The following is a 72089-nucleotide window of genomic DNA, read 5'->3' on the forward strand; positions in this document are numbered from 1 at the left end:
GAGTCTTCTGATGAGAACTCGAGTCGTTTGCTCGCCGTCGAGTCAAGTCATTTACCTTAAGGGACTTGAGTCGTTTGCTCGCCGTCGAGTCCAGTCATTTACCCTTAGGGACTTGAGTTGAGTCGAGACACCAAAAGTTGCGACTCTGCTTCATATCTAGCCTAGCCACGACAGGACCAGGGTTGTCTGGGCATGTGATGCAGTTGATGCAGAGAGCCACTTAAACAAAAAGAAATCCAGACACACACATAACCTGAAGTGGACTTACTAGTTGCTAACTATAGACAGCATTCACACGTACTTGTAGTGGAGCGGCATAGCCCAAATTATACCAAGAATTGTGCAATCTGTGATAAAATTATGAACTAAACTTCGCATGTTGGTTCTTCATGCCTTGAAGACAATTTTTAGATATAAGACGCATTTCATATTTGACTTCTGGTGACCTTTGAGAGTCAACAACCTTTAAAAATTATTCTTCAAAACTTCACTTTCCTATGATATCTATCATATTTATTCCAAAGCCATGTATTGAATTCAGACCCCATGCACAAAAAATGTTGAGGTGACCTCTGAACTCAATTTTCTTTTTCTTTTGTAATTAATGGCAGACGCAACATGCTGCGATTGGAATGCAATGGACTATATTAACAAATGTCAAGCAGTATTCAATATTTAGTTCTTATTACACTCTGCTATCCAGATGGACTTGGGTAACCACATTTTTAACCTTTTTACACAGCCCACTGGTCACTGTGAGAGTGTGATGCTTGTCCGATGTACCTCTTATATTCTCAAAACAGGGAAATGGAGATCAGAGGTCATGACAAAATTTTCTTTGGGTCTGAATCGTTACATACTATGGAATAATTGTTAAAACACACTTCCTTTTCACTATTAAGACCTACACACGTCATGAAAAGTGGCATTTGGAAGATTAAATAAATAGCGGCATTTGGGGTATACAAAGTTCATTGGGAAAAGATGTTGCATCTCGACATCACTTTTTACATCATATATCTCAATAAAGGTCAGTCATTGAAAAAGTGTTGAAAAGACGTTTCCAATTTTGTTAGGAAAATAATTTAAAAACTTTCTTGACTCTCCATAGATTTTGTACACAACCGCTGAAGTGGCACCTGGATTCTTCATTCTTCCCATTCATTGACCCTTCACAAAGGTCACCAGGGGTCAAATATGAAATGCCTCCATATCTGAAAATTCTCGTCAAGGCATGAAGACGTGACATGCCAGGTTTAACCACAAAGTGCACAATTCTGTCACTATGCCGCTCTATTATTGCCAATAATTAACAATCCAGTCCACGAATGGTCAACACTTGTCACCGTGGCTATAGAGACCCTTTAAAAACTGAACTGCAAAATGGTGCTCGTTCTGAAATATCCAAGATGGCTGCCATCTATTGGGGATACCTCATCAATAATGTATTTTTAGATTCCTTGGTATCAAATTTATGGGGTTTGCCACCAAATGCAAAATACGTTATTATTAAAATTAAATCCAAGATGGCGGTTATTTTGAAGTATCCAAGATGGCTGCCATCCATTAGTCTACCCCATCAAATTTGATTTACTTGGGTTCCTTGGTATCGAAAACATAGGGTTTGCCACCAAAATGGACTAATTCATACGACATTCACTTGCAACGTACGTTATTATTAAAATGAATCCAAGATGGCAGTTATTTTGAAGTTTCCAAGATGGCTGCGATCCATTGGGACTACCCCGTCAAATTTGATTTACTTGGGTTCCTGGGTATTGAAAACGTAGGATTTGCCACCAAAATGGACTTCATATGACAATCAGGCCCAAAGTTATGATACAAATGAGCTCCGAAATGGCGGCCATTTTGAAATATCCAAGATGGCTGCCATCCATTGAGAGTACCTCACCAACTATTATTTACTTGGGTTCCTTGGTATAAAAAAAACATAGGGTTTGCCACCAAAATGGACTTCATACGACAATCAGGTCCGAAGTTATGATACAAATTAGGTCTGAAATGGCGGCCATTTTGAAATATCCAAGATGGCTGCCATCCATTGAGAGTATCTCACCAACAATGATTTACTTGGATTCCTTGGTATAAAAACAACAACATAGGGTTTGCCACCAAAATGGACTTCATACGACAATCAGGTCCGAAGTTACAATGTATGATACAAATTAGGTCTGAAATGGCGGCCATTTTGAAATATCCAAGATGGCTGCCATTCATTGAGAGTATCTCACCAACATAGACTGTAGGCCGAGTTCAGTTATTGTTTTCGTTCGTGATCTTTTCAGTGGTAGATCATTATGAGCAATGAGATGGGCTGAAAATAATATCGTTAACCAACATATGAGTCAAGATTAGTGAAGAACTGGCAAAATATATTTATTTTTGAGGAAATACGATCGTCTTTTGACTTCACTTTAAAGACGTGACTGAGCCTAATTTAAGACCAATCGGAAATGCCGTCTTAATCAAGACTATTGAGGGCGCCGACGGCATCCAATCAGCGCACTCGTTATATATCGCTGACACATTGTACAACATGGCGGCTTCTGAACGCGACGAGGGTCGCGAAAAGTCGCCTCCGAATACTTGCATTTTACACTGTGATCCGCACGCTAAAGGCAATATTTCGCCATTTTCTGTACAAAGTTGGTCCCGCTTCCTCGAATTCGCAGACAAATGGAAGTTTTTGACTGGAATACAGTCAGATATAGCGCGAGACTTTCTGGCCAAACGTGACGACCAACATCAGTGGCAGAGAGCAGCTGGCCTAGCTTCACCAGGTGGACCACCGGAAAACGCTGGGTTTCATCGATCTTGCTATGCTCGCTTTACGGACAAAAATAAGATCGATAAACTCCAAAAGAAAAGGCAGAGGGAAATCTCCGAAACTGGTAGGTGTCACAATTTTACGACTATGCTATCGATAAGTACGTGGTTTCTTTGAGTTGGAAAGAAATCAAATATGTCATTGTCAAAAGAATGCTATTCAATTCAGGATGTACATGTACAGTCATGACAGTGTGAGCATGGTGAGGCGATCATGAAGTGTAGGGCCCCTGGCGTGTTTTGTTTTGATCAAATTAAGAGTCAAAAAAAAATTTTGCTCAAAAATCATCTTTACAATCAAAAGCAGATTTTTCTCAAATAATGTCTAATGACACCCTTTTTGCAATGTTGAACAGATTCTTGGCATGCTTGTGGTAGAAATCACAAATTATCCTGCGCGGTTTGTGCCTTGTGATTCAGCGCGCCGTGTGTGCTCACGGTACATCACACGGTGATCGCCATCTTTATTTTTGGGTCGCGTGTTGTCGCCGCGCTGTCATCGTTATTTTATCCCCAAATTTCCCTCAAAAAAAATCAAAACCCTGTCCTTTACCTGTTTATTGAGAATGTCGCCAACTAGATTGGTAGGTCCAATAGTCTGTACAATGTAGTCTTTTTTTATGCACGTGATACTGATATAGGCCTGATATCTGTAAATAATATAACGTTACTCTCGTTATTGGGTTTGAGCAAAAATTAAACATGTAATAGGCCCTAATGACTGAGCTCACTCATTATTTATGATGATGTAGACTGCAAGTAAAGATTCCATAGGCCCATTTGCAGTGTTTTGGCCGCCATTCATTTTTGAAAAGAGCCCAGTCTACACATGTAACATTAAATCTAGTGACGTTGCTAGATTATATATTGCATAAAATGCTCCATCATCAGATTCACAGTGCATGTGTTACTCGACATCTATAATCAACATTTCTTCCGAGCTTCTTTCTTTGGTTCTCAGACAACACATCACACTTCACAGAGATTTTTAATGCACCTTTCCGACAGTGTAGAATTTTGTATTGTAGCACAGTGTATTAGCAAGTGTCACCAACAAAAAGCGAAAAGGTTGGAAGTTTATGCCAAACTTAAAACTGTATCAAATATTGATATGTCTTCATCGATTCACTGTGGCATATTTTTTTTATTATCTTGGGGAATTTCTAATATAGCCCTCAGAAAAAAAGGTCACTTTGGCCTCCAATATCTTAATGCTGCTTATCACATTAAATATTTTCTTTTAAATAAAATAACACCGGCTGCTTACCGTGCTTGGGAATAGTAGGTCAAATAAGTTGTTTAGAGAGAAATTGAGGTTAACTTTTTTCACATTTGAAAATGAGATATTCTCACGTTATATTAATTAATCTAAAAATGCTTGGCATTTAGTTTCAGTGTTAACTTGCACTCCCCTCTGTTTTTAGACTCTCTGGGGTTCACATTTTTTTCTTCTGCCAGTGACAGTACACTTTGGTTTGTAGTGATGACATTTTTCTTTTATCTATTTATGGCCATTCTCTTGCAATTTGTTACTTCTGTATGTCGAAGAGAATATTTTTTCCTTCCATCAAAGCAACAGATGAGCGGTATCATGCAAAGTATTAGACATACCAATACGGTAGGGAGATTCTAGTATACTACACTTTCAAAATAAAAGACTCAGATGTCTGTTTTTGTCTGTTTTTGTTCTTGTAGTTTTTGATAAGTCGGTGCTGGGGGTGCACATTACTGTAGTGTTTGAGCCACATTTGTGTTGCCTCAGTGTACGCTCCATTGAGCATACAATCTGACCTGGATATAAATTGACTCAAGTAAATGTTCAAGTTCACCTGAGTGTAAGTGTACTCGTGTACCAGACAACTTGACTGACATGTAATTTTGGGGTATATGTTGACCCAATATTATAAAATAGGAATAGAAATTTCAAAAGGCACATATAATTAGATTGTTCAATACTCTTTAATACTTATTCCAATACTCATTGATTTTATGTTTTTCTTTTGTTGTTCCTCCAGCTTCAACCTCACATGCAGTGGATGGTCCAGAGACAAGCAGTCATAACCAGACGCATTTCACATGGAGAGGTAGGGTTTGCAATGCTTCTCAGTACCAACTGTGCGCTATACATGTACATGAAAGAACAGTGGCTCAGCAATTTGGATTTTGATTACATAAAAGTGCAATGAAGAAACAATGAGAACAATTCAGACACATAATAAAAAAAAATAGATTTCTTGTTTTCCTCAATAGTCGCTGCAGAATTCATGTCATTGCTTGCATGTTTTTTCATCTGTTGTCCCCAGCTTCAACTTCACATGCAGTGGATGATCAGGAAACAAGCAGTGATGATGATGACAGACCTCCGAAGAAGCCTCTGCTCAGATCCAGTGCAAGCCTACCTTCCAGACCTCAGCGTTCCAAGCACATTCTTCCATCCGTATGCATCATCTGCCAACGAGACAAATAGATCAGCCGGAAGAGGCGCTCTTGTGGCCGTCGGAAGGAGGCTCTGTCAACATGCACTTCAATTGAAGCTGCACGATTGAAGCAAGCGGTCAAACAGCGAAACAATACAAGTCTGCTGCTTCACATTGGTGAATCAGACTGTGTGGCCATAGAAGTTCGATACCACATGACATGCTATAGAGATTACACTAGATACTTGACTAGAAGCAGTGAACCAGGTACAGAAAATAAATATGATGTAGCATTCACTCAGTTCTGTTCATATGTCAACCAGAAAATAATTGTGAATAAGGAAATACTTAGATTGAATAAGTTGAATCAGCAGTTCATTCAACAGGTAAAAGACACAGATGGGATTGACATCACCTCATACAAGACAACATCACTGAAGAGGCGTCTCCAGCTTACATTCCCTCAGCTGTGCTTCCATCGTCCAAAAGACAGACGCCAGAGTGAGATTGTTTTTGTTGATGATATTCCTGTTGATACCCTAGTCGAAGACAGACAGCTGCTGAAGGAAGCACTTCACAGTCCCTCAACCACAGACACAGACACAACAGACCTTGATTCTGAAGCAACTACCAGTAGAAAGAAGACTCCATCTTCATTTCTTCCATCAGTTGACCAGCTCACACTGAGCGACCTCTTTATGTCTGCCCAGGCACTGAAGAAGGAGATCAATGATGTAGATGCGAAATTGCCATGGCCCCCAACAGCACTTCACTTGACAATAGATGCTGCACAATCCTTTGTTCCAGCACTACTCTTCAATTTTCTTGCATGGGCTGTAGGTGCACACAGTGACCCCTCGGAGGATGGCCAGTATGTCAAGGTGGAAGATGCTGTTCAGAACCGTATCTTGACGATTGCACAGGACATTGTCTATCTTGCATCAAAAGGGAGGGTACAAACTCCGAAACACCTGTCACTGGCAATGACCCTTCGCCATCTTTCTGGATCTTCGCAGTTAATCGGGTTGATGAATGGACTAGGATACTGTGTTTCTCACTCGGTAGCTTTAGAGCATGACACGGCACTAGCCAAGTAAGAGATGAGTCGGGGAGATGATGTTCTACCTGCAGGCATCAAAGGGGGTCACCATACAATCTTAGTATGGGATAATAATGACTTTGGGGAAGAGACATTATCTGTTCTACCTGCAGGCATCAAAGGGGGTCACCATACAATCTTAGTATGGGATAATAATGACTTTGGGGAAGAGACATTATCTGGAAAGGGAACAACACATAACACGAATGGGATAATAATTCAGCGCCCTACCACATCCCCATCATCACCAGTGGAACAAGAGGTCCAGCCATCAACATTGAAAAAAACTCATCAGCGATCAGTTGAACCCCCAGCACCCAATCTCATTACATACTTCGGAGGCAAGAAAGAAGGACCAAAGCCATTTGCCCAAGATGTTTCTCTGACTCTGAGTCAAACTGCTTGTCCAACAGTCCAGAAGAGTCCTCGGCTACTTGAACTGGCCTTCAATTTGACCAGGTTTTCATGTGATGAATCTGTCAAAGTGCCTGCTTGGACTGGCTTCAACCAACTAATGTCACAGGTGGAGACTCAACCCAGATCTGCCATTGGTTATCTTCCAATAATTAACTCCAGCCCAACAGAAATGAGCACTCTTTTCACATTGTTGCATCGAAGTTTGCAGATTGCTGATAAGCTACAGTTAAACATCATCGTTGTTGTGCTTGATCAGGCCATGTACTCGAAAGCTCAGATAATCCGTTGGGGAAATTCCGTGTTTATGAAGAGGCTTGTTCTGAGACTAGGCTCGTTCCACAGTTCAATGACCTACATGGGATGCATTGGAAAACGCTTCAAAGATGCTGGCTTGCAGGATGTTCTGATTGAGGCTGAGGTTGTTGCTACTGGATCAATTAACAGGGTCATCAATGGTCATCACTACAACAGAAGTATCAGAGCCCACAAACTCATGTATGAGGCATTGCAGCAACTTCGGATAGACAGCTTCTTGTCATCTCTCTCTCAGGCAGAAGGACAGACCAAAAACCTGATTTCACGTCTGTATTCCTCATTTCCTGATTCAGCGTGGCATGATTTGGCTTTCAGTCAAGAATTTCAACACATAGCTATGCTGTATGATAACTTTTTATCCTCCAAGAGCAGCAGCAAAACCTTCAACTTCTGGAGCTCCTACATCAACATGGTGGAAGTTCTACTTCTTTTCCAGAGAGCCACGCGAGAAGGGAATTGGGAACTCCATCTATCTAGTGTCAGAGAAATGCTTCCCTGGATATTTGCATATGATCACCAGAATTATGGAAGATACATGCCTGTCTATTGGCTTGAAATGATGGATCTTCCTAACAGCCACCCTGAAGTATACCAACATCACATGGATGGCAACTTTGTTGTACAACGTGGTGGCCAGTCATTTGCACAAGTTGCATGTGATCTCACAATAGAGCAGACTGCAAACAGGGATTCCAAGACAAAAGGTGGAATGATTGGTTTCACAAACAAGAAGGGAGCACTTAACAGGTGGATAACAACACACCATGCCAGAGCTGCTATCACTCGTCAGTGTGAGGGTATGGCAGGAAAAGGCCCTGTTATAGGCAAACATTCTGATCTGCAGCAAAGTCGCATCATACGTGATCAGAATGATGTTTCTACAATCAAAGAAGTTGTCTGCAGCATGATTAATCCATTTAGTTATGAGCAAGAGGAGTTGGTCCAAATTTCATCAGGCGTCGTTGCTTCTTGTGAGGTTGCATCAGATTTGGAGACGGCAAGAATGTCTGGTGAAAACGCATTCTGTGACTTTGCAAGTTCTAGGCTGCAGAAAGGAGAAGTTGACCTTTTTTCCAAGATGAAAAAGTTGAAGTTGAAGACCTTCAGTGACATGTCCAAAAGTGAAGAGTTCAGTTCGTGGGAGAGAGGTTGCACTCAAGACAGATAGAAACCGTTGGCTAGGTTAGTTGTTATCGGCAGGGTTCGAAAGATCAATCTCCAAGTCATGATGACCTATTGTTTGGGCCCATTGCCGCTGCCATTTGCAACCAGACAAGGCTGTCTCGTGAAGACCAACAAAGCCAATCTCCTTCATGCCGTAGAAGGACTTTGTGAAAGTTCAACCACAGAAATACCATCTGGAAGTATTTTCATCATAGACGGTATGGCCATGATTCAACAGCTTGATCCGAAGAAACCTCAAGGCCCTAAAACATTTGTGAAACTGGCAGATTCCATCCTTCAACGTCTTGTGTCATTGGCAAATAGCATATCTGCCACCGCAATTCATTTTGTCACTGATACTTACCCAGATGTATCCATTAAGAATGCAGAGCGAGCAAAAAGAGCAGCAAGTGGTTCACAACGCATCAGGGTGTATGGACAGGCCATCCCGCAGCAGTGGAAGAAGTTCCTTTCATGTAGTGCCAATAAGGTAGACCTGATTGAATACATGTTCGAGACTTGGAGGCTGCATAAGGGAGAAGACCTGCATGGAGTCAAAGTCTTTCTTGCCCATGGGTCCAAGTGCCATGCATTTTCCTGTAATGTTGACAACCGAGACGACAGCGTCAATGTGGATGAGGTTCCTGAACTGGAGTGCAACCACGAGGAAGCCGACACTCGTATGTACTTGCATGCAGCTTATGCAGCACAAGACAGTTCCTGTGTTGTTCTGAAGTCTCCTGACACAGATGTTTTCATCATAGGAGTTTCATTGGTGAAGAAAATCCCGTGTCGTGTGCTACTTCACACAGGAAACGGTGCAAAACTCCGCACATTGGATTTGGAGGCCATTCATAATAGTGTTGGGAGTGAAGCTAGTGCTGCCCTGATTGGCATGCATTGTTTAACAGGGTGTGACAGCGTCAGCGCCTTTTATGGAAAGGGAAAAAAAAAAGCTCTCAGCCTTCTCCTGAAGAATCACAATTTCTGGGAAGTATTCCAACAATTAGGTGGCTCACCTGAAGTTGCAGAAGACATGATTGCGGTTCTAGAGAAATTTGTTTGCATGATGTATGCACAGCATGATAGCTCAGAAGTTAATAAGGCAAGGTACAACATGTTCTGCTTGGCGAAATCGGAGTTAGTGATGCCACCAAACAGAGATTCTCTGTGTCAGCACATCAAAAGGGCAAACTACCAGGCTGCAGTCTATCAGCAAAGTCTTGTCCAAATGCAGTTGCTTCCCTCTCCAGTAGGACATGGTTGGCAAATCGAAGATGGTCAACTGGCCATACACTGGGGAAGCCTTCCTCCTGCTCCAGAAAGTGTTTTGGAACTTGTAAATTGTTCTGGTAGATGTAGACGCACTAACTGTACAGATCCAGCTAAGTGTACATGTCTAGAAAATAGCATACCTTGCACTGACCTGTGCAAGTGTCAACAAGGAAAATGTAGTAATGTACCTAGCGAAGATGAAGACTCGGTAAATGAGAGTGACATCAGTGATGCAGAATCAGAGAACAGCGATTTTGAGTTGCCTAGTAATTCAGACTTTGTTTCAATGGAAAAGATTAGGAGTAGGCTAGAACTCTTTTGGAGTAAAGTTACATGTACATTGAACACAAATCTGATGTATGAAACTGCTCTAGACTCTAGACAACATTTCCAGTACATCTACAGATGTAGCCTTAATAAGTAAATATACTTGCACAGGAAACAAAGTGGAAGTTTGTGTTGTCATTTTTAGTTTGAAAAAGTGCAATGTAAAAGAAATACATTGTACATGTACATGTATGTGCCAAACAGCTGTTCACTGAAACAGCATCCATTTTTGAGTATACATGTACATGTACATGTACATGTACATGTAAATATATCCTTTATGGAGAAAGAATTGTACTATTCCTACATCTACATACATTTCTATCTAATCAGACAAGAATAACTCACATTTTAAGTTAATCGATACTTTCAAACAGTGCTTAAAATTTCATGCTTTTGTCATTTAAACTTTTCTGCTTGAAAGTTGAGAAGATATGCCAGAACAGGCTTTGAGTAAGACGACTAATAAGAAGCATTAGATTTGTTGTGACTCTCTTATTTCATTTGCAAGTATATAGAGCTCAAAATCAACCATGGAAACAGCGAAATTGGTGTCATAGCTAAATGATTGCCATAGTGAACAGGGGAAGGTTCATAACTTTTTAAGGTATATTTTTGCTTCCAATAAAATGTAAAGTGTAACTTGAGATTTGTACTGCAGAATTTTGAAACAGCATCCATTACCAAAAAAAATATCCCCAGCAGATTACTCTACAAATACACATTGAATGTAATATTTATTTGGTAACTTAGCATACAATCCACTTTTTCAGTTCAAGTATTTTTGTAAGGATTTCATCAAAATATAGTAAAACCCAGTTGGGGAGCCAGTTCAAAGATGACTTGAGGGGGGACAAGCATTGACAAAGACCTTGACACTCACAGTTATATCTTATTACATGTACAGGTGATTTATTTGCTATTTCACACTTTAATTTCATGAGCAACCATTTTTAGAAATGGGGATTTGCTACAACTTAATGTTCACCACAGATATGTCTCAACCAAATTAATATAAGTTCATGTATTTTTTTTTCATAAAAAAATTCAATTCACATTATTTTGTATTATCTGAACCTGCTAATTTACAATACTATAATTGCATTTGAAATTACTTTGTTCACAAAAGACTGTATTGAAGAATAAATAAGAATACATGTACATGTACATGTACATTGTACACCTTCATAAAAGAATGGCATTGAGTGGACCTGATTTGTTGATATACATCATTTTCTTATTAATCATTTGAATTATCTGTAAATTAAGCTAACATAAAATCCAAAATAGCTCTCTTATTTAAAATATATATATATATATAGTGACAGTTAAACTTCATACCTGACAATGTTTGGAGCCCAAATCCTGATGAAGTTATTCTCGATATTACAAAGAAAAAAAGAATCCTTTAATATTCTCATTATTTCCAGGACCATACTCGATAAACCCCATAATTATCAGTCAAATAATTTATTTCAATAAATCCATGGGGTATAATCAATGAAGGGAGGATGAAAAAACAATTGATAACTGAAGGGAGGATGAAAAATAATTGATAATTGTCACCATATGTGTGCAATGGGGGCAAGTTGGTATTAATCAATACATTGTTGCGTGAAAGGGATGGGGCGAAGTGGTTTGGGGGCGACTTTTTCATTATATCTAGGCAAGAAATACCAACTCGCCCCATAAAATTTCGCCCCCAAAATTTTAAAGTGAATTTATTCTCAAAAGTGTCACTTTTGCAAAAATGAACATTGATAATGTTGTTAAGTATGTCCTCAAGATCAATTTGTGAGAGTTTGGATGACAGGTTATAAGGAGCCTTGAACATCATAGTTATGCAAGAGGTGACTCACAGGCTCAAGCTTGGATGACAGGTGATTAGAAGCCTTGAACGTCATAATGATGCTAGACGTGGTTCACAGGTGGCGACTTGGATGACATAGTAAAGCGACAGGTGGCTCACAGGCTTTGACTTGGATGACAGGTGATGAGTAGCCTTCAACTTCACACTGACGCAAGCGTAGCTCACATAACTTGGAAAACTGAAAGAGCATGTGATAATCAATAGATCATTCAAACATGACAGCAGGCAATATTTATATATTTAGACTCTGGATGTTGAGTTAGTACATCGTTTGGCTATACTCCAATCCTGTGCTCGTATGATCAACACTATGTGTGCCTCTCCAATGACTATAAACTGCATGTTTCAGAAATGGCAAACATTCCGACATACATGTATACCATTTCTCTGATTGATCAAAACAACGTGAGACAGGACTTATGGATTGGTCTGAAGAAAAAAATGCACTGACACTGATGGTATTTGTCCACACTTTGATTTAGATTCCCCCATAGGAACTGGTATGGTGCTGAACCATATAACAGCAGTCAAGCCACCATTATCAACAGTAGTGTTATATGTACATACAGGCTTTAAACACAACTGAATGCTCATTTAATTGAAACATTTCCTAAATGGACATGTCACAACTTCAAGTTAATAATAACAGGTTCTTATATAGCGCTTTTAACAAAGATCAAAGCGCTTCACATTATTATTATCATTAACATATCATGTGTGCTTTAAAGAGATGAAGTTTCTAAATATTCAGATTTTTCTTCAATGCCATCCTTGATGAACTATCAATTTCTTTATGATAAACTAATTGTAGATAAACTATCAATTTCCTAGCTGTGAAATACAAAAACATGCATTAAAAGTTGTGTGATGTTTGATTAAAAACAATGACGATGTGCACCATTTCAAACTAACGTGTACATCAATTAAAAACTATATCTGACCTTTTCAACCAGGCAGGTGATGTTACTTCTCAACACACATCATGCACGTCTTGCACTCATCTATAGATTCCTGCAATGTTTACACACAAATGAGAATACATGTATAAAGAAATTTGACATGAATAGCAGTAGGCCTACTAGGTTTAAAAAAAATGGCCAAATATTCCTTGTAAAGAAAGAATGAAGTGCTTCAGCATACATGTTCATCAACATGTACATCTATTACTTCATCACTGTTACCAACATTTGAAATCATTATGTGAACAAGATTTACATTTGTAAAGCTTTTCATTGCTAAATTAAACTGTAGCAATACAATGCACACATCCTTTGTTTCCACTATAACCACTTATGTGTGGCCAACATGTACATGTATTTGCTGATTGTTGCCAGCAAACATCATGCCCAGTTTTGGTTACGCAGTAACGCAGCTTCCACTGTTATACAAAAAATGATGACCCTCACTCCTTCTACTTGCATGCAAAGAATACCCAGTGGGCACACGACGTTATTTCAACGTTGAATGTTGGTTGAAATGACGTCACGACGTCAAAATACCGTAAAACAACGTTATTTCAACGTCACTTTTGCGACGTTGATTTTATGTTACAGTTTGACGTTGTTTTAACGTCAGATAAATGTTGAAATTGCATCGCGATATTATCAACCTAAATTCAATGTCTATCCAACGTCGGTTTGTAACGTTGTTCCAACGTCCATATTTCGACATTAATCCAACGTTAAATGTTGGTTGAAATTGCGTCGCGATATTATCAACCTAAATACAATGTCTTTCCAACGTCGGTTTTGTAACGTTGTTCCAACGTACATATTTCGACATTAATCTAGCGTTAAATAAATGTTAAAATTGCGTCGCGATATTAACAACCTAAAATTAACGTCTCTCTGACGTCGGTTTGGTAACGTTGTTCAAACGTACAGATTTCGACATTAATCTGACGTCGAATAAAAGTTTAAATTGCGTCACGATATTAACAACCGAAATTCCATGTCTATTCAACGTCGGTTTGGTAACGTTGTTCCAACGTACAGATTTCGACATTAATCTGACGTTGAATATACGTTTAAATTGCGTCACGATCATGATTAACAATCTAAATTCAATGTCTATCAATCGTCAGTTTTGTAATTGTTCCAACGCATTTTGCGTTATTCTAATGTTGGATAAATGTTTAAAATTGCGTCGTGATATTGATGTAAATGTACCAATTATCTGCTGTATCAATTAACGTATAATTTTAACTATATCAAAGTGCAAAATATCATGTCAAGAAATATAAACAAAATATCCGACTTAATTGAACTTTGTGGCCTTTTTATGAAAAACAAATTATTTGTCAGCACGCCAAAGCTGTGACGCTAGCCAATAACACGGCGCGTAATTTGTTCTACATTCCAAGGTTCTGACGCTGGCCAATCAGTTTTTGAATCACGATATGGCGCGCAATTAGCATATGACCGTTACATATTTCGACATCATACTGCAGTTGTGTGGACGTGTAGCGTGCAGCCGACATAATTTTACTCAAATAACAGGTAAGAATTTTGCCATCAAAATTCGTAGTTATTGTTATGATTTTGCTTAGACATACCTGAAGTTTATTCGAAGCACTTTACTTATTAATTGCAACCAATTTCTCCCCAAAACGATAAACAAATATGGACACATCACTGGGGTCGGGGACACTGGCATGCATGGTCACTGATGATACCGGCGTCCGGTACGTGTGGGAACCAGCAACTAGACACGTAGGCATAGATGTCGACCGCATGCATCCCGGCGCTCGGAACAGTGTATTGCTTAGCTGTACTAAAACGGGTTCAATGGGAAAAGTTTTGACAGAAGTCCTGAGAAATAATCCTCCATTGGCGTTTTGAACTGTGCAATATAATGGACGTGTGACTTAAACTTTCCAAGACGATATTGTTAACCATGAATAAATGTGGCTCAATTAATGGATTTCCTTTGTATTGAAAAGTTGTTTCTGAGGAAATAGAAATTGCAATTGTTCTCACTTGGTAGACCTTATGGACATGAAATGCATGATGATGAAATGTACTTAAGCCTACCTGGCTACAAAAATAATAACCACGAAAAATATAATTCGATTTTCTGTACTGTAGATTTTCAAGTTTTCATGTAATTTTCAGGCTAAAAAATAAAATGGATCGTCCAAAAGTGATTGTAGAATGCAGTATTTTTTCTCGAGGTCAATTACTTCCATACTGGATTTCTTCGTACAGCTACACAGCGGTGATAGGTCATGGGTCATGTACATTTTACCGTTTTACTTCCCCTGATTGTTAAACCACGTGGGTTATCTTCCATAGGGAATAGGCCTATCAAGTGGAGGATATACACTCCCAATTTCGATTTCACATGTTGCTATCACCACCCGGTCGCTCATGTACGTGTACAAGTCACAAAACGGAGGAAGTTGTGTAGTTCCTTGAATCTTTGTGTAAAACTAAAAGTTGCTGTGACAATAGTGAGAATGTATAACACAAATTTCTATACCAAAACTTAAGGTAAATGCAAGCATGGATAATTATACAGATGTTTGTAGCCTGTACTGAGAATGGTGCAATAACAAAATGGACTCACGGTGCAGGGAGTGAGTAATTACGTAAATTTATTGGCCTAATCAATCATTGCATAGGCAGGTGGTATTTCTACATAAACTTGTTTTTGTTTTGTGTAGACATGGTTTGCATATTTTTTTGGGGGGGGGGAGTATGCAGAGTCTACTCTAAGTTTGGCAGGTAGGACAGGTAGGGTAGTTAATCTCACTTTTTCAGCTTCTGAAAAAATCCTTTTCAAAATTCCAGAAGAGTTTACAAGAGTTCACAGATGACGAAACCCCACTCAGCAATGATTCACACAGGAATTGAGGAGGAGCCAAACTCAGCATGGATTGTCGACTAGTATGGAGTTATGTGTGACTTTCCAGGATACGTCATAGTTTGAAAGCTTTCGGACAGTACTCGCAGTGCCGTAGCTGGTATGTATATGTCGACAAAAAATACATTCTGGGCTAAGTAATGGCCGAAACCGATAATTTTATTCTCAAGTCAATAACACTTGAAGAGATGTAGCTCTGATTGCAGTCATCGCACATAAAACAGTGGTTTTTAAATTCATTTGTACTTGTGCGAACAACAGACACAATGGCCAGTGCCCAGTTCATTCACAACGTTAACAAAACGCAAAAATGAAAACAGATTTATGGCTATATCTTAATTGAATGTTGGCAGAAGTTTCGTCACAGTGCAGTGTATAATAACTTGTGTTTGTTTACATGGATCTTTGTTTATGTCCCTGAGCGTTCCTTTTTTTCTCATCCAACAGGTGCATGACCAAGTGATTGAAGACAGTTCAACAATGATGGGCAGAGTGGAACTGAAAGAAAGCAGATGAGGAGACGGACCTTTTCAGTTTCGCAGGTAATTAAATTGTCTTCGCCAGATTTAATTTATTTTGACCAATTATTGATCTTGGTTAAAATGTCATTGTGTGGGTACTTGGTTGTATGGTTGATAATTCCTGAATTGTCAGGAAATACAAGTTGTAGTTTTTATAAGTGCAAGTTTAATAAAAAGGAATCGTTCTGTTGATTTTTTGTACACAATGTCAGCACATAAAATGATGACCAAACGTGTTGTTGCTTTTTTGAAACTAATATGGTTTATGGATTTATTTATTAGCTGTTTCGGTGTACACGCCGAAACAGCTCTTGTTTCTGTTATTTTTTTTTTCCCTTTTTTTTTTTTCCACTTTTTTTCTCATAGGATAACACGTGTTTTCGTTCTACAAGTCACTTTTTGCCTTTTTTCAAATCTGATCGACTTCAAACCTGGCGCACAGTTAGACTATCATCTGAAGATGTGTGCCGAAACTTTTCGTCATCATGACGTCATCACGTGTCACGTGACGTCATGCTAAAAGAGCATACTTCAAGGCCCTATATCTACAGAACCGGAAGTCCGATTTGGTTCAAACTTGGTATGCAAGTATTGCGGGACGTGTTATAGACGAAAATTGCAGTGACGTCATGATGACGTCATCGTGTGATTTTATATAAATTATTCATTTTTTGGACCTTTTATTCATATCTCTTAAACGGAATGTGGTAAATTCGAAATTCTTTTTGTAACAGGTTTGTTAGGTCATAGATAGATGCACAAAATTTCGTAAAATGTGTGACGTCATCATGACGTCATCAATAACGTGATTTTTTTATTCACATATAAGGGTATGTCCGATTTTTATGAAACTTGGTGGGTAGGTAGGTATAGATAACATCATTCGAATTCTGAAGTGACGTCATTATGACGTCATCACCTGATTTTTTATGAATTTTTCAAATTTTGATATTTTCTTCAAAGTTTGCAAAAATTATATGAAATAAGGTCTGAGCGACTTCAAACCTGGCGCCCAGTTAGACTATCATCTGAAGATGTATGCCAAAACTTTTTGTCATCATGACGTCATCACGTGTCACGTGACGTCATCCTAAAGGTGCATACTTTAAGACCCTATATCTACAAAACCGGAGGTCCAATTGGGTTCAATCTTGGTATGCAAGTATTCCGGGACGTGTTATAGACAAAAATTGCAGTGACGCGACGATGACGTCATCATATGATTTTATATAAATTATGCAATTTTTGGACCTTTTACTCAAATCTCATCAATGGAATGTGGTAAATTTAAAATTCTTTTTGTAACATGTTTGTTAGGTGAAAGATAGATGCACAAAATTTCATAAAATGTGTGACGTTATCATGACGTCATCAAAACGTCATTTTGTGATTCACATATAAGAGTATGTCCGATCGTTATGAAACTTGATGGGTAGGTAGGTATAGATAAAAGCATTCAAAAAATCTGAAGTGACGTGATCATGACGTCATCAGCTGAATTTTTATGAATTTTCAAATTTTAATATTTTCTTCAAATTTTGCAAAAATTATATAAAATACGGTCCGATCGACTTCAAGCCTGGCACACACTTATACAACAATTTGAAGATGTATGCCGAATCATGACGTCATTATGACGTCATCACATGTCACATGACGTCATCCTAAATGTACATACTTTAAGGCCCTATGATCTACAGAACCGGAGGTCCAATTGGGTTCGAACTTGGTATGCAAGTATTCCGGGACGTGTTATAGACGAAAATTGCAGTGACGTCATGATCATGTCATTATTTCATTTTGACGTGAATTATTCACTTTCAACTGATCAATTTTACATTTCAAAACGACTTTAAACTACCCTATTATGGGTCTGTATTAATTTTGGAGGTGTCCTGAAATGTTTTCCTTGCTTATCTTCAAATTGATTAACTATATATTTCAAAACGACTTGCAATCTACCCAATCACGGCTCTATATTAATTTTGGAGGTGTCCTGAAAAAGAGACCATCCCAATTTATATACGCCGAGTGTGGAATATTCTCTGAGCCACGTAAGTTTCATTGTTTTTACACTTGTCGCGTGCCCCGCTCGAGCATGCAGTACCCCGGCCGAGGCCTGTCAAGTGATATGCTGCCCTCTGCTGGTGCCTTGGTGAAACATGACTTGTTCAAATTCGCCGGAAAGTTCGGAAGTCATTGCGACTGTTCTGGTTCCTTGCCCAATGTTTTGACGTTATACATCATGTATATTCTTTCTTCATATATGGTTCACGGAGCAAAGTTAACTTGACAAAACTTCCTTTCCAGATTTCCAATCAATGTTTCTTTATAACCAAGGATTTAAGAATATTTTAATGAAGTAGGGGCCTATTTATTTTCAGTTTAATCATGGTTTAATCTACAGAACGAAAACGTACGCGCGACATGATGAACTGTTTTTGTTTTAAAAAAAAACCCCGACAACTCTGTACAAAAGCGTTAACTTCATGCAGGTAGCCTGGCTTTTGTTTGCTCGTTGCTATACACTGTTTGTTGTGTTTTGCTGATTTAATAGTACACAATAATTGCATACATGTACATTTAATGCCTTCGGAAAAGCGCACATGTACATAAACTTGTGACACTATGGGCGTACTGATACATTTGTATTAATTTATTTTCCAACTTGGAGTAACATGAAGAACATAATCTTGTAACCAAGTAAACAGTACATTGTAAATACATGATTCAAATGTTTATTGATATTTCTCTTGCATTGTATCACAATGTAATTTTACAAAACTTTTTGAGTCAGGCAACATTATAAACAAGTGACAAATGGTTCATCTAAAAGAAGTTGTTTGCATAGACATTTTTCAAAAGGTATACATGTATGTAAATGATTTGAAATACAACAGCATTTATGATTTCTAAAATTTATATATATATTTGAAATCGAGTAGTAATTGAATTGATATGAAGTTTCCAAATATCAAGTATAAATATAAAACAAAAAATTTCCCTTTTATCTTCAAGCAAACTTGAAGCACAGTAAAAATGGAACACACACGCCCTACAGAAATTTTTTTAGGAGACAATTACACATGCATGGTGTATACAGAAAGGTGTGCGTATCTTACTGGCTCAATATTCAGAGTGCCGTATGGATTGTGGCCATGTGACATTGTTATGTTTGTTTCAATGGACCAATTAGAATCGAGGATTTAAGTTTGCTTGAAGATAATTTTTTATTTACTTTACAGTTTAATTCAGAGGAATGTTGAAATTCTATTGGATTTTGATAAATAGTGAATTAACACAGTTGAATATAATTTGTAAATAATGAGGATAATATGTCTAATAAATGTACATTTATGTAAACTTTTTCATCCCAGGTGATATTATTCTGTCCTGTGAGACTAGCTTATTGAACACAATATACATGTACCAGTAGGACTACCATAACTAATGGAACCAATGTGTTTAAGATACGGTATAAACATTTGTAATTTAACTGGAATGACGAAGGCGCCATGGCCAGTGGTGTAGCCAGGAATTTCTTCAGTTGGGGGGGGGGGGGGGAGGCCGATGGGGGGCTGGAACATTTCATGGGGGGCGTCATGTAGATAAATGATAATTTTTTTAGAAACTCAAAATCTCAGTGAGGGGCGACTCGGGGGTCGACAAGGTTTCAGGGGGGATGGGGCTGTCGTCCCCCCCCCCCCTCGGCTCAGTGGCCATGGCTTGTAGTTAAAGGTAAGAAGGGAGGTTGAAGGTACATGTAGGGTGTGGGATGGGCATGATGGAAGGTAATTAGGATTCAGGATGATGTGTCAAGGAGGAGGGTCAGTTTTATTAAAAGCCAACATAAAAGTCAATAAATGTCCCTACACATTTGTACATACATGTGGCAGGTTCCTTGAATTGTGGTGCAATAAATAATAATGAAATTGACACACTCCGATTTTCAAAAGTGCACGTTGTAGAAATGTTTTGTATTGTGAAATGTGCTGAAAGACACCTAAATTTATATTTACTATAACGTTGTTCTTCAAGTCCCTCCACTTAAACTGGAACTTTCAAAAACGAGTCCCGAACGTCAGCATTTTTGACGGAATTAAGTCCCTCGGGCCAGGGAAGGAATTTATCAGTTAACTGTTTTCCAATCATCATGGTGTTAACGGTAAAGGTTTTTTGTTTAATATGTCGATGTAGCAGACGATTTCTTCTAATAGTTTACAAACGAAAAAGAAACTCGAAATGTTTAATATTCTACGGAATTATCGTTATAAATTAAATCAGTTGCGAACGTCATGAAATTCCGTCACACTGTCAACAAAATTTAACACGTGAAATTTGAGACAAAATAAAAAATCAAACGAAGTTGGCGATTTCGTGTCAGAAACCTTATATTACACAGATTAATTCGATATCTAAATAACCATGTTACTTACTTATCATTTCACGCAAACAATTCTTCAAATTCGTGTAGCGAGAAAATATATGTGTCCGTCAACAAGACGCTGACGTTCGATAAAACTTAGCTGCTGCGCACGTGATGAACCTTGACCCGACCCATAATACTAAGCGACTTTCCTTTTCATACATCGCTGATGCATCACGCACGGTAAGTTCCAAACTTCCACAAACTTTTGTATATTACGATAGATCAGCTTGAATAAAATCTGTCAAATATCTGACGTACGATAAATATGACGATCGAGAACAGATAAACTCTGGCAAGACAATTCCAGAATGCTCTGGAGACAAAAAATAGGGCTTAAAAACACGGCGCAGTGCGTTGAGAGTTCGCGGCGTGAGCGGCCATACTTGGAAACGTTATACGCGCGCGTGATCAGGTAAAGAAAGTTACGAACGTCAGTATATTGACGGATTGTTTTGCGTACGTCATTTATTTGACAGACTTGTAAAATATGACGCGAACGTCAGTCACGTTTTGACGGATAGTAATATCGAGCGTCATTTTGACGGAAAAAATCAAAATGCCGTCTCTGGGTTTCTTTAAACCGAGGGAGAGGTTTAGTGTGTTTGTTTTAAGAGTAAAAAAATGTGATTTTGATCAAATTTCAAGATATATTTCAGCTCTTGAATGGCATTTACTTCGTAAACCATTTGTTTTAGGGGAAATAATTTACCCCAAATTTTATCTAAAAAAAATCAAAGTTTTAAGTGCAGTTTTAGGCGTACGTTATCGGAACTGTATTATTATTTGGGTACGCCTAGAGGTTTATGAATATTTCTCAATGGATGCATCTGAAACTGACTTACATTTTTGTCAATTAACTTTTGTAGCTTGAATATATAATTATGTACCAGGTTGTAATTGGAAAGTGTCCGGAAATCGGGCAAAACTGTATATACGGCGAAACGAATTTCACAGCTTTTAATTGGGTGTGCCATGGTGTTTGAAAGTTAGAAAATAATGCCAAAATAAAACACTTTTAACAAAAGTCTCATTTGCACGCATTCATTATGAATTGTTATTATATATTTGTTTTTTTGTATTGTTCACGCTCGTCTTTTTTTTTTTTAGATCCATCTCCATCTACCACAGCTGCACCCCACCTTTCATAGCCTCACTTCATTCAAAAGCTGCACTGCACTAACACCATCCCAATCCCATATCCAAAATCATCTGCTTACTAACCACCCGTAATACTTACCTTCATCTTCAAAAATGAGCAAGGCAACATACTATCGAAACAAACTGAAACATAACAATCCCCCAAAATATGAGGAATACCTTCAATCGCAAGCGAAGGCTGCCAAGCAACGTAGGGACAAATTTAAAGAAGATTTAGCGAAACGAAAACCGTCTGTAGCTGCGCTCGAACAACTAAAAAGAAAACGCGAACAAGGGCGAGCGAGGAAAAAGAAGTACATGGAGAAGAAAAAAAATAATCAAAACAAGAATCCACCTAAAGTGAAAATAAATTTCAGGAAACCACGTGACACGGACAGAACACCAGCCCCAACAAGAGCGCCAACAACAGGAACAAGAGCGGCCACAGAAGCAAAACAAGCCTACTGGCGAGAGAGAAAACAAGCTGAGAGAGAAAGGCTCAAAGAAAGGCCGCAAAAACTAAGAAGAATCAAGGAAAAGGATAGAAACCGGAAAAGACAAAAACGAGCAGAGTTTCTGAGAAAAGAACAAGAACGGCAACAGCAACAAAACACTGAACGTCAAGGCTACCAGTCACTCAAAACTCTCAGAAATCACACAACAAAGGCGCGAAAGGCTCTCCCCAAATCACCTGAAAAATTTGCATCAGTTGTCTGCGGACTAGTCAAAAACTCATCACCGCGAAAAAAGAAGGCTCTCAAAAACAAGGGACTGACCGAAGCAACGACATTCAGTCCCAAAATAAAGGAAATAGCGGAAAAAATAAAGCAAAACAAAGGGGGCAGGGAAGCTTTAAAGCATTTCGCCTGTGCTTCAATCAAGTTCGCAACCAAAGTACAAATTAGCAAACATTTAAAGCTAAACTCCGGAACAATCCGAAGAGCGATACACACCAGTGGAAATCGACGACATGTGGGACGTGGGAAGATGTCAGTTCATCTGCGACAGAAGATAACATCGTTTTATCTTCGGGAAGATATTTCTAGGCCATTACCACTAAAGAGGTACGCAACCAAACACGGTCCTGGACATGTCTTGCAAATGTCACTGACAGCCGCCCACCGAATGTTTCAAAAAGAGTATCCCGACTCGAGAGTGAGCTACTCCAAGTTCACCTTCTTACGACCCAAGAATGTTCGTCTGCTGTCAAAGGTTCACCACGAAGTGTGTACTTGCGTTTATTGCATGAACATTAAGTACAAGCTGATGGTTGTTAACAGAGTCATCAACACAACAAAGTCAACAAGTGGAGTCGTGAAGATAGCTGATGAGTACGAGTTTGTCAACAAGTTGTTGTGTCCGGTTTCAGATTCTCAGAGATTTCAAAATGAGGAGTGCGTGTTTGGTACTTGTGACAAATGTGGCAATTTGGGTGACACCATACGAAAGATGTACGAGCCTGTCATCAAAGAAGCAAGGGGAACGTGGAATTGGCTCCATTGGGAAAGAGTGGAGGTCATAGAAGGAAAACCACGCCGTGTGCTCAAAACCAAGCAAGGGTCGATGGGCGACGTTCTCGAGGAACTAATAAACGATGCTGAGAGGCCTGTTCAAGGTGTTTCGTTTGTAAAGCACATTGTCACGGCAAGATGGCAGCACCGGCAGTACTCGAACTTGAAAGAACACCTCCCTGAAAATTGGGCGATGATGGTTATGGACTTTGGGCAAAACAGGAAGGTATTCTACCAGGATGAGATCAAGGCTGCATACTACGGACAGATGCAGATAACGATGCACCCAGTCGTTATGTATTATCGACAAAATGGCACTCTCGTTCGGGACTCTATGATCTTTCTCTCAGACGATATCCGCCATGATTACCACGCCGTTGAACACTACCTGAACATGGCCTCGCAACACCTCGCAAGCAACATGCAACAAGTAGACAAAGAAGTGCTCTGGAGTGACGGGTGCCAAAGTCAGTATAAAGGGAAAGGTACTTTTGCCGATCTAAGCTTGTCGTCAGATGCCAGAGAACGCAACTACTTTGGATCCGAACATGGAAAGGGAGAGGGCGATGGAGAAATTGGGGTGGTAAATCGAGCAGTTGATCAAGCTATTTTGGGGCGCAAAGTTGTGCTTAATTCAGCTAAGGATATGTGGGGGTGGTGTTGTGCAAATTTGGCCAGTGATTCGATGTATTCAAAACGGTCCTTTGTGTACGTGGCAAAGGATGAAATTAGCAGAGAGAGACCCGAAACGGATGTCACCACACTCAAGGGATCTCGTGGATACCATCAGATTCAGGTTGCTGCCCCCTATAAGCTCAAGGTGCGCCGATTGTCCTGCTTTTGCTTCCCGTGCCTTCTCAACAACAACGAAATGTGTACGAACGCGACTTACACTGGAGGCAAGTTCGAGATAAAGCAGTTGAGCCTAAAAGCAATCAGAAATGTACACGCGAGGAACAGAAAAGGTGAGTGAGCTTTTATTTTTTATTACTTTAAACATTTTTTTTCTCCGTGACATATTTCTTTTCTTTATTACCCTTGTACTTCTCTTCTTTATTAATTTAAGTTTATTAATAATGTTGTTACAGGAGTGTCGAAAGCAGCGACTGAAATAAATGACGCGTCCGTAGGATCAGAGCTGGAGAGTGTAAATGAACCGCAATCGGCTCCAATTCGTCAGTCTTCTCGGAGTGCCTCTCCTGTACCCCCGCCTTCGGGTAATACTTGCCTTCGTTTTGCGTCCTCCTGCAATGTTTTTGTATTCCTCTTTTAAATTTTAATCAGGCGACTTACCTTGTCTATTGTTACATCAGATCCAGCCTCCATTCGACCGAATGCCATAGAATGTGGTCACTTTGTTGCTGTTAAATTACACGGGAAGCGAGGTACATCTGACTGGTACTTAGCGAAGGTAGGCCATAGTAAGCATTTCAAAAATAAACAAACATGTATGACAATACTTTTAAGCGCATTATATTTTTTTTCGCAAAGACTGCTGACTTATCGATTTTTATTTTTTTCTTACAGGTGATGGATGTCACAGAGACGGCAATGTGTCTATCGTATCTCTCAAAGTCAGGCTCTTACTACGTATGGCCCGACAATGAAGATACGTCATGGCAGAACCGCTGTGATTATCTTTGTCATGTTGACCCACAATGGACGGTTATAGGAAGCAGAATCAAGATGACCCTTACATCAGAGGATCGCAATCGTTGTATTAATACGTTTAATGTTTCAAATCAACTGTGAGTTTGGTCGAGCATCGATAAACAGTCAAATGAATCTAGCGTGTTCAATAACAGTGACATAGAAAGCCCCTTAGTTGTAGTGGTATATGCTTAGGCCATATAAAACGAAATGTCGTTATTCAGTAAATATTAAGTGAATTTATAAATTGACACTTCGATAAATTCGTCACCGTCACCACGAAGTGACACTAACATCAACAAATCAATATTTTACGATTTCGATTTTTTTCCTGATTTGTGATTAATTACATATAATCTATCACCTCAAGAAGTTACTAAACACATAGTTACACTGTAATTAGTTTTGTCAAAACATTAATTAACATTAATGAGCGTTTGCAACTTAATAGGTCAAAACCGGAAAATGCGTTTTCACGAAGTGTACCATACCATTCTTTTGCATGTAAACTGCCTGCACACTACGCGTCAAAAACGGGTTTTGCGTTTTCACGAAGTAACACAAATGTCACGTGATACGCGCGACTCACTTCTGGCGTCATCACGAAGTAGCGCTAACCCATTAGCTAATACTGTCATGGTTAGCCTCACTTCGTGAAAACTCGAACAGCGCGTATTCTGATTTTAGAGTTTTTACGAAGTGACGTTAAGGTTAATTAGTTGATAACTCGTTAATATTATTTGTTTTCAATAAAAATCATACATAAACGTGACATTCAAGATCCCAGCTTTCAGACAATGTAAAAAAATATGAATTTTGAGGCTACGATGTTCAGATCACCGTTTCAAAACATCACCAACTTAAATCGCTTGTATCTCGAAACACACATTTTCCACTTCGCGGGGGTTAAGGTCACTTCGTGGTGTCGGTGACGAATTGTTACTTCAAGTGTTAAATGTTTGAATGTTGCGCAATATTCTTAAAATCCGGTTCATTGTGAACGTGAACGGAAGCGAAATTGTCGCCTCCAATGTCCATCATCCGTGATTGCATGAAGTACAAACCGGACTTTGCAGTTTGTTGCTATTAAAATTATTGTTGATTATTGTTGTTTAATTATTGTTGCTGTTACTTCAAACAGCAGAATTGCTGTGATGGTCTGCTCCCTTTCAAGCATTTCAATTATCATGATAAGTCGTGTTCATACTTCATGCAAACGTGAGTGCCAAGTGAACTTAGCAGTGATTTAATTGCTTGTGGGATGACTTTCTAAAGTTGAAATGTGTTTAAATTTACATTTTCGCAAATCTTAACAATTTCTGTACTCGATTTGCTTCGTATTTTTGAAGAACATGGCAGGTGACTAGGTAATCTGCAAGTGTTCTTTTCATTTGCGAAAATCTACACCATGGTAGGGGTGTTGAAGCATAGGAAAATATCATGCAATTTCTGAATTTGATAAATTATTCCAAATTTAGTGGATTTGATATTGATAAAATTATTGTTGCTGAGTTCGCGAAGATACCGTACAATGCGACCCACCACTGCTGTCAGTTCGCCAACCTGCAGAATTCTTGTGATGACCTGACCCGCTTCTCACTGCAAACATGATTATTATTTCACGATATGTCATGTCCATACTTCACGCAAACGGGAATGCCCAGCCAGCCGGTGAAGTTTTACGGCAGATTGATTTCGCGGCGAATGACGGATTTGCTCTTGTTTGAATAACGTTTCATTTGCGCAAGTTTCCATTATGACGTCTTCACGGTTAGCTCGCATTCGTATGCGTTTGCGTGAAGTATCAACAACCCTTTTAATTGCATAATGGTAAGTCATTACCCTTTATTCACCCCAATCAAATTCACTGGACGTTTCCCACCAGGTTCCAAACTTCTCACGGATAATGCGTTGTCGTCAAAGTTGCTTGATAGAAATAGCATGACGTGTGCGAGCCGCGCTTGCTAATATTTAGAGACGAGTGCACAGGATTGCAAGATAGAGATTTTTCTTCCCGAGTTTTCCTAACTTTTTATCTCCGTTAATACAGCTGAGTGAGCTGACTACACAATTTAATATGATCACTTTGCGCCTAAAACTAATTGTTCACCCGCAAAGAACGACGTGACAGCAATTCTCGAACGTCATGCTAATTCCGTCAACTAAAAACTTATGTGGTTAGTTCAGCCGTTGATCCTCCGATCGTCAATTTTTCTTCTTCACAAAAACTGCAAAAAGCACGTGACTTGCAGGGTACCAGTCGATAACAAAAATCTACAGTATTCGATGCCCGGGACCAATTCTGAGTTGGGGTGTGCGTGTCATTATCAATTTCTGTGAGGTGCAGGTGGAACTGTCGTAAAACCTGACTATGAACTCTTGAATTGTACTTCGTGACGTTCATTATTCTGTTTTCTGCAATGAACATCGTTTGGAATATGTAACATCCTTTGTCAAGCCGACTGTGCGTCAAAATGAAAACGATTCTCGAACGTCATTCAAAGTCCGTCCAAATTATCGAACGTCATCAAAATTCCGTCAATTCTGACGTTCGAAACTACGATGTTTCAGAATATGAATCTTTTTAATAGAGCATGCTAAATGGATTCTTTTACACAAATGCAATGTATGTTGGCCGAAAAACATGTAAGGTGAATCGTTTTCGTATTGTGCCAATATTACATAAAAACAAGGCAGTTTTTGCCTTGATTTTCTGTCAAAATTATGTGTTTCTTTGTCGAACTGAATTTCTGCATGGGTCTTGTTTTGTGTGATTTCATTAATTTTATATGAAAGTCTACTTATGGGCACGTGATTCAAAAAAACATTTTTGTCTCTAAGCCCTTACCTTGACAACTTTTACATAAAGATACAAACTGCCTTGATTTTTACTGGTAATTACTATACTTACCAAAACGATAATAAAAAGCGAACTTCTGCCTAAACTATCCCTACATGTGCATTTTTATGAACTTCAAGATGTATGTCATGATGTCGGTTGTTTTGAAACATCTGAAATTAATTTTTGAAAAATGCAATGACAGGTTGTTAAATGTTCTATATTTTGAAGAACCTGCCATGTACATGTACACATGTATTACATCAACACTATCACCACACTACCTCGAAACCCTTACCCCCTCCATACAATCATAAATGTACTGCATCAAATGAATTCAATTGGAAGCTGTGACGCTGATAAACTTACCTAGAAGCAAACAATTCATCATTCTAATCTCAATGTGAACAGGACAGAAATGGATATTACATACAATGTACATATACATGTTGGCTTGGTCAATAAAAAGAAATTCCTTTGCAGCCTACTCAAAACATTGTCCACATAATTTGCGACAAAAGATATTTGCAACAGCTACATGTAGAAGTTGCTACAAAACATTATACTTTCTGTTACACCTTTTGAAAAAAAACATTTCATTATGTCTGATAATATTGGTTGCAGAAGTACAATGTACATCCTGTAGAGTATTAAAGCAATACCCGTAATAGGGAATTGAATGAATTTTAATTTTTAAGCTTACTGATTATGAATTGCATTTCCATACATGTATTGTACATATACCATGTATATATTGCCATTTCAGATGTATGTTTAATACAAACTTTTGTAAAATCAGGTCACATGTTACATGTACCTTCAGACAACTTTGATGTAAAGAATTTTGACTAAATACCACTGTTCCTTATTTATATAATAGAAAATGCGCAATTGAGTTATCACCCTCCAAGATTTAAAGTGACAGGAAATTGAGTTGGGGAAGTACATGTAACATGTTCATGTACATGTACACGTACGTCTTAAATTGAAAATTGGGAAAACTGTTTTCTTCATACATGTATATTCATCTAAATGAAGGTCATTACAAAAATGATAAGACATAAATCCGGGATCGTGAAACATTTCCAATTTTGTTAAATTTTGAAATACTCAGAAGTGGCGTCAGGTTGCAACATTGGACTTATCCCACAAGCACGAATTGAATGTGGAATATGTAGTGCATCTGTGTGCCACATGCCACAAAGCTGAAAGTCGAGTGGTACAGATATGTTGGGTGAAGACAGACTACAGGCCTACGTGTACATGTACTTCCTGTGTTCCATGACCCCAAGTGCCACAAGATCTTCAAGCAAAACTTGAGGTAGAGTAAAGATGGAACATGCACACTGTACAAGAATTTTTCAGCAATTATTGTTTTACATATGCTTTTGTACATAAAGTGCAATATGGACCCTACAGCTAATTGCCATGGATCGAACAATCAGCATTGAGGATTCAAGTTTATTTGAAGATGAATACCCGTACTGCTATGCTTAAGTAAGGATAATCATTACACATAACAGAAAAATATAACACAGCTAATGTTTCTACATTACTCCATACCAGTAGTTTCTAGGCACTCGATACATGTACATGTAGTTCTCAGCCATTCCTATATTGCCAATGATGAGCCACATTGAGATGGGAGTGTAGCAACTGACTTCCAAAGTTCTGATAAATGATAGTGGTGATGCTGGTCATCCCTTGATGAACTGGATGACCAATGATGAATCACACTCAGGAGTGTAGCAACTGCACTCCGTAGTTCTGATGACTGATGGTGGTCATCCCTTGATGAACTGGATGACCAATGATGAATCACACTCAGGAGTGTAGCAACTGCACTCCATAGTTCTGATGACTGATGGTGGTCATCCCTTGATGAACTGGACGACCAATGGTGAGCCATTCTCAGTTGGGAGTGTAGCAACTGCACTCCGTAGTTCTGATGACTGATGGTGGTCATCACTTGATGAACTGGATGACCAATGATGAGCCACACTCAGTTGGGAGTGTAGCAACTGCACTCCATAGTTCTGATGACTGATGGTGGTCATGCCTTGATGAACTGGACGACCAATGGTGAGCCATACTCAGTTGGGAGTGTAGCAACTGCACTCCATAGTTCTGATGACTGATGGTGGTCATCCCTTGATGAACTGGATGACCAATGATGAATCACACTCAGGAGTGTAGCAACTGCACTCCGTAGTTCTGATGACTGATGGTGGTCATCCCTTGATGAACTGGATGACCAATGATGAATCACACTCAGGAGTGTAGCAACTGCACTCCATAGTTCTGATGACTGATGGTGGTCATCACTTGATGAACTGGATGACCAATGATGAATCACACTCCGATGGGAGTGTAGCAACTGCACTCCGTAGTTCTGATGACTGATGGTGGTCATCCCTTGATGAACTGGATGACCAATGATGAATCACACTCCGATGGGAGTGTAGCAACTGCACTCCGTAGTTCTGATGACTGATGGTGGTCATCACTTGAAGAACTGGATGACCAATGATGAGCCACACTCAGTTGGGAGTGTAGCAACTGCACTCCGTAGTTCTGATGACTGATGGTGGTCATCACTTGATGAACTGGATGACCAATGATGAGCCACACTCAGTTGGGAGTGTAGCAACTGCACTCCGTAGTTCTGATGACTGATGGTGGTCATCACTTGATGAACTGGATGACCAATGATGAGCCACACTCAGTTGGGAGTGTAGCAACTTTACTCCATAGTTCTGATGACTGATGGTGGTCATCACTTGAAGAACTGGATGACCAATGATGAGCCACACTCAGTTGGGAGTGTAGCAACTGCACTCCGTAGTTCTGATGACTGATGGTGGTCATCACTTGATGAACTGGATGACCAATGATGAGCCACACTCAGTTGGGAGTGTAGCAACTGCACTCCGTAGTTCTGATGACTGATGGTGGTCATCACTTGATGAACTGGATGACCAATGATGAGCCACACTCAGTTGGGAGTGTAGCAACTTTACTCCATAGTTCTGATGACTGATGGTGGTCATCACTTGATGAACTGGATGACCAATGATGAGCCACACTCAGTTGGGAGTGTAGCAACTGCACTCCATAGTTCTGATGACTGATGGTGGTCATCACTTGATGAACTGGATGACCAATGATGAGCCACACTCAGTTGGGAGTGTAGCAACTGCACTCAATTGTTCTGATGACTGATGGTGGTCATCACTTGATGAACTGGATGACCAATGATGAGCCACACTCAGTTGGGAGTGTAGCAACTGCACTCCATAGTTCTGATGACTGATGGTGGTCATCACTTGATGAACTGGATGACCAATGATGAGCCACACTCAGTTGGGAGTGTAGCAACTGCACTCCATAGTTCTGATGACTGATGGTGGTCATCACTTGATGAACTGGATGACCAATGAAGAGCCACACTCAGTTGAGAGTGTAGCAACTGCACTCAATTGTTCTGATGACTGATGGTGGTCATCACTTGATGAACTGGATGACCAATGATGAGCCACACTCAGTTGAGAGTGTAGCAACTGCACTCCATAGTTCTGATGAGTGTGGGTGATCATTGTATGATGACACACAGTATTACCTACCGGTATAGTTCGAATGGGCAATGGTATTCATCTATTGAAAAACAAGATAAAACACAATGTTTTCATCAATGCAAAATTTGTACCAAACATCTTGCATTTTTAGCAGTGTATTGACACATTTCTGGCATTTGGACCTCTTTTTTTCCTTCATAAATATCATACAGTATTAAATTTTAGCCCCCTAAATACAATGTACATGCATTTCTGGCTACATGTTTTATTGTGCTAAACAGTCCAAACTTTTTTCTTTCCACTGAAAATTCCTCAATGTTTTACTATATTGAAGATATTCATCCCACTAAAGACTGAATATTATTTTACCATACTGAAGATTCTATTCTGTTCTGCCCTACTGAAAATTCTAGAATGCTTCACCCTGTTCAACATTCCAAATTTTTCAAAATCGCCGACAACGAAACTCTTTCATCATTATCACCACATTGTTCATTTTCTTCATTCACACATACCCATACTACATGTATATGCTAAATCATTCCTACTGAAGATCGCCAACAGCAACATTCTTTCATGTACATTGCCACATTGTTCATTTTCTTGATTCACATGTACTATGCTAAATCATTCCTACTGAAGATCGCCAACACCAAAACTCTTTCATGCACATTGCCACATTGTTCATTGTCCTGATGCACAAATAATGCTAAATCATTGCTATTGAAGAGCACCGACACCAAAACTTTAAGTTCATCTCCATAACCATTAGTCATTTTCCTGATTCACATGTACTATGCCAAATCATTCCTTTGTGATTATTCATGTTAGCTTATAATTTCTTCTTTGCTGAAAATATAATCATAACGGAAATAGTCAACACAGCAATTTCTCTGTGATGAGAAGCACAACCTTCAATATGTATATGAAAATGTCCAACAAATTAAGATTTAACACAAATTATACATGTACCGGTATACTGGTACATGTGTAGCGTGCAGGTTTCAAAACTGGAGTTAGTTATTACTGCTCAAAATGTGGAGAGGATTAAAACTTAATTACAACACTTTCATGATAGCTATAATATGTTGGACTAACGTATGTTTCAACACATTGTATGTTTCTTGCATAAACATGATCTAACAAAGTTCCTTTTTCTGTAGTAGCTTCACTTACACACTGTGTGTAACCATGGTCTTGCATTAGTTTTTGAACAGATGATGATTGTTTCATAACATTTTGATTAAAATCTCCCATGACTACACATTTGTTTGAAATCTTATGTAACTCATTCAACAACATTTTCAAAATATGTAGAAAGTCAGTAATTACATATGTTTCAGGTCGATAAATTACTACAACAGCTACTGACTCATTTGATATTACCTGAAATGCAATATACTCAAGATTGTGGATTGGCAAGTTTAGTCTACTAAACACTTTATCTTTTTTACCACACACAGCAACGCCACCATGACACTGATCTTTCAACATACGACTAAGATTACTTGTGTCATCATATGACATACATCTTGGCTGATGATACCATCTGTAGTCACTCATATCCATATCCAAATTAAAGTGTTCATTAGTCCATGTTTCTGTGAGGCAAATGAAATCACACGACAGTATTACATTATTATTTTTCAAATCCATATAATGTGCATGAAGTCCTTCAATATTATGCAATCCTATTGTTGTATTAGTTGTATGACATCCCATAGATTCTACTTTTTCACAGTCATCACAAGTGCCACTGCTTCTTTTATCATTCTCTGGTTCAATATATGACACCATTTTACTCATAGCCTCAGCCACAGCTTCATTGCAGTAAATATACTTTTCATTTAACCCTTCTATCACAAGGCCATTCAATGAAACTACTCTGCTTAAGCTTACATATGCTTGTCCTGCTGAAAATGTATGCTGAAGACTTACAACTGCTGTTTTCAAAGTCATCCCTTGAACATTGTGCGCAGTACATGCCCAAGCTAACTTCAGAGGAAACTGATGTCGAACACACTGTTTATTGACATTTTCTTCAATCATCTCAATACTGACAATGTCAGTGCTATTGGAAGTACAGCGTCTTTTCAAATTAGATCCAACCTTCTCATTGTCAAACTTAACTGTAATATATTTTGGGGAATCTTCATTAGCAATTGTAACAATTTCACACACAGTTCCTAACACTCCATTCACAAGTCCATCAGCCACATCAATATTCCTGATCAACATAACTCTGGCACCAACTCCAACCCATAATGACTCTGGCAAATTGGTTTTAGAACCTTTCTTGAATGATTTCTTGACCAGTGTCATTTTTCCACTCTTGGTATCCTTCTGAAAATCGTTGGCATTAATACACACACAATTTGAAAAGTTTGCAAAAAGAGTCTTTGTGTTATACTCATCAACCTGTTTATTACAAGGATAAATGTGTATAGCATCTGTCCAATCTTCACCAGTTTCACGTGATTGTAACAATCCAATGTCATCACTGAGCAAAGTCTCTGTTTTTTTTCTTACACGTAACCGATTCAAGAGCTCGGCAAATTTTTTGTCTTCCTTCTGCCTCATTATCTTAGTTAGTTCAACTTTCACAAAGTTATCACACCACAAATCACCTGTAACATCACTACGATATAATGACTTCCCTTTCACTGGCGGTAACTGATAGAAATCACCAACTGCTAATATGCTTACATTTCCAAAAGCATTATGATTTCTTGATTGTTTGATTTGACGAAGACGACCATGAATATACTGCAACATTTTGTGATCTACCATTGAAATCTCATCGATAATTAATATCTGTAATTGCCTTAATTTGTGTCTAAGTGTACTAATTTTCTCCTCAATCAAAGGGTGATATGGCAATGTAACATTTGTCCCAATTGACAAAGCACTGTGTATAGTTGCTCCATGGATATTGAATGCTGCAACGCCAGTGGGTGCTGTGAGCAGAACTGATAAGTCGTCTGGATTCTCCAACATTCCTCTAAAAAGCCTGGTTGCTTCATAGTAAATACACTTAATTAAGTGACTTTTCCCAGTACCAGCACCACCAGTAACAAACACGTGAAATGGTTCAGGATTTTTACCATTTACTTTGTCCAAGCACCATTGTCTGACTTTGTAGAACACTTGTTTTTGTTTATAATTCAAACATCTCAACAAATTCATTGCTTCTTGTTTAGACACTTTCAGTGCATGAGGTTCAATGGTATATTTCATATTGTCATCTTTCAGTGATTTCAAATCAGGAATATCAAATTCATTTTCACTATCCTCATCTTGTGGCTGATGCTGTTTTTGACATTCAAGTCTATCCTTTTCTGTTTCTGGAGCTATCATTGCCCAAGCATCTTCCTGTGGACCAAATTTTTCTAACAGTTCCTCAGCTTCATCTACAGACTCAGCATTAGCCTCATACAATGATCGATTACTTTCCACAATCTTCCTTACAGATTGCAGCGCACCATTAAGTTTTACAATACCATTTTTATAAAATTCCTCATGTGTATCAAATTGCTTGGGTTTCAACTGAATGTCAGTGCGATAAGGGAGGTATAACTGCAAAATACTCCGATAGTACTTTTCTGGATGTTTTGCTAGTGAAAATCTAGGAAATCTAATCACTGCTCGATCACTACGAGTTCGTTTCTGTATATGTCCTAAATTGTTCTGCAATTTGTATACTTGTGTGTGACTTTTTTTCGCCATGTTGTTATATATCACCCTATAATCAGAGCAAAATGTAGCCAAGCACATTCTTTTAAATTTGTTGTTTTTTGGTCTTGCTAAATATCGATCAATTCTACTTGTCATCCAAATACTATCATCATCTTCTCCAGATTTTCTTTTAATGACACTGAGTGGCAAACTCATTCTAATTCGATCTTCACCAACAGGTATAAACTCTACTTTCCTTGAGCCTTCTTTCAATCTCAAAGTACACACACGATACACTGCTTCTTGTGCCGACACCTCACGATTATGCAAATAAACAGATCCAATTTCTTTCATGCTCTCTCTAGCCTCCATATTTCCTTTTCGTACTTCAACTTGAGCTTGCGACAACAATACACCCATTTCACGTTCAGCTTTCGACATGTAAGATACCACATAACTAACACACGCATATGCATCACATATATATTGAATATCCATGTTAGCATTCCAACATCTAATTAAATCTGGATTATACAGATTGACCCATACATCTTGCGGTTCTCTCTTATGCACAATACTGCACTTATTACTTAACACATCATTAGCTTTCTCAAAGTCTTTTTGTGTTATGTTAATATTTGAAAACAATTCACTGGTTGTCATCTGTTCATTTTCACTATTTTGTATTGCAGTCCACACAGATTTCAGTAAGTCCTCTGCCTCATAACATTCATTCATTTCATCTTCACTACTCTTCTTGCTAGGCATTGGTCCATCAGGGTGCGTAATGAATGTTTGCTCAGATGGTGGTCTGGGGAAATTAAACCTGCACTCAGTACCCTTCTTCTTGCAAGACTTTGAATGCTTCCTGCTGTGTTGCTGAACCTCACTAATGATTTGATTAAGTTCTTCATCTTGTTCCTTTGATGGTAATTTACAACTAATGTGTTTGTCAATAAATTGTACAACATCCTTATCTTTATCTCTTCCCATTAATGGAGCATTTTCAATCCAAAACAGACAATGCGTATGTGGCGACCCTCTCTGTTGGAACTCCACTCTGTAAAAATAGTCCTTGACTTTGCCTATTGGTTGTGCTCCAGACAAAATTACATCTCTCAAAAATGTATGGAATCGGTGGTCAAACATTCTGGCAGCAGTGACAGGATTAGTTCTCAACACAGTACACTTCTCATTCCAGTCTAAATCTTTCAAATCTCTAGAGTCACCTTGCTGACGTAGAATTGTATTGATTACTTCTGACCATCTCATATCTGCTGCTGAAAATGAACAAAACCATGTTGGTATTCCTAGCTGTCTTATCATCGCCAAAACATCCTTCTGTGCTGCTTGCCAGTATGGAGGTGTACCACGAATAGGTTTGAGGAATTTATATCCACTATCAGATTTCAAAATATTACTCAATTTGTCGCTGTCACTGATCACTCTGGCATTTATTTTTTCACCATTGGGCATTTTATCAGAACCTTTACGTAATGCAATAGAAACACTGGACATAACTTTCTGAATCTCCGACAAATACTGAGCATAAAAAATATATTGGGTGTTCTGTGCAAATCTATTATCTACGTTCATTAGTTTGTTGTGGAAATATCTACCAAGTGTTATAGTCACATCACGTTTGTCGTGAAATGTTGGTTGGCCTGTTGGAAACAATGCAGGAAAACATTTTGCCTCATTACCCTGTTCCATCAAAATTCTGATTGGACTATTGCCTTCACAAGGGGCCACACACAGCACATCACTAAAATACTGATCCAGTACTTCTTGGCCTATATCAATTGGTTGAAGACACGGATCTAATGCCATGCCTCTCAAACGATCATCGTCTGTTTCCTCATCATCTCCTGCTTGTTCATCATCACTGTCATCGCTCTTATCACTGAATTCCTTTCTGACATCATCCTCATTTTCCTCGATATCCTCAACTTCAGACAATGGATTCTCCCAATCATTGTTAATTTCAATGTCTTTGTACCACTGATTATTGTGTTTCAGGTAGTATAATGCATTGTCAACATGCTGCCTATTAACAAACTGATACTGGTAATATCCCTTGTATGACAATTTCCTCTTCAACTTGACACGAATCATTTCATGACTATGTTCAGCTCTTGGTAATACTTTCACAGTGTCTGTTATGTTTGATGGAACACACACAACTGGACCCCTCATGCCATGCTGTCCACCCTTCGGCAATGCAATCAGTTTCATAAATGGCACATTTATTGCAATCAGATGTTCTTCCAATACATTTAAACATGCCAATTCATCAGGAACATTAATTAACAGCAAATTATTGACACTTGCTTCAGCAGGCATTTTGTTAGCAAGTAATTTCCTATGACATGTGTAGCATATCCACAAACATGACCTGCTTGATGCTCCTATAACACACTTTGATTGACAGTCCTCACTACAAGTATGAAGATACTGTTCAGAAATACAACTTTGATGCTTATATTTGTATTTATTGCATTTCAAGACTTGTTTCTTGAACAGAAGCTTGTGACATGAGGCACACACATACTCAGGTCCTTTACAGATATCTTGCTTGAATGTCTTTGTCACATTATCCATACAGCGTCTCATGTATTGACGGTACGCAATTTTTCTGTGGTATCTTTCTATTCCAGCTTGTATTAAATTTCTCCTATATTTTGCGTTAGTATGATACTTTTGTTTGATCTTAGCAATCAGTCTATTTTTGTATGAAGTACTGACATGGTATTTCAATTTAGCCAGATTGATTTTCCGTTCCCTATTTATATCTGGATGATACTTTTGTTTTTTATAATTGTTACTTTCTTTTTTGTATGTTTCATTCTCACAATATCTTCTTTTACCAGCGTTAATTAACTTTTCCCTGTATACAACATTATTACGATATTTTTTCTTCGCACTAACACTTAACTTTTCTTGATATTTTTTCTTCAAATTATTTCTGTGTGCAACATTATCACGATATTTAGCTCTTTCAGTCTTCGATCTTTTTACTTTAAACTCACTTTCATCACGATATCTCTTGTTCAATGCTTCCTTCTTCTTGTCAGCATTTTCTCTGTATTTCCTTTTGTCATACATTTTCTTATTCTGCTTACATGTATCTCTTTGCTTTTTCTTTTCCCTGTACCTGTTCTTAGCCTTCTCTCTCGCTACTTTACGTGTCAATCGCATATTTGCTCGTTTTCGCCTCTGCCTTTTCAGTATTTTATGAGCTCTATCAATTTCAATAGTTTCACATGTCATATGTTCTCTTTCCTTAGTATTTGAAGGACATTCAGTATGGGGTTTCTCATCCACACAACTTTTATGATCTCTGTTTTTTGTTACGGCTTCTCTCATTTCATGTCTCTCAAGTGACAGCACAACATCATAGTGAATTCTCTGTTTGTGATATAAATATATTCCTTCATCCAAATTAACACCACTATCCTCGACAATATTTTTAGAAAACATACACCACTTATTTATATCATCAAATGTATATATGTCAACACCAAGCATATGTCCCATTGCCATAATTTCAACTTCCGTAGCCCATATTCCAGAATCAAACAATCTCTTGTGAATGACATACTCTTGCACATTATTATAACCTTCCCGCAAAATGCCATAATATTTTGTTTGGTGCTTCAACATGTGATTCACAACTGCCACCCGTAAGCACATATGATTATCTTCTGTTCCTGATATGGCATATGATATAGCTCTGAAGAAACAGTTTCCATCACCTTTGATTGTCTTTACATCACGAGGTCGTTCCATTTGTTCACATTCTACAGAAATGTCATCAACTTCATCACATACATTCATCATTCCATGTTTTCTACACAGACCAACCTTGGTAATGTATCTCAATTGAACAAATTTTAACACATCCAGCCGTGTCACTTTCGTTATTTCAACATCATCACCAACATCACCTGTATTACTGGAAGGCACTTGATGACCACTATTTGGACAATCTTCTGCAACCGTGTCAGACAACTGATCACTAACATGTGCATTACAAGCAGCTCCATCATGTTTTATGGTACCATGCCGACAAGCCTCAATGACAGACCCATTATCCTGTATACTACAATATGCAATATTAGCAGCATCTTGTCCTACATGTACCTCATCATCTAGCCAAACATTCATGCCTGTAATTTCATACTGCTCATTACTAGACAATGACATAGATTGAGCCAAACCGTTACAGTACCTGTGAACATCTTGCCAAGTAGAGACACACTTCAGCAAACTTCTTCCCTCACTTGTCTGATTACCATGCTGATCTCTAGAATGTGAATCAAAAATATAATACATTCCATTCTGAGCAATAACAACAAACGTGTTTTCATGAAAACATATGAAACAAGCATAATATCTCTGCAGAGTCTGTTCCAGTGCACGGTTCATTGGGATCATGTTAAATTCAGATAAATTGCACTCATCTCCTAAAGTTCCACATACAGGATCTGCAAACTTCATACAAAAATGATGATTCAGCAGATCAAGTTCATCTGGCAATTCAGTCACCAACAGAAAGTCATTATTCATTGTACTGCTCTGAGATAAATGACTGTATAATTCATTTCCTGTTTGCAAGGTGACATCCATATCATGACAAGACCAGTCTTTCAGTAACTTGGTTCTACTGTACAAAATGGCACACAAGCTGTTTGCAACACACTGCTTGCCACTGTTAAAACCAAATCTCAGATCACCTTGGTGGAAGTTACCTTGCACTGTCCTTTCAGCCAATACTCTACTGTTTGTGTCTGTTCTAGTTTGCATATTATTGCCCAGGTCAGTCACATCACTTTTACTCTTCAAAATTATTGGCACTTTCTCACACTTCCATTTCATTGATTTACGTGTTTGATGTGACACACCTGGCTTCTTTGCACATATACCGATACTCTTATCATCAATTTTAGATTTCATTTTCTTAGCTCCATTGTTTGTCTCACAACTTGCACTAGCACACGATGTCTGTCTTTTCCTACTTCGCAATTCATATCTCTTAGTCTGTTTTGTTTCCAATGCCACTGCCTGATCTTTTTGGACATTTCCTTCTTGACACTTCTTTTCATCAGAGTCAATGCCTTTACTGACACTACCCACAACCTTTTTACTTCTTGTACACATTGCACTTCTTGTTTCTACAATTCTGTCTCTTTCTCTTTTCCTTCCATCCTGATCATTTGAAGACTGGCCATTCCTTTTCCTCAATGAATAACCACCAGTCTGCTTAATTATTAGTCCCGTGCCCTTAGTTACATGTTTTTTTCTCAAACCTGTCCCCTGCCTTATCCTAGCTGAACATGTCTTCATTTTCAGGTCACTTACACCGTTCACGTTGTTCATCTGTTTGTCTTTAATGCTATCATCTGCATTCATTCTGTCCACAAGAGCATACTTGTCTGCCTCATCTTCCTTGTGTGTCTCCTGCAATGTCAACTCAAATGTATTTATATCTGTTGGAATACCAAGATCATACAAAAGTGACTTTGAAAAAGAACTTCTTCTACATTTTCGACACATCCATGCCACAGCTTTGTTGGTCAACAACCAGTCCATCTTTGAGAAATTCATACATTTCACATGATACCAAATGTCACAGCTATCACACTGCACATGGGTTTCAAATGACTTTATACTCTGATCACACCACCAGCATTGCTTGTTATGAATTTTACTTAATTTTTCTGGACTATTTTCACCTGCTTCACTATTCTTTGACTTTCTGGCTTCAGATTGCTTGATTTTTCCAATCACCTTGTTACACTGTACACTCATCTCTTTCCCTTTTTGCACTGTTCTTGGAGCATTACTACACCCGACATTTTTGTTTATACCATGAGACACGTGACTGACATCTTCTGTGACATTGTCAGAGAACTCACCATCATTGCTTATGCTACAACCAGCATTTCCAGTATTGTCTTTTACTCCATGGTCATTACTCACATCACAACCAGTACTATCCCGTACAGTACTAATGCCACTTACATGTACAAGTACATTGTCTCCTACCTCATCATCTAGCGAAACAGACACACCTGTAAGTTCAAACTGCTCATTGTTAGACAAGCACATAGAGTTTGCCAAATTACTACAATACCTGTGTACATCTTGCCATGCATGAACACGTTTAAGCAAACTGCGTCCTTCACTGACCTGGTAACCGTCTCGATTCCTAGAGTGAGTGTCAAAGATATAATACATCCCATCTTGAGCAATTACAACAAATGTCTTTCCATCAAAAGTTATAAAACATGCGTAGTACTGCTGAAGATATTGTTGTAAGGCTCGATTTATTGGCATCATATGAAATTCAGGCCAACTGCACTCCTCTCCAAAAGTACCGCATACAGGGTCATGAAAGTCCATATTGAAATGATGATTCAACAGATCTAACTCATTTGGCATTTCAGTCACTAACAGATATCCATGACTTACTGTGGAACTGTGAGATAAATACCCATACAACTCATTTCCAGTATTCAGTGCTGCATCAATGTCATGATGAGAAGTCCATTCTTTTAATTTTTTCAACTTACTCAGCAAGACACAGCTCAATCCATTAGGTACACATTGTTTGCCACTGTGAGCTCCAAATTTAGGATGGCCTTGATGACAAGTTCCCTGTACAACTTTTTCTTCCAACCTTATATTATTTTCATATGCTCCACTCACTTTTCTACTATCTACAGGCCCTGCCAGATTTTCAGTCAACTCTTCATGTATACATGTTACTGATTTACATCTTCTTAGTTGCAATTTTCTATCTCCACTTCTTTGAGCATTATCTTCTCTTTCTTCACTTTTTTCCTGCATTTGCTTTTTCCTTGCTTTCATTTTCATTTCACTTTTTTCACTACTGAGCGACAGTTGTCTCTTTCTACTTTTAAGCATATAGGATGTATTCTGTGACTTTCCATCCTCACCAGCTACATGTAGTTTCTTCTTCTTTGATTTTTCTGAATCATTTATGTTTCCGGTAGTTCTTTCTGCATCATCTCTACTTTCATTTGCACAACTCTTATTTTTGTCCTTTTTGCTCCTTAACGAATATCCCCCTGTCTGTTTCAGCAATGCCTCTTTCTTATTCTTACCTATATTCTCTGTACTAGTTGCATCAATGCCACTCTCCATCACTGCACCAGTGTCATCACTGCATGAACCAATTACATCGTACACAGTGCCATCTGTGGGAATGTCAAGATCATGCACAAGAGAGGTACAATAAGTTGCCCTACCACATTTCAGACACACCCATGTTACTGACTTATTCAACAAAATTTGCTGCATCTTGTAGAAATTCATACATTTGACATGATAGTAAATATGACAAGAATCGCACTCCACTCTCCTGTCTGGTGACACAACCAACTGATCACACATCCAGCACTCTTCAGCATGAATCTGTACATCAACCGAACTTTGTTGACATTTTTTCACCAAACAATGGACATTCTTCACCTTTGCTTTGCCAACACTTGAACACTTTGTATCAGACTTTCTCCCCAACTGCTTAACAGCATTTGAGCATGTATAGTTCTTGAACACCATTTTACCATCCAGAGTTTTCCACTTTTGCTTTTCTTTGCATTTCTCTCTATGCTGTATCCTCTTTATCACATAGCTCAAACTTCTTTTTGTATGACCTTGAATATTCTTCTGTGCTTTCTCACAGCTTCTTTGTTGTTCTCGACTCATGCGGATCTCCATCCTACCATTCTTTGACCTATGATATACCTGTCTACGCTTGTATCTTCTCATTTTCTTTCTGTTTGGCTTAGATACTTTTCTTTTCTCTTTATGATACTCAACAACACAGTCCAAGACCTTAGCTCTGCTACAGCACGTCTTGCCCCTTGCTTTCAACCATCTCATTGCTACCTGATTTTCTAGTCTCTTCTTTGTTAGCTTACCGATTCTCTTCTGCTTCAGATCTATCACAGTTTCAGCCTCAAGGTATCCACCAGCTATCATCTGACCATCATCACCAAGTACATCACCACTCCTGTCAAGTGTCTTCTCAAGACTCATGCCCAGTTTTTTCTCAAGGTTACTGCTGAGAGTTTTCTCAAAGTTATTTCTGAGTATTATCTCAAGGTTATTTCTGATTCTTATGTCAATATTCTTTGTATATTCTTGGTTATTGCCAAGGTCAATTGTGCACCTTTTCTCATGCCATACGGACCAGCTGAAGGGCACGCTGACCCCAGTACCCTCGTATAGAGAACAAGGAGGACGCTGACTCCCATGTTCTCGGAGTACGAACACACCTGGAGTGTGTGTCGGCTGGTTTGCGCACTGCCCAAATATAGGCAGGCGTCTCCCCCGAGGAGGTGCCAACCTCAGGGGAGTTGAAGGAAGCTTCTGCGGGCCACGGCCAACATCGATCTTGGGAATCTTCACCATTTTCTGCAGAAACACAAACAAAAACAGAGGAAAAAAAATGACTAGTTCCATTCACAACTAGATAACATACGGACCACTCAGAAAGATTTCTGTATTCGGCCACCACATTATATTGGTATATTATATTTTGCTACGCGGCAACCCGTGGTCCGATTTTTATGTTTTTGCTATCAAAAGATGCGCAAAGCTCGAGGCTAAAAAGTCATAACAGCTCGGGTCGCGAAATTTTTTTTTTTAGAACCTATCACGGAAAATGTTGAGGGGGGGGGGGGGGCAGATTCCGCCCCCCCCCGGCCCCTTTAGGGTTAAGAAGGTTTAACATTTACAGTCGACTCTCATAAATACTAACTCAGCCAGTCCTAGCCAAAATATCTGTTAATTTTGTATTAACATGAGTGCCGGTCTCATTCAGCGTGCACATAAATTCACACTCCCTCTATTTTTACGAGTTCTGTTCAAAACTGACTTTTGCAGATGACTGTCCAGAACCAATGTGACTTTTGCAGACTTAAGCAGTCTTTTTTTCTTTATAAACTCATGTGTACGCTGTAATTTTGAAAGCACTTTTAAAGAAAATGTGACTTTCCTGCCTTTTTTTCGCAGTCGGACGTGCATGTTGTAGTTCTCACACGCGTGAAAGCTCTACACAATGAAAGCCCGATGGTAATTGACTGCTAAAAAAATAAATATGATGTTTATTTTTACTCTGCCAATCGCATCGAGCTTTCATCGCATTGAGCTTTCAGGTTTCCCATCTATGGGCTAGCCCCATAAATGTGGCCTATTTACTGGACTGCCTCCGTAAACATAGGCCACACATCCACATGTACAAAAAACGTGTCGACTTTGCCAAATTTAGATTTTCACATTTAGGCTTACTTTGTAGATTTTTTTTGCTTTAGAAGCATTGTCACCCTTTATATAGGCTAATCAGAAAGTGCTGCCTTTTTCAGATGTCCATTTTTCGTGAAATTTCCAGATACATTTGCACACGTTTGCGTATCAAAATTTCAACATGAAATTTCACAAAAATTAAACATCTGAAAAAGGCAGCACTTTCTGATTAGCCTATATAGAGGGTGAGAATGCTTCTAAAGCAAAAAAAATCTACAAAGTAAGCCTAAATGTGAAAATCAAAATTTGGCAAAGTCGACACGTTTTTTGTACATGTGGATGTGTGGCCTATGTTTACGGAGGTAGTCCAGTAAATAGGCCACATTTATGGGCATGATGTAGCTGGAGTTACCCAGCCCTGAGTTTTATCATTGGGTTGTCAGTTACGTAACACCCGATGACTGTTTCATGCACTTATATAAGGTTTACCACTCGCATCACAGCTTTGGTACTGGAACCGCAACCAATGGTGCATGAAACAGTCATCTGGTGTTACGTTTCCGCGTGACGTCATGCGCCAACAGCTAGCGCAGCCGGCAAAACGAGTAGTTGACAGCGATCGCTCTCTGTGCCTGTTAATCGACCGCCATTCATTGTACACAATTTTTTTTGTGCACAAACCAATAGCAGTCCTGGCCAATCCAGCAAGGTTGTCAAGTTAGCGGTTATTCCTCCTGTTTTCACTGCAATTGTAGGCTGAATCTTCATCGTGGATCGTTTTTTGGTAATCCTTACTTTAAGGACCCCGTTCCTATATAGGAAGGGAAAGACTCACCAAAACAGCTGACTAAATGACACTCAAAAGTGGCATTCTGATATTTCTTGACACATTTGAACAGTTGGCAATGACACCTTCTTGATTGCAACTAACAGTAACTTGAGTTTATATAAAGAAAAAAGACTGCTTTAGCCTGCAAAAGTCACTTTGGTACTGGACAGTCATCTGCAAAAGTCAGTTTTGAACAGAACTCGTACAAAAATAGAGGTGTCCTAAAAGTAAGGATTACCCGTTTTTTACTTCAAGGACCTGTGTAATGGTTATTCCAGGCAAGTTTGGGGTGAGTTGCAGTTGCAATTAGTGTGTAACGGGGACAAAATTGAACATTTTCCAAATTTTTTTGAATATACTACTAGTTACGAGAAAAATACGCTCCAGCCCTAGATGACAACCCAATGATAAAAGTCAGGGCTGGGTAACTCCAGCTGGGCATGATGGGTTTTTGAGTGTGTTTAAATATCAGAATGTCAATTTTGAGTGTCATTTAGTCAACTACTTTGGTGAGTCTTTCCCTTCCTTTATAGGAACGGGGTCCTAAAAGTAAGGATTACCAATATATAGAGATATTACTAGAAACACAATGATACTGAAATATAAGTTTTTTCCACACACAAAAAAGCTGTACCTTTTCCAAAATACCACACACGCTATTGCCTACAACATGGCATGGTAACCGGTTCGGCAATAATAGTCTGGTCCATTAGATGTGTTCATCATAGCATAGAGCACAGTCCAACGTTTTTCTGAAGCTGCGTTACCAGGCCAGTAGGTCTTTGGGTATTGAGGGCGCCCTTCAGCTTCTTTCACAACCCACGTATGTTTCAGCCCATAGACCGTGCGTGAATTTATTTTGTCTTCTCACGCATGCCATGACGGTTTGAACGATTGTCTGGTTTTCATGTCTTAAAATGTATCCTTCTCGAACGTACTTAAAAGATGATTCAAACCAAAAATTATCAGTAGAACAAGTGAACAAAGATATAAATTTTTTCTACAGTGTCGTAACGGCGCTAAAAACCTTTTCAAATATATGAAAAAAAATAATAATTATGGACAAAAAAACATACAAAATGAAATTAAAGGAAAAACATCGTTCGCTTTTGAGTTTGGTTTACACATTTGGAAAATTTGCCGAGTAATACATTAGATCAGCAATAGTACCATCGAAAAGGATGCTAGATTATTTTCATTTTACAGGTGATTTGATGTAACTTAAAAGTAAATTTGTAGCTTACAAGGCCCGATCCAGAACACAATTTTTTTGGGGGGGGCCAAAAAAAAAATTGGTCCCCCAAAAAGTGGGTCCAAAAAAATTACGGCGTGGGGATCGGGGCCCGCTTAAGGGCCCCGAAAAATTTTTGGATTGTAGATGCTCTGTGGTGCAATCTGAGGCAATTTCTGACCACTTTAACCAATGTTTTTTTGAGGAAAAGATGGTGGTGTACTCATTGCCTGCCTTTATTGCGATGTCACGTAAACAAAACAAAAAAATTGGTTTCGTTTTTTTTGGGGGGGGGGGCCATGCCCTCTTTTGCCCCCCCCCCTTGGATCCGCCCTTGGTAGCTTATAAAAATCGTCATTTTTTGAGTAAACCTATTTTGAAAGCTTCGTGCACAAATAAACTGGTCCCAGTGCTCTCTATGATCGTACTTAACTGCATTTCAGGGGCGGGAACCAGTCAGTTGTAAATCGTTTCAGTTAAATGTATACATTTCGAACGGTCGAAAGATTACAAAAGGAGCGCGGCGCGTGGTGCGTGGCTAGACGGGCCAGATCCAGGGCGGGTCGGTGTAAAGTGTACGTAGGTGCACAATAACAATACATTCAACGAAAAAACGTATGTGAGACCTTACTTTTCTCATTGAAACGGTTTCCGACTTAAATGATATTTATACATCGCACTTTCTGTGGCATCGTTTACCATTTTTCAGTGAAGACAAGTTTACAGTAACTCGGCAAAACTGGAAATATATCCCCTAAACTGTCGCATGTTTTGAATTTGTGACCCAATACTTTCGTACTACACGACACGGAAAAACAAAAAAAATCATCAAATACTGTTTTTTACGCTTAGGTTTGCAAAAGTGACTTTAATTGCCTTATATTCCTGTCCATGTGGAAAGAACAATTTATCAAAGTACTTCGAACGTGATGTTGACCGATACTTCAGTGGGTCAAACCGAGACTGGAAGCAATGTTTGCCGATTATCAGTATTTCATGCACATGCGCGCAGACTAAATGAGCGGCTGAAACAAACGCGAACCACAAACAAAACGTCCACAACCAACTGCTGCATAGCGACCGACATAACGTACGTAGCGACGATGGCCCGCCTGGAGCGCCGCTTGAGGACCCATGCGCATAAAGACGGACTGATTGTAGTAATACATGTATTACATCATAAATTTTTAGTTCTCAGTGATACAAATCGTCTGAATACAAAGTATGAAGTTCTCATCCTTCTGATTAACTTACAATAACTTTTGGCAGTAGAGAAAGAAATAAACTAATGGCATCCCTCATGACTACCCGTCCACCTAAAAGGAAATGCATCTGCTCCCACAATAACAGACCCGCAACTAAATTCTCAAGCCAGGGCACAAAATGTGTTTTTTCCCCCAATGTTTCTATGGCCTTTCTTAGCACCGACACACTTTTGCACCTTTCTAAGATGCTTTCGTCAAACAGCACATCGCCTTTCATTAGCGAGGAGGGCCTAGCACGCTTTTCCCCCATCCGCAGGTCTCAGTCCATTGCCCGAGATATTTTTACTACATGTACTCTCAATATTGTACGAAAATTAATCTAATTGCCTTTCCTTCATGCTTCATAAGTTGAACAAAATTCCATCCCACTGTAAAGGGTAATCCTTACTTTTAGGACGCCTCTACTTTTTACGAGTTCTGTTCAAAACTGACTTTTGTAGAATGTCTGTCCAGTACCAAAGTTACTTTTGCAGGCTAAAGCAGTCTTTAGAAGTCAAGAAGGTGTCATTGCCAATTGTTCAGATGTGCCAAGCAGTATCAGAATGTCAATTTTGAGTGTCATTTAGTCAACTGTTTTGGTGAGTCTTTCCCTTCCTATATAGGAACGGGGTCCTAAAAGTAAGGATTACCCTGTAAAGGATGTCCATGTTAATCCATTTTCGGTCCCCAAACTGTTTATGGCTTTCAATACTGGATACCAATACAGATAAAAAATACCTGTAACCGAATTATCAAACATTTAGAGAAATAGACTGTGTGGTCTTTATTACACCCATGTCTTAGCTTTCTAAGATTTATCAACTATGATCGACCAATTAAACTGGACAGAATTCACAAAAACCTTCATTTCAACTATTAATGATAACAAATGATATCTCAAATACATTATTAACACTCACTTTACTTATAGAAAAGCATATTCTTTGAATATGACATACGATACCATTCAATTTTGTTTCACGATGCGATTTTTTTCTACATCTTTCCTTGAACTAAAATACAACTAAATAAACAACCAAAAACCAACTCTCAATACTTTTCTTATAACTTTTTGAACTGGAATGGAATAACAATGAACATCTTTAACAACAAATCTCAACATCGACAACGCACATCTGTATGTTAACTTCACCACAGATGATCCAAATGACAGCCAGAACACATCTTCGTCCACCTTCTTCTCCATCATAAGTGCAAACACATCAACCCTGATTAAAAAAACAAAAACAAAACATGCATCAACATCACAGGGTCACTTTTTTGGGCAACATGGCAGAGAGGGTATCCAAGAGTGCAGACACAGCTATCAGGAACACAGTAGGATGGACGACACCGAACTGTACGTGATCACCACCTTGCAGTAGAGGGCACTCTACAAAGACATAGCCATAATCTATGCACATTATGAACACCATTTAATGTACAGTGTCCCGCAAAAGGAAAACCCACAAACTAAGTAATATAAACTGCGCCTGATGGTAATTTTTACAGTATCTTTTTGCACACCCTGTATAATATACATATTGGCACAGTTCGCCCTATTTCTCACTATATTCATCCGGTTAACGAGACAAGTCAAACCATAGGAGAAATAGTTTAAGACCACAAAAGAGAAAAAAATCCATTATCATTTAACAAAATTCTACCAACAGAGGAATATAAGTAATGCACTGTAAAATATCAAACCACAAACTTTCACTAGAATACTCAAAAGTAACCTGAAACCAACACACTTACTTAAACCATGATCGCCAATATATCTGCGCACTCATGCCTGGCATATCCTGATATCTGACGATGCATTGCAGTGGCAGTCTTTCCTCCACTTCAGTCACACCACCGTCAAAGACATCACGCAAAACATCATCACCTACTTCAAATACTCTGTCATCATCCCTTACAAGCTCAATAGGTCCATTACTAAAACAAAAAGAAGACACAACCACAACAATTATTACAATTAAGAACAAGGCAGAAAAACAAGGCATACGGACAAGACGAAACAACAAGGCAAACCAGTACTGTACGTTCCTTCATTATGTACATTACGGGATGGGCGCATACATGTACTAGTAGCAACTATACGCACACTACTTACAAACTTCAGAAATACATGGTCTTTGCCGATGGATGGCATGGGGGAGGGAGGGATCAAGTGCTTCTCGGCAGCGGGACAAAGCAAGAGCAAAGAACTGGAAATGGGCTTGATCAGATTTGAGAAGAAACACAGAAACAAATTGCACCCAAAATCTTAACAGCCCTGCTCCAAACACTTACCCCACAACCCATTAGTGTGCCCATGCCACTTTGGCATGCTACATTCCAATCAATCCTTTGTGCCAAATCGTACTACCTCTGGATCAAGCCTGCATCAATTGTCAGAACTAAATGTGAGCAACAGTCTCATACATTGACAACACTTCGCTATATCCACAAGCCACGCCTCTGAAAGTTCCAAATGTTTTCGAAGAAAATGTCTAAATATTTCTTGTGCTAAATTGACTTTGAAGTACAAGTCATTGCTATTCGTCACTTTATTTTCATGCAACAATATGTGTTGTCCATCGACAATACTTTTAAATACTTACTTCTCAACTGTTACACCAATGAAGGTCATCCGCTCTTGAGTAGCATCAGGGTTACCTGGCTGAACAACACCAAACAATAACCTACATTAGAAATTCCCTCAATCTTTTATAATCAATACACAAAACACAATAACACTTATACTCTTGAGCAATTCTACAAGCAACGGACATTTGTTAATGTGAGCACTACCAACAACCCACCCCTTCTCCACTCCTTTGCATATAATCCCCACACACAAAATTGTACCTGCCCCCTGTACATCCTCATCACTTCCTCTATTGAACATATTCTCTGATTTGAAAGTGCATTTCGTACAACAGTGGGAAAAAATCACACTGCTACAGTGCTTCTGTCTCACAATGTTTTATTTCACAAACAAAAAGAGCAATTTCTAATTGGTAATATCCATAATTAACTTCATCCCAATTCCTATACAAGCACCTAGCACACAATCGCAACATTAATGACACTAATTATTAAACCATTTTAGCCCCAACAAAACAAATCCTAACTTTCTTTTAACTGCATTCATAGCACTGAGATTTGTCAGGATTTTTCATGATTTGAGCATTTTTGCCAATCTTTTTTCCTAATATCAGTGTTTTTGTCAGGATATTTCTTGAGTTCAGGAATTTTTGGATCAGGAATTCCCTGATTTCTGATTTGTCAATTTTAAATTCAACATTTAAGAGTTTTCGAGTCTCTTTTGAAATCTGGAATCCCTCAGTTTTTCTGTATAAAAGTTAGTATTGTAAGGCATGCCTTTATGCAAATGTAAATATAGACCATGGACTCTACGTTGCCCTTGGAACTAAACACCCTGCCAAATTATTTTGTTGACTTAATTAATCCCTCATCCCTTTATATTGCCATTAAAACAATGCATTACCACCTACCAAAATGTGTGTCTCCTGGGTACCATTTAGGGACACTGCGTCTCGATATTCCACAGCCTCGCAATTGGTCACTCTCACAACATCATTGACATCTGCTGCCAACTGTGACTGCTCTCCCCATAGGTTCACAGTTACAGCCTGCCGCCCTGACAGATCAGCGACACAAACCTCCTTTCTAGTCCAACTTCCTCCTTCCTTGACTGGCGACACCTGAAAAAAAAACAGCACAATGTGCACTTCCATTAATGACTGACTGAAATTCTATAGAAATTAGCATCATACTGATGAACCTTCACTAAAAAAAGAAACAGATAAATACAAAACAATTTCAGAAACAGAATTACACCGAAAGCAATTCTCTAAAGCTGTTTTATCCATGCTTTTGCAAAAATGCAGATTCTTTTCTTTTTCGGACAAACTTTCAACAAATATCTCCTCTGCAATAAATATTCTTTTTATTATGGAGTAAAAACTTCCCTTTAAAATTGTACTCAAGCGCCTAACAACTTGAAACAAAAAGTCTTAGCAAAATCTGTGTATTGCTAATCATATCTAGTGAACTGCCAGCTAGTATGCTAACTACGCATCAAGCATTTTCCGACTTGTCCAATCCCATCATGCACACACATCAGCAATCACATAGCAACTGGTCTCTATCTTTTGTTAATGGCAGACCGTACACATACAGTATATACACAATGTATTGGCTGCCATTATTATTTATAAAAGACAATCGCAAATGTGCATGTACACACTCACACCTTCCTGCTTCTAATCTGAATCAGAGGTGGAACACATCCCAGTTCGCAAAGTGAACTTAATTATTAACTTATCTTGCACCACTTTTCTTGAGTGGTACCTCATTCGAAAGCTCATTACAAATGCAATCCGAGAAAATTCCTTTTGAAAATCTCTTTTCCACGTGCCACACCCAAAAAGCACAGACAGCCCATCTTTAAACATAGTATGACTTAAAGTTATCCTGCTTTTTAAACTCCCACCTCCTACATCAGATACTACAATTTGATATACTATCATTCTATATCTTTTTTTCCCTTTTTCTCATCACGTGCCCTAACTTATTATAACTGCCAAACATTTTTATCAATCCCCAATGAACTCTGTCATATGACCCAGGGTTCATATTGTCTACACATGTATTTTTCTGATGGTCCAAGGCCACCTATTGGTCAATAGACGTCATTTCATTAAAAGTTACAAAAATTTTCACCTACACATTTTGTAAATACAGCAAAACTTAATCAATTGCATTCACAGACAGACCCTCAGATAATTTCACCAAGGTCATCTACATAATAGTGCTCACTGGAGAACATTTCATAAGTGGCTTGCGCTGCATCATCCTTATCAAAGTCCCAAGATGTACATTTTTGTACACACATAATATCACATATAACATTTGCATCAAAGCACATTACACGTGAGCGGTCTGTATATCATTTTATCGTCCATTTTTTTTTTTACTTGGCCAACTTCATTATATATGAACCTCTTGCATTTTTTGTGTAATTGTTGATACTACACTCTGCACACAAGTCATCTAATGGTCACCAGTGGTCATTTTCTGGAAAATAGTATTATGTCCTCATATTTTCAACGATTTTAGCCAAGCTTGGTAAGTTATGGACCTGTTGCAATTTTCATCCTAAGTGCTTCAGTCTGGAGAGCTCACAAGTTCTCATTGGTAACATTAAGAAAAACGGAACAAAATATACCATTATTTTCTTACTTTTCCCAACAACACTTACATTTAAGCCATACTTACAGCCCTCTTTGCTTCATGTGTACCAATACTGTCTACACATTTTAAGCTAAACTAACTAGGGCTCAGCAACAATAACTGTGTGCAATAAAAGAGCACTAATCCAATCACATCCCCCCCCCCCCCAAAAAGCAATACAACACAAAATACACAGATCTAGACCACAGTCCTATACATTATACTCACAGTTTTCACCCTTCCAACAATTGTCACTCGTTTCGATTCACTACAGCCCAAAACGTCCCCGATTGCCATTTCTGGAGCATTATAGAACATATCCTCCATCTCTCCTGGCACATCAAATGGAACTGTGGCAAACACCTACATTTTAAGATAGTAAAGATAAACAAAAAATTAATTATCAAAAAAATGTTCAACCATAACAAACATGTACATGTACAGTAAAGAGTATACTCCATATTTACGTCAACACGTTTAAAAAAGAAAAAAAACCAAATTCTTTCTGGACCAGCTCCTCAACAACAGTGTTGAACACATACATGTATAGGACTGCAAGTATTTTTCTGTTACCTGACCCTAACTCCCTAGGGGGTGTGCACAATCATATTGAAATTGGAGGATTCAGGACTGTTAGGGTTAGATCAATCAAAATACTGATTATTCAATTGCAATTGTTTTATTTGATTAATCTAAAAGACATTGCAAAAAACTACACTCCATTTCAATCTTTGCTAACACACAAGACAACGGTCAAATTATCTTTACACCAGAAAATCCCACATGTACATCTACATGCAGTCCTGGTGTCAAACCCCAGTTTGGAAAAGAGTCTCAAACTACCATGTCCACAAAATCTTGAACATTTTCCTGTCACTTGACCCTGCAAATCATATTTCTGACAGCCGCCACCCACACCCTTTATATGCAAATTACTGCTGCCATTATGAAAAATACAACTTGCCATTAGCCTAAACCATGCAAGAAAAATTGTTCACCTCATGAACAGAATTGTTATTTATCATGATGACTGCTAATTTGTATACTGATACATTATTTAAAAATTATCAAACAAAACCAATGTCACACCCATTGGACAAACTATATGTCCAAATAACACGAGAGTGAAGACACATTTTCGCGGATCCTTATTCACACGTCCATGGTCAACCCCTGGATTATGACATTACACTCATCACCACTTATGGCCACATTTATTACGCCCTTTCAAGTAATATAGAGGTACTCTTGAAATCCTCAGCAAGATGTTCTTATATAAATCATTAACATTTAACTTCTGACCCCCAAACCAAATCCCAGATTGCCAACTCTCAAGGAAAACCTCCTACTGAAGTTACAAACCCAAACCCCATTTCTAACATTAACATTTCAGTCACCATTGTTACTTTGTTGACCAATTAGATCTGTTATCCCCCATACCAATCCCAACTTATCCACTTCCCCACTGAAGTTACAAATCCAAAAGTCCTTGTTTTTATCTGGTAATCATTTACCTTATGGCCTCGACCTTATTTACCTTACCTCATTTACCTTATAGCACATGCCAATTAATATATTTTCATTAGCTAGGCAGTAATATGTTCATTCATCAAAAGATTAATGAGGCATAACAGCATTGTTAAAGGGACGTAACATGCTTGGTAAAAAATGACAACAAAATACTTTTTAACTTAGTGGAAACACCTTACTTGACTAGCGCGTATTTATCCAGTGAATCATTTCGCCACGTATTGTTTCATATTAAGGAAAATGGGATTTTTGTATCATTTCGAAAATATTATCTGCAAATGATCATTCAGTTGTTGGATTTCGTACACGATCTTCCGTTTGACCATTAAAAACGCACTGTCAGTTTCGTAATTTTTCTCACATCGGCGAACTGTAAATGTCAAACAGATCAACGGAAACAATTAAAAGCTAAGGCAAAATTCAACCTCCAACTCAACTGCTCAATCTTGTAAAATTACACCCCCAAAACAAAATCATATTATTTCCCTTTAATATTTAGCCATCTTACTAGATTAAGGCATGTGATCGAATGGCTGTCATCAACCTGCCACAATACCCTAGTTAGTGAGTTGGACTATCAATGAAAAGATCCCGTGTTCCAATCCACCAAAGTTCATTTTTCAATCAGTTTTCTTCTCCAAATTTGTCTTTGGATTTTCCACTTGAGAGACATAGAGTTACACAACCACCTAAAAGTCTTGGTTATACACTCATTACTCTGCACTACTTGAGCCCAGATAACATCCTTTTACTCACCACTGTAGCCTTGACCTTTGACATTTTGACCCCCAAACCAATCCCAATTTGTCTGCTCTTGAGGGCAACCCCCTAGTGGCTTGTTAGGATTGCCAAAAACAATCCACAAACCAAATTTAAAGTTCATATGTAAAGTATTTCTCAAGTTATCGCGCTGACAAGATTTCCATTGTTTTAGCCACTGTGAACTTGACCTTTGGCCTTTTGGCCCCAAATGTAAAAGGCTTCTTAGGATTGCCAAAAACAATCCACAAACCAAATTTGAAGTTCATATGTTAAGTATTACTCAAGTTATCGCGCTGACAAGATTTCTATTGTTTTAGCCACTGTGAACTTGACCTTTGGTCTTTTGGCCCCAAATGCAAAAGGCTTCTTAGGACTGCCAAAAACAATACACAAACCAAATTTAAAGTTCATTTGTAAAGTATTTCTCAAGTTATCGCGCTGACAAGATTTCTATTGTTTTAGCCACTGTGAACTTGACCTTTGGCCTTTTGGCCCCAAATGTAAAAGGCTTCTTAGGATTGCCAAAAACAATCCACAAACCAAATTTGAAGTTCATATGTTAAGTATTACTCAAGTTATCGCGCTGACAAGATTTCTATTGTTTTAGCCACTGTGAACTTGACCTTTGGCCTTTTGGCCCCAAATGCAAAAGGCTTCTTAGGATTACCAAGAACAATCCACAAACCAAATTTGAAGTTCATATGTTAAGTATTTCTCAAGTTATCGCGCTGACACTATTTATCCGGACACACACACCCACCCACCCACCCACCCATCCACACACACACACCCACCCACCCACCCACCCACGGAAGGACGAGGCGGAAACAGTATGCCCCTTCGGCTTCGCCGCGGGGCATAACAACATTTTTTACTCAAGTTATCACTTGGAAACCGCTCTGCCCAGACGATCCGACAGACGCCATAGGCAATGACAATACTCCTCAGCCAGCCTCCAGATATCGAACAAAAAAAAATCATTGCTCTTCAGGCCTCATGGGTCAAAACTGCAAAATCTAAAAAGCATTGTCCATATAACGTATCAAAGACTTTCACTTCAATTGATTTCCAATTCTTAAAGGGAAGATACAACATTTGCAAACATCGAAAAACGAAATGATCAAATTATCACGAAATACCTTACTGAATTGTTAGGGACTGACAGTCCAAATCATCCTTTAAAATCGTGGCTCCTGGTGTGCTGACATTTTCAAGAAAAACTGTATTTTTCCAACGCTGGTCGGCCGACCAGCGTTGGAGAAAACTGGCTTTTTTTTCAAAAATGTCCCTAGGTTTTCATATTTAGTTGTTCTGACTTTTCTTTGCAATTGATTACACACCTGTGAAGGGGTACAAGCCTGCTAGACTGATTCTCTGAGCCTACAATTCCCCAAATGTATTAATTGCTCTGTTTCATTTTAAGTGGGGTCAGGGAACCAGACTACAAGAACATGATAGGTTTTCTTGGTTTTTCCAGCGTCTACAAGCCCAAAACAACAATATTTTCTATAACATACTAATCCTCCAAATTTTATTTCTCAAAATTACAGCAAAAGGAAATGTTGTACATTCCCTTTAAGGACATACATTTGGTACATATGTACTTTTACTTACCCTGGTCTTTGAAGACAACTTAATACTAACTCGCCCTCCATCTTTCGGCACAGTTGTAACACTGACGAGTCGATAGAACCTCCCTCTGATAAGACGACTTTCAAACCGGTCCCTCACATCAGCTCCAAACATAACAATATCGCCAAAACTGTGCGCATTTGTGATAACTGAGCACATCACTGCTTTGCCCCTGGCCTTGGGTTCATTCAAAACTTTCACTGTCACTGATGCCATCTACATGTACAAAACAAACAAAAACTCTATATTCATAATATTTAATTAAAAAAAACATTAAACACAATCATTCGGACAAATACGAATACCCTACCACCATGTATGCAAACAATGCAAAATCAACAAACTTCACGGATGTCATGAACTTCTCCCTTTTCTTCTTTCCAGAATATGTATGGCTCTATAACTTTAAACTATCTTGCTAAAACATGATCATTACAAATTCCTCTTCACAACACATTGTTTACCAACAAAAACCAGAAAAAACATCCTCACAAGTCTTTTTGTACAAAACCGCCACAGACATTAACGATCATTTAAACAATTTCAAAAATATTATTTCAAAAACTTTAATTACCAGCAAATTGTTAAATCTTTGAGTCTGAAAGCCCTACATAATGAAAGCCCGATGCTGATTGGCTGCTAAAAAAAAAAAAATAAGATGTTTATTTTTTATCAGCCAATCAGTAACGAGCTTTCATTGCATCGAGCTGTCACGTTTGCCATTTTGGTTTTTGAGTCTGTTTTCTGGTTGTCATCGTCGTCTTTTACCCCTGAATTTCCCTCAAAAATCAAAGCCCTGCCCTCTTTCCACAAAATTAAACCTGCTGATATTCAAGAAGGTGTCATTGCCAATTGTTCAGCTGTGCCAAGAAGTATCACAATTGTTCAGATGTGCCAAGAAGTATCAGAATGTCAATTTTGAGAGTCATTTACTCATTTAATCAACTATATTGGTGAGTCTTTTGGTAATCCTTACTTTTACTTTTAGGACCCCGTTCCTATATAGGAAGGGAAAGACTCACCAAAACAGTTGACTAAGTGACACTCAAAATTGACATTCTGATATTTCTTGGCACATCTGAACAATTAGCAATGACACCTTCTTGAATATCAGCAGGTTTAATTTTGTGGAAAGAGGGCAGGGCTTTGATTTATGAGGTTAATTCGAGGGTAAAGGGCGACGATGACAACCAGAAAACAGACTCAAAAACCAAGATGGCAAACGTGAAAGCCCCATGCAATGAAAGCTCGATGCTGATTGGCTGATAAAAAATAAACATCATATTTTTTTTTTTAGCAGCCAATCAGCATCGGGCTTTCATTATATAAGGCTTTCACTTGTGTTGTGAGAACAACAACATGACGTCTGACTGCCAAAAAGGTAGGAAAGTTACATTTTTTGGAAAGTGCTTCCAAAATTACAACTAACATGAGTTTATATGAAGAAAAAAGACTGCTTTAGCCTGCAAAAGTCACTTTGGTACTGGACAGTCATCTGCAAAAGTCAGTTTTGAACAGAACTGGTAAAAAATAGAGGTGTCCTAAAAGTAAGGATTACCAGTCTGTCCCCTTCCTACATGTTTATAGGAACGGGGTCCTAAAAGTAAGGATTACCGAAATAAGATCATTAACCTAGCTCAATGACCTAGTACATGTTCATGTATTTTGCAATCAAAAACAGGGAAAGAATGTTGCATCCTTCCTCAGGCTTCAGCGTGGTGTGCAAAATCTACAGTATCAATTAGCTGGAATTACCCAGCCCTGAGTTTTATCATTGGGTTGTCATCTAGGGCTGGAGCTAGTTTTTCTCATAATCGATAGTATAGGCAAAAAAATTTGGAAAATGTTCAATTTTGTCCCCGTTACACACTAATTGCAACTGCAACTCACCTTAAACTTGCCTGGAATAACCATTACACAGGTCCTTGAACTAACAAAACGATGGGCCGTATCATAAGTCCGACGCCTCATAGGTCCAACGCCTCATAAGTCCGAAATTTCGGACTTATGAGGCGTCGGACTTATGAGGCATACAATTTATTTATTCCGCCTCATAGGTCCGACGCCTCATAAGTCCGACGCCTCATAAGTCCGACAACGGAAAAACGAGGCGTTTAATTTGTCGGACTTACGAGGCGTCGGACCTATGAGGCGTCGGATCTATGAGGCGTCGGACCTATGAGGCGTCGGACCTATGAGGCGTCGGACCTATGAGGCGTCGGACTTATGAGCCTTTATTTGGTTAGGGGATGCGATTTTGTCGCTGGCTGTTGGCGCATGATGTCACGCAGAAGCGTAACACCCAATGACTGTTTCATGCACTAATATGAGGTTTACCACTCGCATCACAACCTAGGCAGAGGGGGTCTTCAGAACTGAACGGAAAATTTCACTTTCTTCCGGATCGTAAGTAAACTTCAGTAGTTACAACCATCGTAATTATCGATGTCTACTTGTACCTCAGGTGGCATATCTAGTAATTTGGAGGCCGTTTTGAAGGTGAAATCTGATGTTTTTTGTTGGAAAATGTTGGTTTTTGGGACTGTGTTGTCTAGGTCTCGGTATTAGCTTGGACCTTACTATCGCCAGACCATGTCCAAATGTTAAAAAAGGCGATAAGTTGGGTCCAAGTTACTCGGTCTAAATCTTCATCATGGACAAATGGTGGATCGTTTTTTACTTCAAGGACCTGTGTAAGGCGGACAGGCTAAATACCCCCTGTTCACTTACCGGGAGCCGCTTTCAATGGAGCCCCTCTTTTATCGGCTCCCGCTTGAAAAGAAAGCGGGTGACCTGTTTCTACAAACCGTCCCACGGTTGGCACTCCCGGCTCCCGCTACAAATAACCATTTTTGTAACAATGAATCCTGCGGTTTCATACCCATCAGTGGCGGCTTCTACTCACCGACCGCAAAGACCTGGTACATTGCTAATCCTCTGATCTTTTGTCTGCCCTAAACATACAAGCCCCACTGCAAACCGTTACCATGCACGGCTGTACCGTGTGCGTTCATGCGTGGACCGTCTCCCGCTTTGGCTTGAAGGGTCCCACACTTCCTCAATAACAATACCGTCCCACGGTAAATGAACAGGGGGTATTTAGCCCGCCCGCCTAACTAACAGGGACAAAATTGAACATTTTCCAAATTTGTTTGCCTATACTATCGATTATGAGAAAAACTAGCTCCAGCAAGGCTAGATGACAACCCAATGATAAAACTGAGGGCTGGGTAACTCCAGCTAAGTATCAATCATACTTTTCCAAGTATTTCGTCTCCGGCTCCTCTCCACCTAAGGCCTGGCACCTAATCACATTCACTTTCTCTTCCTACAGACACAGCAGCTTAAATGATAAACTGTTAACTCCAAACTCACCTTTCAATTCGCAATTTTTTCACGACAAAACCCTGTATAATCTGCTAGGCGCACTAAACACTCCTCAACACGTTTTCGTCTGTTCAATTCTGAAATGGACCGCCCTAACCCAGCTTTCGTCACGTTCATCAACACCCGTCTCGGCCCTGATATCCAACATGTACTTTACACACAAATTACTGGTCATTCCCCATTCGGTGATTCACAATTGGCCACTCCTCCAACTTCGGCTGAAACTTCCAACAAATCACTGGCTCCCAGTCCAACTACAATATCAATCAAACCCGTACAACAGTATACCAACACCCGCGTCAGGCCCTCAGGCAACCCGCCACCTTAAGACCTTCCGGGTTGCCTTTCTGCAACTTATAGGCTATTACTTAGCAACGACGTCTCTTGCCCGTAAACAAAACTCCACTTCACTGGGTGGGGCTTCAAATTACACACACTTTGGGGGACACCAAAAGGGGGCACTTTTTTTCAAAAAAAACAACAAAGGTGACCTTTTCGGTATGAAAGTGAAGATATAGCTATTTCGCTTTAAATCACAAAGACACCACGTCATGGTGCTCAAAAAGCAAATTTTTAAATTGAAACGAATATTTGCAATGTTCTCCAGGTACATGATGAGCATGGACCGCAGACCGCACTATCCGCCCTTGGCATGGCAGTGGCCGTATATCTTTCTCAAAATAAAGGCAATTTTCTCACTTGAGAGAACCTTCGGCCCCCGGCACACCCTCTATCCCCCGCCCTTCAATTCGTCTATAGTTATGTAGAGAGACAATATTTTTATTGCGAGATGGCCACCCTTGCTTTTGATGGCCAGTTCTATTTCGCGCAACGAAAAATATATTTTAAGCAAGATGTCTGTCTCTTGTGAGAGGCACAAATGCGAGCAGGGCACAGGTTTAGGATGCCCACATTTCCAACTCGAAAGGGGCACAATTTGATTTTTGCAAGACGGGTATTTTGTGGTTTCAAAGGGGTAATGATCCATCTCGAGAAGATCCACAATCTTGTGCGAAAGTGCCCCCCGTGGGCCCCTTAAAAATTTAAAGAGAAACCACGATTTTTGATACGTCAAATAAAAAACAACAAATACTTTCAAACATGTTACGTACAGAAAGCCAATTAAACGCATTCTGTGTCGATACAGTGGTACTATTTGTTTTTAAATATATGCAGACATTTTGACAGTCCCAATGTTAGTTTGCCAATGAGCTTCATTAAATCCTTTGAAAACGGGTTGATTTCCTTGAAATAAGTCAACGTTTTTTCAGCGTTAAAGGATTGATCCAAACTGCAATCAAGAGTAAGAACTTCTGTAATAATTATCCGATTACTATTAATGGTATGAAGAAAAATATAAATATGAAAACGCGAAAAAATACAAATCCTTTCTAAATGCAAGAAAAAAGATGATTGTTGAAAAGAAAGTTTGCATTCCAGGCCTACAACTGGAGCTTGGACAAGGAAAGGATCTGGGCATAGTTTAGGATGAATAATTCCGTTTTTTGTTTTTGATTCATTGTTTGTTTTTGGATGATAGCAGTGTTGGCATGTGGCTTCTAAAATAAATAACCACCATTGATAATTCAATAGGTTATTAATTTCTAATTAAAAAAAAATTACTCGGGTATATCTCTCTATTACTGTTATAATACTTCACTCCCTTTAATGTTCTACACGTTATTTCATAAAAACAAACCTTCTGACGGCATATTCATATTTCTGTACTTATCCTGTAATTCTGAGTGTTTTGAACAGCTTTTTATCCATACTGATAATATTTGTAATCGTGCAACACCTTTGAGATTTTCCCGGCCTGCATATAGTACTGTGACAAATACCAATTCGTCGCCGTGCCCAGGAAAACGATGTAAATAGAGCTGAGGCACGGGAAAAATACTTTTGAGATAATCCCCAGTTCACAGGTTGATTGTTCCTATTCTGTTTCGGTTCCTGTTTTGTATTATACTCATGAAAATTTCCATTGCCACTCTAGCCAGAAACCTCAATGGTACAGCAGTCCACCATATCTACTGAACAAAACAAAGTATTTTCAAAATTCTTTTTGATTCAACTTTGCTATGTCACTCTCATCACCACCACCTAATGCGGTAATTTTTGTGACGTCATCATGACGCCATCAAAATTCAGATTTTGTTAACCACATACAAGGGGTCATCGGATAGTCATGAAACTTGGTGTGTAGATATAATATGTCTATTAAGTGGTAAATATGAGGTGACGTCATGATGACATCATCCTTTGAGTTTGTATTACTTTTTGAAAGTGCATTATTTTATTTAAAAACTTTTCATTGTAATTTGACATCTATATTAAAAACAATGTTAAACATGTTATAACAACCGATGAGAATGACGTCATCACATGTCACTTGACGCTTTCCTAAAAGCAACGTGATTACTTCAAAATTCTTTTTGCAAAAGGTTTACTGTAGGTCGTAGATAGATATAGACAATTTCACAAATTGTGTGCCGTCATCATGACGTCATGAAAGATGTTTTTTTTTTACATAGGATGTACACTTTCTGTATACGCATGTACATGTTCATTTGACCTGGATGAAACTCCTTTACGGCGTTCATTGATAAAATCGAAACAGCTCAGTGTTTGTCCACAAACACATTTCTAGTTTCTGTTTGTGTTTGTAACATTTTCGTTTTGATTTGGTTGTGTCAATGAATAAAGAGATGGTTGGGGAGGAAGCTAACAATTCTAAAAAATTTAATTTATCTTTTATTTGTCTTTTCTAGCGAGGTCTAGTAACTTCGTAATGGCAAGGTGATGGATGTTGCTGCTTATTGAGTTGTTCATCTCCTGTCAAGTTTGCGCCTGAAAGAAGAGGTGATGGAAGGACACACTGAGGGCCCATGCACCTTCACGTTCAGTCGTACATTTGGACTATGTTCAATGTTTCAATATTGGAACAGTTAGTTGATCGACAGTAATTGTTCAAATACAGTAAGTTGCTCTGGAGTGACTGGTATCTTTCCGTTAGTGTACAACAGGTAAAGCTTTTTTAAGTGATTGAAATTCAACCTCTGCCGCATCTTGTACTTTTCATTTTGAAACTTCCACGTTCGAAAAGTGGGCGGACTGTTATAATAATACACAGTACATGTATCGTGGATTATTTAGTTATTACTGTTGATTCTTGGTTGACCTCTTCGAATGTTCAATTGAATCATTCAGATTAATTTTGTATGAATAATGTTGTTTTTTATTTTATTAGTTTCTATTTGACAGTTTCTAATGCTCTTGCCCAAGTCTGCCGCATAACCTCTTGCGATATTTCACAAGAAAAGTCATATAGATATGACAGAATAGTGCTGCAGGTAAATTTTGAAATCTAATAAAACTAATGCAAATAAAAAAAGAAGTGAATTTCGACGTTTAAAAATTGTACCTATATGCTCGTTACCTCTTGTTATATTTCCGATGTAAATGCACTAGGCAGTGCTGCATTTCTTTGGAAAAAAATTAATTTCATCGTCATGTATCTTTTTAGAGACTAGTACCCTCGTGTAGGCTATAATGCTGTTGGAACAAGTCAATCCAATTATGAATTTTACAATGTGTGGAATAATTGCTACTTTTTTAACCTAAAGTGTGTTGTATAAGTTGATAAGGTTGGAAGTTAATTAATAAATACATACATTTTTTTTAATGGAAAACATTAAAGTGATTGATAAAGAATTTCATTTAAATTTAAAGTTATTCAATTTCGACATGGATTTAACAACACTCCTCAGCTTGCAAATTTATTTAACATGGAACGATTGGGAAAATGCCAACATCCACCACTATCAGTACATTCTGGCTTTAAATCTAAATACAATCCTTAAAATATGTTGATTCCAAAATTGCATTTATTTAACTGTGTTGTTTCTAAGAATAGGATGTCATTTAATGTTGATTATTTATACGTTGATTGAACATCATGTCAGTGCTATTTCAATGTAGAGATGTCGACGTTAAATCAATGTTGAAATGTCTACGTTATCTCAACGTTGTGATCTTAACGTTGTTTCAATGTCGGCATTTCCACGTCGCTTCAATTTGCAAATTCAATCATTAATCAACGCTGAATCAACGTAGAATGTCCGACATTAAATCAACGTTGACATATCTACGTTGATTCAACGTCGTGCTTTTCACGTTGGTTTATCGTCAGCATAATAACGTCAGATCAACTTGCAAATTCAATCATTAATCAACGTTGAATCAACGTAGAATGTCCGACATTAAATCAACGTTGAAATATCTACGTTGATTCAACGTTATGCTTTCCACGTTGGTTTAACGTCAGCATTTCAACGTCAGATCAACTTTCAAATTCAATCATTATTCAACGTTAGTTCAACGTCGGAATCTGACGTTGTTTCAACGTTATTTCAACGTATTTTGCCCACTGGGTACTCCTCTATTGTATTGCTTTAATCATTCAACATTCACTCTGCTGAGAAGGAACTCATTCATGTAAAAAGTCATACCAACTTTCCATGCACCATTTAAATTGAATATTGTAGCGTAGAACAATTCTGGGGTTCCTCATAAGCACTCAAAAAGGACTCCAACACAGGTATACTCGTTTCTGCTGGTTCTAGGCTGTATATTTCACAAAAACGTACACCGCAAAACACAACTATCCTCTTCAGCAACGAGGCAACAACAATACTACTGCGCATGCGCCGCCCGGAAGAACAGGCCTCCCCGGCCGGCCACCAGGGGCTCCACTGCGCGGCTCCACCGTGGAAACGCGCTGGTGCCCTCTGGCGGCTGACCGGCACGGACGCCACAATATACATCATTTGCTTTTGCTGTAATTTTTAGAAATGGATGGTATTGGGGGGGGGGTGGAAATATATAGCAAATATGGTTACACTGACTTTTTTTAGGTTTTGGGTTCAAAAATGCTATAAAAACCAAGAAAAACAATCATTTTCTTGTTGTCTGGTTCCGTAACTCCATTTAAGAAGAAACAGAGCAGTTGACATACATTGGGGAATTGTAAGGTCAGGGAACCAGTCTGTAAAGTTATTCGCTGACGAGCAGCCACAAATGTCTAGTTAACTAGAGTAACTTCACACAAGACACGATCATTTCAGAACAAGCTGGTGAACCCCGAAAGGTCAACTTTAATGTAACCAACAGAGGGCGGTGTTCAGTTTTAGAAGTACATCACATCTCCCCCATACAAATTAAGTAAACATTAAACAAGTTGAACTTTGGGAACTTACATGTACATGTAGGAAACAAACAATAAGCTTGAGCAAAGTGTTACTGAACTTTATAAGGGAATACTGCAAAATGTGATTTACAAAAGGGAGGATTAGAGAACTATGGAAGGTGTTTGAATAAAGCAAATAAAGCAAATTTGAAAAAAGCACAAGCGTTTGTACATGAATTTAGACCATCTTGAAAAAGCCACAAATCTGTTATTTACTGTCCATGCAATTTGGTGCACAACTTCAGCTTACAGGTCAAGTTTTTGAGTTGGTCTTACTACCCTGCCACTTCTAGTAGTAGTAGTCTGACCTACAGTCACGCTATCATATTTTACACTATGTTGTTTTGTCTCACTTGGTTCTTCAGGTTCTGCAGTCTGATGGATATTTTCATTCTGTGTGCTAGGAGAGACTAGGTTGGGCTGAGACAATGAATTCCCTTCAATGTCAGCATGTTCTTTGGAGTGAACAATGTGACGCCTATTTCTTCTATACACCTGTCCAGTTGGTGTCGCAACCATATAGCTTCTAGGGTTATCATGTTTTTCTGTCACCTTCCCTAACACCCATTGGCTGTGCGGATTTTGGAATCTAACTTGTTCCCCAGTGTGTAGTGTGCGCTTTGGCTTACTACATTTTGCGTCATAGTAGTGTTTTTGCACAGTCTGTCTCTCTTTGAGTTTGGCTTTCATGGGTGGGACTACTTGTGGTTGAAGAAGAGTCGATGAAGTGGGAAGTCGGCTTTTGAGCAAGCGACTATTGAGTAATTGTGCTGGTGCATAACCCTCTGTGCCATCGAGGGGCGTGTTGCGATATTCCAGCAGTGCCATATAAGGGTCCCTGCCAGACACCTTAGCCTTTTTCATGAGTGTTTTCACTGTTTGAATACAGCGCTCGGCTTGCCCGTTGCTTTGTGGGTACCTGGGGCTAGACGTGACATGCCTGAACTCCCACATGTTTTGGAAAGTTCTGAAGTCTTCGCATACAAATTGGCTTGCATTATCAGTAATCAACAGATCTGGTGTACCGGAGCGGGCAAATATAATTTTCAATTCATGTATGACCGAATGGGCTGTGAGATCTTGCAAGGCCTGTACTTCTGGAAATTTGGAGTAGTAGTCAACTACAAGCAGATAGTTCACTCCTCCTAAGTGGAACACATCTGAACCTAGTTTAGACCATGGTCTGTCAGGTATGTCATGTTGTATCATTGGTTCAGCAGGTTGAGTTTTCCTACTTGACTGACAGATAGCACACTTGGCTACCGTGTCTTCAATTTGCGAATTCATGCCCGGCCAGTATAAGATGGCTCGTGCTCTCTGTTTGAGTTTCACTATCCCTAGGTGAGACTCATGGATTTTCTTAAGCATGTCCTTCTGCATGCTTCGCGGAACTACAACCCGGTTGCCAAGAAAAAGAATGCCATCACAGAACACTAATTCATTGTGGACTGCATAGTATGGGCCAACATCACTTGTCAAGTGGTGTTTATCAACAGGCCAGCCATTCATAATGTGACCTTTGACCTTCGCAAGTGTGGGGTCCGCGGCTGTTTCTTCACGGAATTGCTGCAATCGTAACTCAGTAATTGGGAGTTGTCTTAAAATCATGTTGATTTCCTGCGAGTCATCAAACTCTGAGATGTTGTCGCCTCTGCTATTTATTATGCGGCTTAACGCATCTGGCACAAACATTGTGTTACCTGGTTGCCATTGTACACTGAGGTCATATCTCAGTAGGTGCATGCGCATACGCTGCAATCGTGGGCTCAACTTATGCAATGGCTTTTGGAACACTCCTACCAATGGCTTATGATCTGTGATCACTGTTGTCTGTTTTCCAAAGATATAGTCATGGAATTTGAGGCACGCAAAGAGAATGGCGCACATCTCCTTTTCAATAGTCGCGTAATTTTTTTTCAGCAGGACTAGTACTACGCGATGCATATGCCACTGGTCTGTTATTATCTTGCATCAATACAGATCCAAACCCATGCTTGGATGCATCAGTGGCCAAGCTGACCGGCTTATTCACATCATATAACATCAGTACTGGTGCTGATGTTATAATATGCTTGAGTGTTTCCACGGCTTTTGTGTGTTTTTCATCCCAGTGCCAAGCTATTTGCTTTTCGGTAAGCTGTCGCAACGGCGCAGTGATTTCAGAAAGATTGGGAATGAACTTACTAACGTATGTGATCATGCCGAGAAAGGTTTCAAGCTCATGTTTGTTAGTGGGGATTGGCATTTCCAATACAGACTGGATACGCGCTGGACTTGGTGAGAGTCCTTCTGCAGAAATCACATGACCCACATATTCAAGTTTGTCTGTGCCAATGACAGACTTTTTCCTATTGAGTTTAAGTCCTGATTCTCTGACTTTTTCCAGGAACTTAGCTACTCGCTCATCATGCTCAGTTGTGTTTTCCCCCCAAACTAGGATATCATCGACAACAATTTCACCCCTTCAAGTGCCCCAAATTCAGTGACCATGGCGCGCTGCCAAATTTCACTTGCCGACGAAATGCCGAATGGTAGAACCATATATCGAAATCTTCCAAAGGGTGTGTTAAATGTTGTCAAGTACGAGCTTCTTTGTGTGAGAGGAAGTTGCCAATAACCACTTGTAGCGTCAAACTTTGAAAACACCTTAGCCTGTGGCATGCGCGCTGCAACATCTCGGAGGGTGGGCATAGGGTAATGGGCTCTCTTTATGGCATTATTGAGCTCTCGCGGGTCAAGACAAATGCGCACACTGCCATCCGGTTTGCCAACTATTGACATGGAACTGACCCAGTCTGTGGGCTCTTCCACACGCGCAATGACCCCAAGTTTTTCCATACGCTCTAATTCAGCCCTCACTTTGTCGCGCAATGTGTAAGGAATAGTGCGTGGAGGGTTCTGAACTGGTGCGGCATCTACATTCAATTCAATCTCATATTCGTGGTTTTGCAGTTTCCCTAGCCCTTCATACAAATCATTGTGTTCTGTGAACGTGATGTTGCTATGCACTGGCACATTTTGCGCACTACCACTAACCACTTCATCTACTCTTACTCTCTTAATCAATCCTAGCCTTTGACATGTTTTCTGACCTAAGATAGGTTTTACATTTCCGCTTACCACTTGAAAAACAACTTGTTGTGTGGTGCAACCGGTACCTGTACCAACCTTCAAATTGGCTATGGTCTTTCCTAATGCCTTAATCTTGTGCCCTGAATAGGATTTGAGAGATGCATTACTGGGAAGCAATGCCAGTCCAGTGTTTTTGAAACAGTCTTCTGGTAGAATGTCCGCTTGAGATCCTGAATCAAGCTTGAAGTCCACCTTGTTTCTCCCAATTTGACAGGTTTCAGTCCAGTCGCCTGATTCTTGTCCAGCGATGTAGTCTATCATCAGGTCCTCGAGTTGTTTCCTTGGTTCCTGTAGGTTGACACCGGCGACATCATACTGGGTGTTGTCCTCATCATCATCACTGCTTTCGTTGACTTCCCTGACCATCTTTGGTCGCGACTTGTGCTGGGCTTTGCATATTCTCGATTTGCTGAAATGTCCAACTTTATGGCACGAGTTGCACTGCTCATACTTTGCAGGACAGCGGTTTGTGAAGTGTACGTAAGTACAGAAGTCACACCGTGACTTTGTCCCATTTTCTGCGTTGTTATTTGACATTTCCTTGCGACTTGCAGCTCTGGTCGGAAGTCTGGCTTTAGTGGACGTCACCCGGTTAACCTCCTGTCTTTGCTGGGTCAAATCCAGTTCAGCCTGTAGGGCTTTCACATGTGTGGCGCTCATTTCACTGACCTGGCAGATATTGATGCACTTTTCCAGAGTCAAATTATCTTCCTGAAGCAGTTTTTCTCGTGTTTTTGTGTCCTTTACACCACACACAACTCTGTCTCGAAGGAGGGAATTCTCAATGTCACCAAATTCACATTCCCTCACCAGGCATTTCACGTTTGTCAAGTATGTGTCGAACGGCTCATCCACTTTCTGGTTTCTCGAGTTGAACATGTATCGCAGTACTGACAGGTTTCTCTTGGGTTCACAGTATTGTTTGAACTTGGCTTTAAGTACTTGCAGTTTGTCCTTCTCATCGTCCGCGAACGTCAGTGTCGCATATACACGCTGTGCCGCTGGGCCCGCCACGTGCAGAAACGTTGCACACTGCACTGGCTCCGGTTTCTTCTGCAGTTCCGTTGCCATAGCGTACAGTTCAAATGAACGCACCCATTCCTTCCAGTTTTTCGCCAAGTTCCCTTCCAGCTGCAACTGTCCCGGTGGTTTCAGGCCTGACATTGCAACTTTTATGATCCGTTTTCTGACACCATGTAAAGTTATTCGCTGACGAGCAGCCACAAATGTCTAGTTAACTAGAGTAACTTCACACAAGACACGATCATTTCAGAACAAGCTGGTGAACCCCGAAAGGTCAACTTTAATGTAACCAACAGAGGGCGGTGTTCAGTTTTAGAAGTACATCACACAGTCTAGCTGGCTTGTACCCGTTCATAGGTGTGTAATCGATTGCAAATAAGTGCGATGGTCAATTGGGGCCAGTATTTGATCTGATCGGCCGATCAGCGTTAATAATTGATACAAAAATACCACTTTTCTTGAAAATGACAGTATACCAGGTGCCATGATTTTACAGGATGCTTTACACTGTCATTCACTCACAGTCCAGCAAGGTATTTTAAAATGATTTGGTAATTTTATTGTTTGATGTTTGCAAATGTTGTATTTTCCCTTTAATAATGGTCAACACATAAATTCTTGAAGACCCAAACAAACTGGGTTGTGTAACTGTCAGTTGTGTCGGTAGTAACGGTGCTGAACAGCTATAGTGAGGCATGTTCATCGTCTATTGCTGAATAGAAGTACTGGTGATGTTTCATGCTGATCCACTCTTGAGTTATAGTTAGTGATAGTCGTCATCTAGCTTGTTGGACAGGACAGGTGATATATATGCCACACTCCGCTGTTAGTGCAGCAATGGTTCTTCGGAGTTACAGCAAGTGGTAGTTGTCATGCCTTGTAGTGTAACGGGTGTTATAGTTACTAACAAGTTCAGATGCACGACTGGTGTGGATTAACTGGATTTATTACGTTAAGCTGACCTTATTGACGATTGCTGATTTAATTTTGTTTCATTGATTAATTTCACAGGTAAAAATTTAAGTACAGACAATAAGAACAGTAAAGAAAACAAAAACATGCACATACAGTTAGGAGTGAGAACAAGAAGAAAAAAAAAAGAAAAAAAAGGAACCCCCCTGATGGTTTTAAGAAAGTAAACTAAATAACTATCGTGGTTTACAATTTAACTATATTCCAACGCGACTGGCAGCCATCTTAAAAGATATCCCAGCATGCCTAGTTCTAGTCTTATCAGGCGCGGTTCTACGGGGGGAGCTAGGGGGGTGGGGGGCTGTACCCCCCCCCCCCCAAAAAATTGTCTAGCCCCCCCCCCCCCCAAACAAATAATTTCCTTAAAAAAAAATTGAATTAGCAAAAAGAAGGATTGTGATGTACATGCGAACGGTCTCCCCCTAAAGAATAAATAGCCGTGACAAGGGTGCATTAGTTAATATAGTGTGAATGATTTTATGATTTTATTGGCGCTCCCCATTAAAAACATGGCATGAGCCCCCCCCCCCCCCCCCCATTGATTTTCGGAGACCTAAGTGTCTGGAAAAAAAATAACCGGTCAACATTTCAGCACGCCTCCCTGAAAAAAAATCTGGATCCACCGTGCTAGCCCCCCCCCCCCAAATATTGGTTCTATAACCGCGCTTGAGTCTTATTAACATATGATAATTGGGCGACAGCTCTACATGGTATCGTAAGGGCGCGAGAGAGATAAAATTACGTAAACACAAAACTTAGTGCCTTTTCGCTTGACATCGAAATCAAAATCTAGCTGTCACCTTCTGATTGCTTAAACATATGAAACAAATCTTCTATGGCTTTATCCAAAATGTCTGGGATCTCATTTTAAATAAAATACATACATACTAACAAGTAAGGCATTTTTTCTGCACATTCAGCTTCATGGGAGGAACTGTTTTAGGCGGTCACTAATAATTTGCGTCAAATCAACTCAGTTGAATTCACAAGTTTGTCAGGTTTACGGAATTAAGAGTTTGCAAATGTTGTATTTTCCCTTTAATATTGGTCAACACATACATTCTTGAAGATCCAAACAACTGGGTTGTGTAACTGTCAGTTGTGTCGGTAGTAACGGTGCTAAACAGCTATAGTGAGTCATGTTTGTAATGAATGTGTGCATTCATGATGTAACTATGCCACTTATAATTATGCATAGCGCCCTCTATTGTCTAGAGCACATAGCCATGTGAGATTGTAGTCCATGTAGGCAGCCATCTTGTTTAGACTCAATACACTATTCTTAGCTAGCTGAAACATCTCAAGTGTGCTTCTTATTCAATCCGATACATCCGATCTTTACATGGTGTCGGAAGTAAAGTTTGACAAACCTCATTAAGCATGGATAACATCAGGCCCCCAGATGGACTCAGAATGGATGGACATAATGCTGAAAATTGGAGGAAATGGAAGCAGAGATTTCAGCTGTATATGACTGCATCAGGTATGGAGAAAAAATCGATGCATGTGCAGTGCTGCACCTTGCTGCATGTCATTGGAGAAGAAGCACTTGAAGTGTACAATACCTTCACATTTGACAGTGATGAGGATAGAGACAAGCTAGAAATCCTCCTCAAGAAATTCACTGAATACTTTGAGCCACAA

At 39.1% G+C, this 72089-nt stretch overlaps 5 protein-coding genes across 5 annotated transcripts; 2 read left to right on the top strand and 3 right to left on the bottom strand.

Moving 5' to 3' along the window:
* Window positions 1–4266: 4266 nt before the first annotated feature.
* LOC119733191 lies at window positions 4267–6458 on the top strand. The gene is made up of 2 exons (XM_038206778.1): window positions 4267–4931; window positions 5151–6458. Exon 2 carries the CDS (start codon window positions 5480–5482, stop codon window positions 6359–6361), a length of 882 nt encoding a protein of 293 aa, XP_038062706.1. The 5' UTR covers window positions 4267–4931; window positions 5151–5479; the 3' UTR covers window positions 6362–6458.
* A 13549-nt stretch (window positions 6459–20007) lies between these two features.
* LOC119733192 lies at window positions 20008–27565 on the top strand. The gene is made up of 4 exons (XM_038206779.1): window positions 20008–24158; window positions 24282–24410; window positions 24507–24604; window positions 24721–27565. The coding sequence occupies exons 1-4, from the start codon at window positions 21797–21799 to the stop codon at window positions 24943–24945; spliced, it is 2814 nt and encodes a 937-aa protein (XP_038062707.1). The 5' UTR covers window positions 20008–21796; the 3' UTR covers window positions 24946–27565.
* Window positions 27566–40938: 13373 nt separating this feature from the next.
* On the bottom strand, window positions 40939–43437 carry LOC119733460. Its single transcript, XM_038207020.1, has 3 exons — window positions 42882–43437; window positions 42063–42155; window positions 40939–41143 (listed from the first exon to the last, which is right to left on the bottom strand). The coding sequence occupies exons 1-3, from the start codon at window positions 43423–43425 to the stop codon at window positions 40989–40991; spliced, it is 792 nt and encodes a 263-aa protein (XP_038062948.1). The 5' UTR covers window positions 43426–43437; the 3' UTR covers window positions 40939–40988.
* A 4834-nt stretch (window positions 43438–48271) lies between these two features.
* Window positions 48272–50866, bottom strand: LOC119732835. Its single transcript, XM_038206439.1, has 3 exons — window positions 50122–50866; window positions 49271–49453; window positions 48272–48741 (listed from the first exon to the last, which is right to left on the bottom strand). Exons 1-3 carry the CDS (start codon window positions 50148–50150, stop codon window positions 48537–48539), a joined length of 417 nt encoding a protein of 138 aa, XP_038062367.1. The 5' UTR covers window positions 50151–50866; the 3' UTR covers window positions 48272–48536.
* Window positions 50867–50873: 7 nt separating this feature from the next.
* LOC119732834 lies at window positions 50874–60327 on the bottom strand. The gene is made up of 4 exons (XM_038206438.1): window positions 60059–60327; window positions 56666–56899; window positions 52988–53122; window positions 50874–51228 (listed from the first exon to the last, which is right to left on the bottom strand). The coding sequence occupies exons 2-4, from the start codon at window positions 56897–56899 to the stop codon at window positions 50995–50997; spliced, it is 603 nt and encodes a 200-aa protein (XP_038062366.1). The 5' UTR covers window positions 60059–60327; the 3' UTR covers window positions 50874–50994.
* Window positions 60328–72089: the final 11762 nt, after the last annotated feature.

Source organism: Patiria miniata, unplaced genomic scaffold, assembly GCF_015706575.1.
Source record: "Patiria miniata isolate m_02_andy unplaced genomic scaffold, ASM1570657v1 HiC_scaffold_25, whole genome shotgun sequence".
Taxonomy (NCBI): domain Eukaryota; kingdom Metazoa; phylum Echinodermata; class Asteroidea; order Valvatida; family Asterinidae; genus Patiria; species Patiria miniata.

Excerpts from the sequence above, each read along its gene's own strand:
- LOC119732834 (XM_038206438.1), bottom strand. The coding sequence starts at position 56,899 with ATGGCATCAGTGACAGTGAAAGTTTTGAATGAACCCAAGGCCAGGGGC. Across the intron at positions 53,123-56,665 it reads AGTTGTCTTCAAAGACCAGG|GTGTTTGCCACAGTTCCATT; the intron begins GTAAGTAAAAGT and ends CTTAAAATGTAG. Across the intron at positions 51,229-52,987 it reads TTGTTGGAAGGGTGAAAACT|GTGTCGCCAGTCAAGGAAGG; the intron begins GTGAGTATAATG and ends TTTTTTTTTCAG.
- LOC119732835 (XM_038206439.1), bottom strand. The coding sequence starts at position 50,150 with ATGACCTTCATTGGTGTAACAGTTGAGAA. Across the intron at positions 49,454-50,121 it reads ATTGGTGTAACAGTTGAGAA|TAATGGACCTATTGAGCTTG; the intron begins GTAAGTATTTAA and ends TTTTTGTTTTAG. Across the intron at positions 48,742-49,270 it reads TATTGGCGATCATGGTTTAA|GGTTGATGTGTTTGCACTTA; the intron begins GTAAGTGTGTTG and ends TTTTTTAATCAG.
- LOC119733192 (XM_038206779.1), top strand. The coding sequence starts at position 21,797 with ATGAGCAAGGCAACATACTATCGAAACAAACTGAAACATAACAATCCC. Across the intron at positions 24,159-24,281 it reads ACACGCGAGGAACAGAAAAG|GAGTGTCGAAAGCAGCGACT; the intron begins GTGAGTGAGCTT and ends ATGTTGTTACAG. Across the intron at positions 24,411-24,506 it reads TCCTGTACCCCCGCCTTCGG|ATCCAGCCTCCATTCGACCG; the intron begins GTAATACTTGCC and ends TTGTTACATCAG.
- LOC119733460 (XM_038207020.1), bottom strand. The coding sequence starts at position 43,425 with ATGGAACTAGTCATTTTTTTTCCTCTGTTTTTGTTTGTGTTTCTGCAG. Across the intron at positions 42,156-42,881 it reads TCTGAAGCAGAAGAGAATCG|ATGGCACTGTGTACGATGTA; the intron begins GTAAGCTAACAA and ends ACATTCCCACAG. Across the intron at positions 41,144-42,062 it reads AACTAGTACAGAGAATATAG|GAATCGAGACGGTTACCAGG; the intron begins GTAAGAATAAGA and ends CACTCACTCTAG.
- LOC119733191 (XM_038206778.1), top strand. The coding sequence starts at position 5,480 with ATGACATGCTATAGAGATTACACTAGATACTTGACTAGAAGCAGTGAA.